We start from the raw sequence: 72089 nt of genomic DNA, 5'->3' as shown, positions 1-72089 counted from the left end.
GGAGATGAGAAGCAGTGTTAAAAGTATTGAAGTAATTCTGGGGGGGAGGATGTAGCACAAATTGTAACAGGTAAAATCAAACCTGAAGCCAGGTATTGGGGTGAATGCTGGAAGATCAGAGAAGCAGAACAAGCCACAGCCAACCTCACCTTGCCAGTTCCTCAGCTGATGCTGTTTCCTCAGACTGGAAGCTTCTGAGTCTTTATCCAGAATGAATCTCAGCTGAACTGCTGCTCAAAAGCCTAAAAGCTTAACCAGGCTCCAGTTCCTCATCCTCACACCTTAAATACCTTTTTGCCTCCTGTCATCACTTCCTGGGATTAAAGGCTCTTGTTACCATGCCTGGCTATGTCCACTGTGACTTTGAACTCACAGAGATCCCGGCAGATTTCTGCCTCTGGAATGCTAGGATTAAAGGTGTGTGTGCCACCATTTTCTGACCTCTGTATCTAGTGGCTGTTCTATTCTCTGAGGACAGATAAGTTTATTAGGGTGCACAATATTTTTGGGGACACAATATCACCACAGGAGGAGACATTTAAGAAGAACTGTCTCAGATCTATTTGAGTCCAGGATTGCATAATGAATGTAAAAGCAACTGAAGCCCTAGGGTAGAAGGCAGTAAGAAAGATGCATTTGAGATCTTAATGTTCAGGTTGCTATAGTGTAGATTTTGAATAATACAAAAATTCCAATGTCACTAGCTTGGTGCTATTAGGGTCATCTTTAAGGGAGCTAAATGAGCTCAATTAAATGGGGTGGGGGTGGCTGATCATAGCAGTTGACTGGACTCTTCAAAAGTATAGGCCAAATAAGCCTCATTTTTTTTTTATAAATTGATTACCTAAGGTATTTTGCTCTAGTGATGGAAAGCTGACTAACACACCTGTCAACTCTCTTACATTCATAATTCAGCACTTGGCCACTACCCACGAGGCATTGCTTTCTCTCAGGAAATATACTTAGGTGTTGGACGGCACACTTAATAGATGAATTATTTCAGTGTCTAGAGAAGGGTTCAGCTAAGGTTGATTAAGCTGTTTCTTTTTTCATTTAATGCTTTGATATGTCAGCCTGAGGCAGCATTTAATTCCTTTGTGACTTGCTCTGCTAGTTTGGGCAGTAGGCCAATTCCTTCAAATGGAACAAACCTCTCCTTTGCCCAAACATTTGCTCAAGAGGTGACTGCATGGGAGTTTACATGAGTGAAAGGTTTGTTCCACTTTATTTGTATTTTGTTGCAAGCTGCCTTCTCAAAATGGGTTTTATTTAATATTTGATCTCCAAAACATGGCTGAAGCATATATTTTTGTTCCCTGCTGAGAAACCAAAATTTATTTAAGAACTCAAATATTGCAGCAATTTATTTTAAGAGAGGCAATATAGCTGGTTTACTGGTGTGCTTTGTAGAAAATGAAGGCTCACTGGAGTTTCCTTTAAAAATACCACAGGAGGGGGAGATGCTTATTATAGCTGAATACAAATATATCATGAGGTTACTTGAATTTAATTTTAAATTTTTCTGAAGGAAGGGAGAGAGAGATAGGGAGGGGAAAGAGAGAGAGGGAGAATATTTGAATTTTGAGAAATAAGATAGAGTGCATTTCAAATAAATAACTCAAAACACAGAACTGCCAATAGACTTCACTTACTGAGAGAGGATGGACAAAATGAGAAAAAGTAATCAAATAATGATCACTGAGTGATCTGATGATGGATCATCAAACTAAATCAGTTTTGAAGAAGAAACAGTCATTAGGTTTGAGAAAATGGTAGAAAATCAGCAGTAAAGTCAACACTTTTGTTTGCCTAAGGCATTTAGAATGTCGGGAAGACATTCTACTGGTGAGTACTGGTGAGGCTCGCACCTAAAATCCTAACACTAGAGACAGGAGGATAACTTGTTAGAGTTAGAGGTGAGACTGTGCTACAGAGTGTAAAGATTTCAAAGCCAGCCTGTACTACAGAAAGAGATGTTGTCTCAATAAGTAAACAAGCAAATAAATAAATAGATAAACAGAGAAGACAGACAGACAGGGAAAAGAAAGAAAGGTAGGAAGGAAGAAAGACAGGAAGACAGAAAGAAAGGAAGGAAGGAAGGAAGGAAGGAAGGAAGGAAGGAAGGAAAGACGGAAGAAGGCAGGAGAGAGGGAGGGAGGGAAGGAAGGAAGGAAGGAAGGAAGGAAGGAAGGAAGAACGGAAGAAGGCAGGAGGGAGAGAGGGAGGGAGGGAAGGAAGGAAGGAAGGAAGGAAGGAAGGAAGGAAGGAAGGAAGGAAGAACAGAAGAAGGCAGGAGGGAGACAGGGAGGGAGGGAGGGAAGGAAGGAAGGAAGGAAGAACGGAAGAAGGCAGGAGGGAGAGAGGGAGGGAGGGAAGGAAGGAAGGAAGAACAGAAGAAGGCAGGAGGGAGAGAGGGAGGGAGGGAGGGAGGGAAGGAAGGAAGGAAGGAAGGAAGGAAGGAAGGAAGAATGGAAGATGGTAGGAGGGAGAGAGGGAGGGAGGAAAGGAAGGAAGGAAGGAAGGAAGGAAGGAAGGAAGGAAGGAAGGAGGGAAGGAAGGAAGGAAGGAAGGAAGAACGGAAGAAGGCAGGAGGGAGAGAGGGAGGGAGGGAAGGAAGGAAGGAAGGAAGGAAGGAAGGAAGGAAGGAAGGAAGGAAGGAAGGAAGAACAGAAGAAGGCAGGAGGGAGAGAGGGAGGGAGGGAGGGAAGGAAGGAAGGAAGGAAGGAAGGAAGGAAGGAAGGAAGAAAAGGAAGGGAATCAGGTCCAGTGAGGCAGCTCAGTGACCAAAAGTACTTGCCACAGAAGTCTAATGACCTGGGTTCAAGTCCCAGAGCACAGAGTAAAAGAATAAGACTGCCCCCTGAAAGATGTTCTCTGACTTAACACATGTTGTGGGATGTGCATGCCCCTGCCCCAATCACACATATAGATGTATCTACAAAAATGTTAACAAAACAAAACAATTAAATAACTAATATTTGAAATTTAAATTGCAGCAGCCAAAAGCTAGCACTGTCACTGAAACCATCACTGAGAAGGGTGACAGTTTGAGTGAGCAACTGTGTTCTATTCAAGAAGGGCCTACATTGAATGACAGTGGTTCACAATATAAAGGAACACTTGCACATTTCAGAATGGCTTGAATTGCTTTTAGAATGATTTTCAAGACATGCACTAAAAGCTTTGGTAGGGATGAAGACAGAAATTTATTATGCAATGAAAGTTTATGAAATGTTTGAGCCCAATGCTTAAAAATCATATGAAATCAAAAAGAGTGATTACAAGAAATATTTTTAAAAATTGCAATTCTTTGTTGAAACTACTTCATAAACATGTCAAAGACACTGCAAAACCATTTATAACATTTTAAGATACAGGAGTAAATTATTAATTTAAATTTAGATGAACATATGAAATAACTTTAATTAAAAATTTGAAGGTTATCAAACAGGTTTGTTTTTTTTTTTTAATATAACACACGTGATAATAGTGAGGCATTTCAATCTGTATATAAACTTAGCTGAAAAGATATTTTCACCAAACATTTTTCTTTTTAAACAACTATTTTAACCAGCAAAATAAATAACTGAGTGTTACATGCTGTGGAAAGAATGACTTATAAATCACAGTATGAGAATTTCTTTTGAACTCCAATTGATTTCTATGTCCAAAACTAATTCAGGTAGTGTTTCTAGTAGCATGGGTGATCCACAGAAAAGTCATTAACTTTGTTTAAAGTTCCTCTTGTGAATTTAAAGGATATAATAGAAAAATGAGATGAGATATAAAACATAATTTTACATGATTTCTGATTGAAGTGTTTTCTACTGTTGAAAAACTGTATAACAACCATCTATCAAAATGCTATCTAAATTTGTATCATCCCAACTAATAGATGCGCAAGTTCCATGATGGTCCAGCCTCTCCTTCTCCCCCTACCCCTAATTTGAGCCATGACATTCAATCTGTTATCTATTTGGGACAAAGAGACATTGCTTTCCAAATTTAAAAGAAACATGTTTCTTTCTATTCAACTGAAATTTGACAGAACAGTTTCATGTAGCTACAAGTATTATTCTCCATACAAGTACTGCTGTCCTATTACTGTGAGGCCATGGGTGTTTATGAGACTCAAGGTGGATTTGTTCCTCCTTAATCTACATCTGCTACTACTATATTTTTAACTAATTTTTAAATGTCAAAACAATGCTATTAACTTGCTAGGTATGATAATGGCATTGACTTTTTACAGGATATTCCGAATTTATCAGAAATGGATCATTTATCATGATATCAATGAAAGGTAAAGCTATGAAGCCAGTATCAGGAAACCCAATTGAACCCTGGTTGTAAAATTAAATGCAAAGTTCTATTTGTCAAAATTACATTTAGAAAGCATTTCAGGTCAACAAATCTTTCTTCAAGAGAAAATACCCTTGATTTGTTATCAACTTTGTGGTGGTATCAAAATCCAGTATGTTCTTAAAATGAACTCTAATACATTGAAAACAAGACATATTTATGCATTTTACTTTTATTTGGTGAATAATTAATTAGGTTTGGGACTATGGTCCTTGTTTTGATAAGGTTTCTCTTGTTGTTTCTGCTGCCAGGCTTCATATTCTAGGCTATCTAGCTCATGAGCCTCCAGGTGAGTTCTCTGTCCCCATCTCCCATCTCAGGTTCGCAGGGCTAGAATAACTAATGCCTGCCATGGCAGCCAGTTCTTAATTGGGTTCTGGGGAATCTCCAGACTTGTGTAGCTAGGGCTTTTACCTGCTGAGCCTCCTTAAATACTGCTATTACATGTTTATGTGATTTGGTGTATTATTGCCAAATGTGTACAGTATGCACTGAACAATGCTGTATCTTCAAGACTTCATGTCTCTAGCTGGTAGGAGTTCTCTCATTGCCATCCTCAAAGTGCTGTTCTATTCATGTGGCTTTGTTTCTGACCTGTGGAAGAGGAGAGGAGGACTTGGCACCACTATTCAACCAGTGTGGGTCCTCCAATGCCAATATTTCTTGTAGTCGTTTGAACTTCCCAGTACGCTTTAGAATTGGTGGGGGTTATTTGAAACTTGTTGATCATCTAGATAAATTTCAGGGAAATTAACATCTTTAAATTAGTAATCAAATATTTGTATCCTTAATTAAGGTATGGTTTGCCTACTATTGTATTCATTTATGGCTATCAAAAACTTTAAATTCACTTGAAATGGTATATTTTGTCAAACACCAATAAATAATCCCAGCACTTGTTAGGAGGAGAGTTGTGAGTTTGAAGCAATTCCTGGGCTACAGAGGGAATCCTTTTAAATAATAAGTAAATAAAATAAAATAATTGTACTGTTAATTAATCAACTTGATATAAGCTAGGGTCACCTGGGTAGAAGGACCTTAAATAAAGAAAATACTTCCATCATATTGGCCTGGAGCCAAATCTGTGGGACATTTTCTTGATTAATGATTGGTAAGTGAGGGCCTAGCCCACAATTGACTATGGCTACTCCTTGGCCAGTGGTCCTGTATTGTACAAGAAAACAAGATTTGCAAGTCTTAATCTACCCTTTCGTCCTAATTCTAGAACCTTCCTTTTCATCTAGACCGCCTGCCTCACCCTGTAGTACTTACTGTGATAACTGTATATGGAACCTTCACCCTACATGCTAGTGTCTTTGGTGTGGGGAGATACTCCACAAGCTATCAAAAGAGAAACACCAATCCAGTCACAAAATCTCTGATCTACAATCTATCCTGTCTGCAGGATATGCTAGGGCAATGATAGAGAACTTGTAGAAATAGGCAACCAATGTCTCATTGACTTAAGGCCCACACTTATTGGTGAAATTATTAAGGCCACTCCACGTAGTTAAAAGGGAGGTTTATTTTGTGGGGTACTTACAAATGAGGGGGTAGGTTACAGGGTCTGGCAAGGGTATAGCACAATCCGGCGTTGTTCTCTGGAGAACTCTGCTCGGTCTACCTCCAGCGTCCAGAGTCCGGGAACCAAGAGCCATACAGTTTGTAAACAATATAAGTTTCTGTGTGTTTACTTGGTTGGGTCTGAGAGACTGTGGGACTGGTGGGTGACAGAGATTTGTCCTGACTGGGCCAGGCAGGAAAACTCTAACTACACACACTATAAAATGGAAGCCATACCTGACACTACTTGGGTAACAAAGAACCAGAAACTAGATAACCCAGATACCTAAGGTAAAATCAGACACTACTGGTCAGAAGAAGAAAAAGAAGGAGGAGGAGGAGGAAGAGGAGGAGGAGGAGGAGGAGGAGGAGGAGGAGGAGAAGGAGGAGGAGGAGGAGGAGGAGGAGGAGAAAGCCAGTCAGTAGGCTGAGTCAGGTGGATCTCTACGAGTTTGAGACCAGTCTAGTCTACAAAGCAAGGCCCAGGACAGCTATGTCTGTTATATAGAGAAGTCCTGTCTTCTGGACCCTCCCTTTAACCAGCCTGAACAGCACAGTAGAGCTGACCCTGTTGACAGGGGTCAAGGTGTGGGCGTTTGAAGGGGGTGGTGTGTGAGCATGGGATATCTGGCCCCATGCTCCCTCATCTGCCATATGGTGGCAAGGGCTAGGAGAGATGCTCCCTTGCCCCTCAGCATCTGGGGCAATGTGGAAAGTTGGCCCTGAGGTCATAAGAGTGGGAGAACTGTCCCTGATTCTCACCAACTGCAGCACCCAGTAGAGTGGCCCCTGCACCTCAATACAAGTGCTGGCCCTGGTTGTGTTTGTGTGAGAGATTCAACCCAGGGGGCATGTCTTGCTACATCGGGTGAACCAGTTGGAACAGTGCTGGAGAGCTCACCCTGGTGGTGAGGACAGAGGAAACCTGGTGGGCTGACCAACCCTGCAACTACCCAGGCCCACAATCAGGGTTATAAATTGGCCCACCTCGACCTCTGTACTGTATATGATCTGCTGGATTTTGTGAAGGGGCAGGTCCTGCAGATTCAAAGCTACAGTATTTCCACGACACAAGACAACAACAGGGTATCTAAGAAGAGTCCCATTGAGAGCCCAGTTTGATGGTGTAGCAGAAACCAGAGGCCTAGCATCAGACCAATGACTCTTTGCAATGAACACTTGCAAGTAAAGATAAATAGACTACAGGGTTACTGTGGGATTCACTGTGTTACACTACAGCTTCCATGAGGAGATTTTCTCTCTCTCTCTCTCTGTTCATTTCTCTTCAATTTTATTTCATTATGTGGGGAAGGTTGCAAGGGCAGAGGGTGGATATGAAGGGATAGAGAGATGAATAGAATCAAGATGCATGATGTGAAAGACACAAAGAATAAATTAAAAGAAAATTAAAAAACAAAAATGTATCAAATGACTCCTAATGATATTCTGCTATATTCATATACCAGTTCTTTATTCAGTCATCATCAGAGAAGCTTCCTCCTGCAACAGACAGGAAAAGATGCAGAGACCCACAGCCAGACATTACTCAGGGGTAGAGAGTCCTTAGACCACATAGCTCTAAATGGGATGTCACCATTAAATTCCTAACTGCAGAGCTCAGGTAATCCCAGAAGGGAAGACAGCAAGAGTGTCAGGGCCAGAGGGCATGGAGAATACCAGGAGAAAGCCCTTAGAATCAACTACGTAAGGGCTAGTGAAGCAGCATGCATAGGGCAGACATGAGTCTGTACCAGGTCCTCTGGATATGTATTATAGCTTTCAGCTGAGTATTTTTATGGCATTCCTAAGTATGGGAAGGAGTGGGTCTCTGATTCTTATGCCTGCTCTTGGGACTCTTTCCCTTCCATTGGGTTGCCTTGTCCAGCCTTGATGTAATGGTTTTTATTTTATATTATTATATTTTATTTTGCCATGTTTGTTTTTTTATTTCTTAGAGCCTATTTCTTTCTAATGAGAGACAGAAGGGAAGACACAGAAAGATGCAGGGGAGAAGAAATGAGGAAGAACTGGGAGGAATAAGGGGAGGGGAATAATCAGGATACATTGTATGAGAAAAGGACCTATTTTCAATATAAGAAATAAAATTATCTAAGTACAGAAAAGTTCTTTATTTGTAATTTTGAATATGTTTATCCATTTAAACATGTATCCATGTTATATTATTTTTCTTATTTATTGTTCAATATGATATCTTGCAGAATCCATCCTTTATTACTGGGTAGAATTTAAGTTGGTGAAAACATCTGCGCTTTTTATATGATACTGAATTCAACTGTGCTTTTTATATGACACTGAATTCAACTGTTGAAGATTCTTGTACCTGGTGCTCGAGAGGTAGCTCAGCTGTTAAGAATACTTGCTGCTCAATCATAAAGACTGGAGTGTGCATCCAAACACCTGCATGAGATAGCTCACAACCATTTGTAATCCCAGATTTGAGGGATCTGATACCCTATTCTGGCTTCTGTGGGCACCTGTAGACACACACACACACACACACACACACACACACACACACACACACACACATACATAAACACATGCACATACACATTCAAATAGGCACATTCACTCACATAAATACATACACTCAAATAGATACAGACATTCACATAGACACACATTCACATAGACACATAAAGAAAATAAAAGTAAATCTTAAAAAAAAGTTCTTACGTGCATGGTGAGGAAAGAAATTGCTGATTTTTTTTCTTCTAACAGATTTTTTTTTCAGTACTGGAGATGGAATTTGGAGTCTCACATGTAGTCAGCAAGTGCTCTGTCACTGAGCTACACTCCAGCCCTTGGCTTGTTTTAATTGTATTGGTTTCAAAGTAAGCTCCTGAAATGCCTGCAAATCTTGCTTCATTCTCTGGATGAACTTAAGGAAACCTTGCTAATATTGCCTCCATGGTTCTTAGATAAATGTTTTTTGAAAGAGTCTGATTGTGGTATAAGAGATAGCTCAGTGGCTAAGAGCACTGGCTGTCCTTTCACATATGACCTAGCGTGTCTGTGGTCCCCCATAACCATCCAGAGTCCAGTGCTAGTGGATACTAATGCTTTTTACTGGCTTCAGTGGGCACCAGGTATGATCATGGTACATAGACATATGTGCAGGCAAAGCACCTATATACATAAAATGAAGTAAAAATAATAAAAAGGATGCATGTAATGTTTTCCTTATCATAAAGTTTATAAATATCAATTTGTTATTGTTCACATTTTCCATTTCTTGATGAATAAGTATGGGCTGTACAAACATGATTTTTAACAGCCCCTTTCAACTAGTGTTTGCAAATTTCTTGGTGATTTCTTGGTAAAGAACTGGGATGGATCTGACAGGTAACAAACCTCCAAGACAAAAGTTTTCCAGTATCTTGGATGCCAGCAGAATACAGGAGGAAAAATACAGACAAAGGACAACTTACTGCTCACAAAAAGACCCAGAATATCAACATTCTTTTGCTGCCTCCCCACACTCCAATTCCCACAGAGCAAAGATAAGTGGGCCGGATGACACATGTTTGGGAAGTAGGTTACATTAAGAGAGAAAATCTGAATTTAACAGCCTGGATCTTTTCTAATGAGCAAAGAAAGCGTAACCTTTGTTCCCCAGAGAACCATTATCTTTGTCTTCCAAAGCTACGGGAAAGACGCCTTGTGCTCTGGAGGGAAAAACTACTTTTGTCATTTAGTTTGTTTGCCATGAACAAGTCCTTGAAGGATAGCCTCCACTTCTATATGTGGAGGAATGGGAAACTCTCATTCTCACAGATGGGAACAATCTGAAAATCAATTATTTCTCCTCAGTACCCCAGAGAATTGGGAATATAGGACCTGACTCCTTCCCACAAATGTGGAAAGGTAAATATATCCAGGAAGTTACAGGTGAGATCACCTTACCAGGAGAAAAGCCAATGGCACCACAGAGAGGAAGGAATAGTTACCTACTTCATGAAATGAATGTGATTAATTGTGATCTAACTTGAAAATCAAATTTAAAATATTCCCCACATTTGAATTAGCTTCACTTCCATGATTTCCATCACATTCTTACAATACATATTGAAGAAAATTCCTCCATTGATTTGAACAGAGGGGCCAGAGAGGGAGGGACCATTGGAAATAAATCAGTGGAAAAGTAACTATCATTCTCAAAAAAAAGAAAAGAACAGAAAAAAAGAAAGAAAAAGAAAGAGAAGAAAAAAAAGACACTTGTACTTCTGGTATGGTGTCCTTCCAGAGTCCCAGCAGGACTGGGGACATTGAGAAACTGCAGCCTATGAACCTTCTTATTTCCTGCTTCTTGTAAGTGTAGAAAATTTAAGCCAATAAAGGAAGTCTTTTGACTGTCATGGCCCAAGAGAGAAGGAGAAATTGAAGGGGAGATTGCAGGGAGAGAAGGAGGAGAATGAGAAAGAGGAATGGGAGTGTGAAAAAGCTTTCATCACAAAATTATGGAATTCTTCTATTTTAGCACAGCTTCTGACCACATCAACAGATCGTTAGAGCCACAACACCAGCGTGCAAATGAGAGAACTGCAATATGAACCTTTGTTTGTTTATTTATTGAAGACAGGATCTCTGTACGTAGCCTGATGTGGCCTCTAACACCCTCTGTCTCCACCTTCGGAGTTCTGGAGTAACAGGTAAGGGCCACCGTGTTCAGACTCAGAACATTTACTTAGAAAAAGTCCTTAGGAAAACTCACATTTAAAAGGAAGAAAAAAAATATAGGAACTGAGGCTGGTGGATATGACATAGCCCAGACACAAAACACAATTTTGATTCAAATCAGATAGACACAAGACTGTAAGTACTGTGACGAGAATTCCTGGAAAGAAGCCTGTAAAGACTGACTGACTTATTAGAAGTTGGAATGTTGCAAGCAAAAAACCAACTTATCTTGAGGCATCTCCAGCTTCCTTAATTGCCATCTATTGCTTTCTCTGCAAAATACCTAATGTCTTTGTGCCCATTACATAGATCTTTAATTTTGCCTTATGAAAATGCTGAGAATACTGTCAGATAGCATCTAAAGCTTATAGCAGAGTTTTCCTTGCTTTGCTGTAATTTGATGTGGATTATGCTGAGCAGGAAGAGATTGAGTACAAGCACTAGACTAGAAGAATTCTGGGAAGGGGAATGGCAGAGTTGGGGAGATACCAGCCAGCAAGTCACCTAGGAAGCAAGACATGTAAAAAATAAGGTAACAAGCTATGAATCACATGGCAAAACATAGATAAGAAATGTGGGTTAATTTAAATGTAAAAGCTAGCTAGTAATAAGCCAGAACCATTGGCCAAGCATTTATAATTAATATATGCCTCTGAGTTATTATTTGAAAATGGCTGTGGGATGGGGTGGAACAGAGGATCTCCATTTACAGTAACCTACCTACCTAGAAGTGCATTTGACAGTTGTATTATTGTATGACCTTCTTTGTTCTGTTTCTATAAAATGTTCATGGAACTGCTATCTCATTAGAACAAGGTATTTAGGGAAACCTAAATCTGTGTTCCCAGGCCATGGTCACTCATAGTTGTATGTATAATAAACTATCTCTTTTATTCTTTTGAGACAACGGCTGTTAATTTTATTGGCACTATCCTGAAAACAAAATTGTATTGCAAAGGGAGACACATGACACATATCCATCTCTTGCCTATCACCCTGCTGAAACAATGGTCCCCAAGAAACTGGAATTTCCCTGCGAACCTAATGCTAGGAAAAGAAAGGAAGAGGAAGAGTTTGGTGCGAACCAACAGAGGACTGTGTCTTGCAGTAAAGATTTCCCACAGTAGTGACAACTTTTCAGACCACCTTGCATGATGGGCATGAAACAGAGAATGGCAGAACACTGATAAGGAGACTATACTCACATGTAAACCAAAAGTGCTAAGTTAAGCATATTCTTTATTCTCTGTTTAAACACAAGCCTCATGTAGGACATAATGATGCCCCTCCTCTACCCCACAATTATTTGATCTTCTTCCTAACATGGCCACATTGGATAAAAACTACCTCTGGTTTTCCTTATTGCATATCTCTTTACTTGTTCCCTTGAAAATGAATAAACATGACTAGCACATGAGGGCTTCTAGGACCCAGACTCTGAACTTAGCAATTCCAATAACAAAACCTTGAAACACCTCATATTAATGTGTAATGTATCTGGTTTCTTTTTGTTATTCCTTTTTGCTGTTCTTTTCTTGGTGTTTCTATTTTTGCTTTTTTTGAGACAGCATTTCTTTTTCTTTGTGTAGCATTGGCTGTCCTGGATCTAGTTCTGTAGATCAAGCTGGCCTTGAACTCAAAGAGACTCACCTGACTCTGCCTCGAGAGTTCTGGGATTAAAGGCATGTGCCACCACCACCCAGCCCAAACCTACTTTCTATAAACTAATGCATCATACCCAGCTTCAGCAAAACATCTTTTCATGGGTGTAGGTAAGCCACAGCCTGAAGAGATAAAGGATTCATCAGGACACACTAAGATAATATAGACATCAAGATAGTCCAAGTATTCAAGAAAGCACAACTCCTGTATCAAGAGCTCGGAAGAAATAAGTAGACAATACATACACAGACAATGAAAGAGAAAAAGAAGAATTCACTAACAGTAAATAAAGGGAATCCAGAAAAAAACAAGAAGGAAATAGTCCTAAAGATGTAGTCATATCTTTATGATTGCAACATAAGCAAAAAAAAGTTTAAGATGGTGTGAGAAAAACAATTGCTGATTTAGAAGTTTTTAGTTCTAATAAGATTATCTTCCAAAAGAGAAGGAAAAAGACTGTTTTTGGAAAATAATTGAAAATGGAAGAAATTTGTGATTCATAGCTTCACATCATAAGAAATGTAAATATTATTCAAAGAAAAGGAAAATAATATCACAAACTCAAATTTCCTTTATTTAAAAAAATGCAAGGAAGAAAGAACAATGAAAAGAAAATATGTACGCACTTAATTTATGTAAAAAGATGTTGATAATACTAAAAACCCGTTGGGTTCTCATAGCAAACACAACAATGAAGCAAAGAATAATGGTATTAAGAATATGAAGCATACTATTGTGGGGCTCCTACATTGCCTATGTGTACTGTGGTTTGTTCATTTCCTCATTGGCTTAGGCTAGTTAGCAATACCTAGTGCAATCTCTAAGGGAAAGGAAATCATTTCAGAAAGAAGCATATTTGAATGTGTTAGGACAGGAAAGAAAATGCAATGGAAACATAATACTCAGTCAAAGCAGAGGTGATAGGAAAAGAAGCAAAGTTTAAAGAGACAAAAATGAGTACAAACAAGATAATTATTAATCCAACTACACTGTTATATTAACGTTCACTCTAAATGTGAATGATTAACTGCCCAAACTAAAAGACAGAGACTGCAGGGGCAGTGAAGAAAACTCTACCATCTGTTGGCTAAAAGAGACACAGTAATACAGGGATTAACAACAGAGTGCAGAGTAAAGATTTGCCACGCTAGCACTCATCAAAAGGAAGCTAGAACAGCTCCTTTGATTTCAGGGAAAGAAGAATATAGTACAATAAAAATAGAAATAAAAAGGGCCATTACATAGTGACAAAGAGGTCAATTCTCCAAGAGAAAATAATCTGTAGTGTATGTTTATCTAACAACAAGAGCCAAAATGCAGGTGGAAAACTGACAGCAATTTGAGGGACAATAAGGTAAGCTCACTAGTAGAGTTGAAGATTTCAATATTCTGATGTTTGGTGGTTGACAGACCTAGCAGGCAGGAAATTTGTAAAGGCAGGACCATCAGTTAGCTGCATCTAATTAACATGTACAGAATGATTATCCAAAATCAGTAATACAATTTTTTTTGTGTGTGTTTATATGGAGAATTCACTGAAACAGACTACATACCACCAACTTCATCATTCAGTATCACTAAATGTCCTGGTTTATGCATCAGGACAAGGAAATAAAATGTATGCAATTCAGGAAGGAAAAATTACACTATCTCTATTCTCAGCAAACAGAACTGTCTATGTAGACAATGCTGCAGAAATTGCAGAGGCAAAACAAGAATTCCTGATACTAAAAAACTATGCAAGCAAGATTGCAGAAAACAATGACAGCACAAAAGCCAATGGCTTTTCTGGATCCTAGCAAGGAAGAACAGAAACTTCCAAGTTTAACAAAAGAAACTCATACCATTCATATTAGCATCCCAGAATGAACCCTCTATGTACAGAATATCAGCATATGTATAGCATCTATGGCAGAGGCTCTCAACATGTGGGTTGTAATCCCTATTGGAGTAATGTATCAGATGTCCTGCATACATAAACAGATATTTACATTACAATTAATAACAGTTGCAAAACTACAGTTACAATGTAGCAATGGAATCATTTTATCATTGAAGATCACCATAACATGAAGAATGGTATTAATGGGTCACAGCATTAGGAAGGTTGAAAACCACTGATCTATGGGATGAAAAATCACAGAGTTATAAAACAATTTACATAGTCAAGAGCAACCAGATCAATAAGAGACCACATAAAGGCTGGTGATCCTGAGGCATTACATCACTTTGTCACCTACTTTGTGTGAATACATTTTATGGTGTCAGCTGAAGACACATCCCTCAGACCTTGCCACTGTCAGGAAGATGTGATGACCCACCATGCTCACAGACAGGATCACCTAGCAGTATAAAATGCAGATCTTCTCAACTTCCTCAGATTCGACTCAGGTTCTTTTTAACCTCAGATTATGCTAATATTTACCACCTTCTACCAAAGTTAACATGGCAAAGCAGAAGACCTAGCTGAGGAAACACAACAGAGGAGAAAAACAAAGTAGGCATGATGATACCAAAATGAAGCCTTGTTATATAGACAAAACAATCAACACCAGTTCTTGTTGTTGAAAATACAGACAAATAAGAAAGAAACAGATACTTACAGTTAGAGTCACCTTACAGTTGACCAAGAAGGAAAGACAGTTAAACGGAGAATGGACAGTCTCTTTCCCAATGATGTGGGGACAAGTGGAGCTCCATAAACAAAACAACAACAAAGCAAAGTGAAACAAACAGAGATATGGAGCCCTTTCTGCTGAAAATACATTTTAATCAGACCTTAGACCTAAAGGCAAGCTCTAAAATAATAAAAGTCTGTGCAAGAGAGGATAGTAAAAAATCGCATTGGGTGTTTTGTTATGTCCAAAATGCATCAGAAAATTATACCTCAAAAGCATTTAAATTCCAATGTGAAAGCTCTCCAAAATACAGAAATGCCCCTGTTACTGAAGAACACACACAAATAGCAAATAGGCATGTAGGAAGTAGTAGAATATCCTTTTTTGATTAGATAAGTAAAAAGTAAAGCATAATGAGATTGGGTTATATATTTATCAAAATTGTTAAATAATCATACCAAATACAAGCCATGATGGGAAGCACCAGAACCCCCCACTCATTGATACTGAGAACACAATACCCTTACCATCTAATCTATCCACTGTTCCCACAGGTATTACCAAATTATTTGAAAATTCACGTCCACAAAGAAACTTCCATATTAATATATTTAGTAGCTTAGTTCACAGTAGTTATGAACATGAAGCAACAAAAGTGCCTTTCAGCAGGAAACTACAGTGATCCTAATAATGGACTATTATCTGCTCATAAAATCAAATTAACTACTGAGCCTACAAAGATGTGAAGGGAACTAAATGTGTTTTGAGAAACAAAAGAAGCCTGTTTGTATGATTCAGTCTACATGACATTTTAGAAAAGGCAAAATTACAGAAAGTAAGAAAAGTCACGGTTCTGTGAGACTTGGAAGGAGGGGATGGGATGAATCAGCTCAATACAGGAAACTGGGCAATGAAACTATATGTATGATAGATGACAATATTCATTTTTCAAAACCCATATAACACTATGTAACAACGTGTGAAACAACACTCCTTGAAGTTTTAATTCATACTGCATATTAATACTACTTTCTTTGTGGTTTTTTTTTTGGGGGGAGGGGGTTCGAAACAGGGTTTCTCTGTGTAGCTTTGCACCTTTCCTGGAACTCACTTGGTAGCCCAGGCTGGCCTTGAACTCACAGAGATCTGCCTGGCTCTGCCTCCCAAGTGCTGGGATTAAAGGCATATGCCACCACCGCCCAGCTCAATACTAATTTCAATAATTATAAGAAATGCATCTCTCAAATGCGAGATGTAATATGGAAAATTATTTGCATAGAGGAGGAGTGTGTGAGGAGGATTTTCTACTTGTGTTCTTTTTTCCCCTATAAAGCTGAAATAATTGGAATAAAGTAAAGGGGGGCTTGGACTGAGATCAGTTGGTAGAATGACTAGATAGAATACAGGAGGTGATAGCTTCTATCCCCAGCATCACAGAAAATCAGTGGGATGGTGCACACAAACTTGTAATCCTGTAGCCAGAGAACTCAGTATTGGAGGCAAGAGGTTCTGACATTCAAGGTCATTCTTTCCTTTACAGGGGGTTTAAGGCCATTTCAAAAGCACTTTCTTAAGGGGAATATAGGAAAAAATTGTTATTTACTTCAAAGCTGTGATGAAATCTGAGAGATTCATGTACAATTTTCCTTTGACTTTATGATTTCACAATTCTTATTATTTTATATCTAATCACTTAAATTGTTGCCTCTTTAGTACATATGTTACTTTCTGTTTTGTCTGGGCATCATTCACACTTCTTATTTTTTTTTATTAACCCTATTTTAACTTTAAAATATATATCATATATTTTAAATGGTTATTTTACTTTATGTATATGGGTGTTTTGCCTGCACATATGTCTGTGTACTACATGCATGAGTTCCCAAGGCCACAAGAGGGCTTCAGGTCCTCTGGAGCTGAAGTGTGTTAGATTGTGAGCTGCTGTGTGGGTGCTGGAAATCCAGTTCTCTCAAAAAGTAGCTAGTTCTCTTCACCACAGAGCCAGCTATCTAGCCCCTGCACTAAATATCCACACACAAAAAAACAAAACAAAACAAAACAAAACAAAACAAAACAACAACAACAAAAAAAAAATGAAAAAAAAAAACCCAAAAAACCAAAAAAAACCAAAAAACAAAAAACATGATGGCTTTGTATGTCTACTCCACGTTACTTTCAATTTCTCATTGATTATGCTTTTTCTCCTCCAGGATTGTTCATTTGTTCTTGTCTACTGAGATGTCTACAGTCTGGGAATTAGAATCCTTGTCTGAGATGCATGCAGGTCTGGGCTCAATCCACAGCACTAAAAGAAAATAAAATGCGAGTCTAGTTCACCAACTGGAACACTCCTTTTATAACAGAAGCAGTTCAACCATAATTGTCACCTAACTATTACAGTTACAAGTTTTTTGAAGTTATTTTTATATTCATTCAGCTTTAATTAATGTACAAAATTTATGCCAACTTGGATATTTAAACCTGAGAAATTGGCTTTGCTACCAATACTTTATTTATTAAATATACACCAGCTTCCTCATATATTTCCCATTTTCCTGACTTTTCACATTTTCACGTGACTCATGTTGTTTCTCAGAACACGTGTTCCTTAAAAATCCTTCAGTAAGAGTGCATTGTAGTTTTTTTTTAAATTGTGTGCCTGAAAAATATTTTCTTTTTGTATGAGTTCTTAATGGAGCCCTTCAGCACGCATGTAATTACTCACTGACAGTTGTTTGCTCTCAGCCACCCAACATTAGTCTACTGATGTCCTATTTTCATTGTCACTTTAAAAAAGTAAGTTGTACTTTAATTAATGGTTCTTCTCAAGTCTTCTGTATCTATCATCAAGATCTTTTAACCCCTTTTTGTATTTTGGCCTTTACACATTTGCCACTTGACTCTTAATTATCTAAGCTTATTTCTGTTTATCCTCCTCAATATCTGGGGACTTTAAAATTTTAAGAATTAGTTTGTATCATCTACTTTTGATATGGAGGTTGTTTTACTACCATTAATTGTTCTGGAACTCCATTGCCGTAACTTAGAGAATATCATTTTGTAACCCTGGTCTCAACTTCCTTAATAGTTCAGCCTTTGTATTTTTGGCTCTTTAAATCTATATTTTGATATTCTTATCTCTCTTTTAGCTTATTAACTTGTTTTCAATCTATGTTTAGTCTGACAACTATTCATTAAATTCCGTGTTTTATTATAATTTTCAAGTACATAGTTTTGCAATTTCTATTTAGGCTCCCATGCCATTTCTCTGTCACTATATTCACACAGGTATGATTTTCCACTGTTCTGGATGCTCTCTTGTCCTCAAATATTCCTGCCATTTACTGTAACATTTATTTCTTGAAAATTAAACACATTTATTACATAGTGAATATTCTATGTATGCTTTTTGTGGAGCTGTGATTATTTTTGATTCTCAGAATGGTTTATGGCCTTTGTAGTCATTTCTTTCTTTTCTGTTGCTGTGATAATGATGCTCTTACCACAAACAATTTAAGGAACAGAGTGTTTATTCCATCTTATAGATCACAGTCCATCTTTGAGGGAAGTCAGCATAGGAGGTTACACAGGATCTTGAAGCAGAAGTCATGGAGGAAAGAACAGTGCGTGTTGGCTTGCTCAGAGTCATACTGAGTTATCGGTTTTTCATAGCCTAGGACTACCTGCCCAGGGAACAGTGCTACCCACAGTGGGCTAGACCTTCCTACATCAGTTAACAATCAAGACAGTCCTTTAGTTGGAGAGCTTCTCTCCAGCCCCCGCCAAGCCCTGTTAGTCCAACAACCCACTTATAAAATAAACACATAGACATTCATATTATTTAAACTACTTGGCCATTAGCTCAGGCCTACTACTGTCTAGCTCTGTTGGCAGTCTCTCTCTGCCCCAGCCTTCATTTTCCAGCATTCTCCTCCTCCTTGTTCTGCCTAAACACACAGACATTTATATTATTTAAACTGCCTGGCCATTAGCTCAGGCCTACCATTGTCTAGCTCTTACTCTTATATTTAGCCCATTTTTATTAATCTATATTTTAGCCGCCACCATGACAAGAAAGAGATAAGGTCATGGTAAGCCACAAGCCATGTGACAAAATATAGATTAATAAAAATGGGCTAAACATAAGAGTAAGAGCTAGACAATGGTAGGCCTGAGCTAATGGCCAAGCAGTTTAAATAATACGAATGTCTGTGTGCTTATTTTATAAGTGGGTTGTTGGACTAACAGGGTTTGGCAGGGGCTGGAGAGAAGCTTTCAAACCACACAATCCTTTAAAGACATGACCTCAGGCAGGTCTATCCTGGGCCATCCCTCAGCTAAGGCTCCTACTCAGGTAACTTGTGGCTGTGGAGTGTTGACAGTTAAATCTAACTAGGACAGCCTTGTTTCTCATTTACCTACTTATCTATGGAAGGGTGTATTATGGAGTTTATATTTGTTGGAACTTTGAAAACTTCACTTGGAGTTTTTCTTGATTTGCTTAAAATCAACCATTTAAGAAACAATTTGTCTTTGTTTCTGTTAGGTGTTTACAAGTTTTTTTTTTAAATGAATTTAACTTTATTTTGTTTGTTATTACTGTGAAGAGGGGCAAGGCCCATTTGCATTACATGTTTGGGGCTCTCCTTTCACTTTTATGTAGGTTTTAGTATTTTGGATCTCCAGCTCCTGAATAACAACATTGATACATTTTATGAATTATGAAAGCTTGGCCTTAGCTTAGGCTTGTTCCCAAATAGCTCTTATAACTTAAATTAACCCATTTATATTAATCTATGTTCTGCCACCTGGCTTGTTACCTCTTCTCCATACTGTATATCTGACTTCCTCTGCTTCTCACTGGTGAATCCTCCTCTGATCCCACCTTCTCCCTAGTTCTCCTCTCTCCTAGGAAGTCCTATTTATTCTCTCCTGCCTAGCTATTGGCCAGTCAGATCTTTGTTAAACCAATTAGAAGGTGCCTTATGCACGTGAGGTAAAACAGAGATATCTTCATATAGTGTGATCAAATATCTCCCAACATTCTAGGGAATGAATTCCAGTCATGATTCTTAGGGAACAAGCACTCTTATCTGCTGAGCCATCTTGCCAACATGTTTAGGAGTATCAACCTACAAACACTGAAACTGAAGTTTTACTTGGATCATACAGCTTTCATTTCCTAAAATGTAACTACTTTTAACTTTTCTTTAGAGATTAGCAAAGAAGATACTGCCAATATGGGCACATATCCCCATTTCCTGCTGAAATAAATTTTTTCTTGTGTCTCTCTGAGCATGTCACCTTCTTGGGGATCAACAGCCTTTCCATTGTTCAAGCAATAACACTTTTCCTCCCTCCTTTTGTAACAGTGACACACTAAAACCAGGGACCCCAGAAATAGACGGTGATTTCTTCACTGCTCCGTTCCCCTTTCCTAGCATTTACAAGAAGCCTGAGTCTTACACTATTGTCAGCTCCTCAATGCATGAAAACAATTTCTTTCCTTTTCTTTACAAAATCTTATCTAGTATCTTTGGTTTACTTTGTCAAATGGAATTTATAAGCATATTCTCTTATATCAGCATAAATGAAGTAAATTCCTGTATTTTCTTGTGTCACAGACTGTCATGTGAAATAGAGATTAGATCTTTTCCATTATCCAAAATAAAAGTTAGAATAAAGAAGACTTCCCAATTATTAAATCAAAATGCAGAAAATATGGGTAGCTTACCACCATTTTTCTATCATAGTAATCAATACATGTAAGATATGTACAACACATAAACATCAATATAAATTTGTACATTTATGTTTATGTCAGAATGTCTGCATAAAATTAAGCACCACGTGTGTCTTAGTTCATTTGTTCTGCCATCCTGCACTCCTTCCAGATATTAGAAATTTACTCCTCAGAGTTCTTCAGTCTAGTATTTCCACATTCATTCAACGTTTGTGGCTTTGAGGAGCACCTGTTTGCTTGCAGCAAGAGGTAGGAGGGAGAGGATGAAGAGGCCCTAATGACCTGATCACCTCCTGGAGACTTCACCTTTTCAAATTATTGCATTAGAGATTAAGTTTTAGTATGACTTTTGAAGGGGGTCAAAACACACAGCAACAACCAATTAAAATGGGATGAATATATATTAAATCGTTGGCATGGTTCCCCTATAGGTATGGCTGATACTGGATAAGGATATAGGAAATGAAAATGAACCAAAAGGAAGAAAGTAAGAAATGAAGAGTAAACTATACTCAAATGTGATTGAATACATGTATTTTTGAAAACTTTAATGTTGAAAGCAAATGCTACAGCATGCTTATGTCCAGGACAATGAGCTTACAGGAGTCTATCTAGAGACATCATCAATAGCTAAATATAGCATATGTGTTTGGTGAAGCTGTTAAAATGGTTTTTAGGAAGGAGAGCCAAGGATTTGTGAAGGTATCAGGTGCCTCCCATGCACGGGATCCTATTTGGAGTAGATTATAACTCAGACACTAAGGATTTTATAAGGATGACATCAAATGATCTTAATATGGACAGGGAAATTTGGTTTCCTTGTATTCGGTGGGGTCTCTGTGAAGTCTTGATGTTTCCTCATGCCAGCTGTGCTTTTCCACCACAAGGAAGACTCCATAGAATATTCCACAAGGGATCTCACAGGGTCATGTTAATTTAATTCCAAAGACTATGTGTCAGAAAACCTCTGCTGCAACAGTTTGCTCTTTATTTGAACAAGCTCCAGTGATGCCTTCACTGTTTTACCAGGAGCCCTGTTTTCCTTGCCCGAGCAGCCATGGACACATTGTGGGGTGGATTTGTAGTGCACTGTGTCTTTCTCACTCTCTACTACAAATTATAGGAGGTTAAGAGCAGAGTCCCACCATCCTACCCTAATTTCATAGTGCAGCCTTTGTTTTTCCACTCTGGAGTGTGTTCCACATGGGATATTTCCTCATGGATGATCAAAGTTATTTAACAAAACTTGAAAATGGATTATCATTTATAGGAAGCCTGATTTGGGTTGGGATGGTGAAGAGGTGAACATAGTGAGACAGATGTCTTAATGAAAGAAAGAGGCTGATGTTTAATTGCTTAAGTGCTCTACCCCCTTAAATAATGTATGCATCTGCCATGTTTTTGAACCATATGTTTCTGTTAGAATTCCAGGACTCAGTGATGCTTCATGAAGATATAAAATACAATGTCTACTTCTTTCAATTTTATTTAAAATTCATATGCTTCTTACTAAAGTGCATGGCCTGATCAATTTACACTATTCTTTTATGGTTAATAGCAGGTTTTCTAACATTAAAAGAAAAAAAAAACATGAAAAATCCTATCAGTCTTTCAATGTATTAGATGTTCTTTGATCCCTTCCAAACTCCTCTACCTGCCTTTGCCTCTGCCTCTGCCTCTCTTTACCTTCAGTGTCCCCAAATTGTTATGATTACTTTGATGTCTTGATCAAGTTCTAGGAATATAGGCAAGAACCACCACACCCTATTCTTGGTTGGTTTTTCTGCATGATCTTATTTATGTTTCATTTTCTTCTTGCTGTTGTTCTGATTCAAACATTGTCCGTATCATCACCTCTGTAATCCTCCATGGCAGTCTCTTTTGTCAAGGAAAGTATTGTTAGACTTGCATGTTTTTAATCTCATTTTGGTAAATAAAGATACCCCAACTCTCTTTGAATAATGGCCACTTCCTCATGGAAACATGTATTTGTTTTTATACTACAATTGTGAATTTACATCAGAGTGATACTGTTATGGGTAGCCCACCAGAGATGATTACTCAGACACAGTTTACAGCCAATTGAAAGTCTTTATTCCAGCTAGCTGGAACTACACTCGGCTAATTGGAACCTAAGTATAGATCCAAACATTTAGAAGAAGGGAGGGGCTTCTAAAGGAAAAAAAACAAAAAACAAAAAACAAAAAACAACAAAACACATTTTGGTATCTTGTTCAGCAGCTGCAGAGGGAGGTTTGCACAAGCAAGCAGTTTAACAGAAGCTAAGTTAGCTGGGGGATCCTTGCCTTGAGTTCTAGAATACAGTTGGGTAATTTTCATGGGATTCTCCACCAAGGAGATCAAATTCTAGTGAAACCTGAAATGACTTCAGCAAAAATACAAGATGAAGGAACCTGTGCACTGTTCTGCCCTGTCTCAAAAGCAGGATCACAATAACTGTCTTTTTAGATATGACATTCCATCAATAACAGACCAATCTGTTTGGCAATGGCCATTAAACCCTGAAAATCAAGTTCAGAGCCAGCTCATGAGGAGCTGCTAGTAAACACTTATCAATCTGGTAACAAATCAAACAATGCCCAACTCAAACAACAGGAAGCTTAGCACTCAAACCATCCCTCTGTCTCTTGGTTGGGTATTTTATTTGTTTGTTTGTATTTTAGAAAAAGTCTCAGTTTATAGACCTTGCCCATCTGTAACTCTCTAAATAGAACTTGGGGAGATTTATTAGCTTCTGCCTCTGGAGTGCTGGTATTAAAGGCTGGCACCCCATGCTTGACTCTACATCTCTTTAACATGCTTGTTCTTAAAAGCAAATTCAAGCACCAGGCAGCTATGTATAATATAATAGCCACATAGAGATATTAAGTATTTGAAATGTGTCTGGTTTAATCGAGGTAATAAATTTTGTGTATAATTTGGTTTTAATTAATTTTAGTATTACTATTGGTATGTGGCTACTATATCTGAAAGCACAAGCTACCAAGTTATAAAATTGTTTTACTTCATGCTGAAGAATATAGCAGAGATTTATAGAGATGGCAATGAGATTTAAAATTCCATAAATGAAGAAATCAACTAAAGAAAATCACACTGTTGTCAGCACAGCATTTGTAGGTGATATCAAATATTACCTCTTACCAATACAAGCAAAGATAATAAAATATTGTGATAAAAGTTTCATTTGATCCCTTCTCCACCATTCATTAAAACCAAGCACAGCTGATGTCTTACTTTCCTGAGTCTTTGATAGAGTTTTCATTTCCTGTTTCTTTTTCAAAGTCCAGTTCCTGTCTGACACCATCAAGGGACTCGGCTCTGATAATTACAACCCACAGTGAACTTTTGCTTTCTTAATTTGCCTCTCATCTATAGTACTGAACAATAAGCCTTTCTTTCATCAATATATGCCTTATATAATGCAGCTGGGAAAGGACTCTTAAAACAGATTAACCTTCTAGGTTAATAGCCTTCCTTTGGTCCATGACTAACACAGGAAGAAAGACTTGGCTCAGTGACTTGAAAGGACTATGGTACATCTGGGAAAATCTAGCCAATGCACCAAGAGGCTTTTACCCTCCAGGAGAAACTGGCCGTGAGATGTGACTTCAAATGCACAAGGATATATTTAACTGTATGTTCATCCTTCACCTATTTGAAATAATATGTTTGCACTGGAGTCCCTGTCACTCTTTCTAAAATTCCTGTCTTGGGACCCTTGACACAGATGGATTCTACTTTTCTTCCTCTTTTTCCAAATACGTCATCTGGCAAGTTTTATATTTTCTCTTTTACACTAAAAGAAGAAAAAAAAAGAAAAGAAAACAAAGCAAACAAACAAACAAACAAACAAAAAACCAAGATACTGGCCAAACTAATTTTTCTGTGCATGTTCTCTTTCTGTTGGTTTCTTTAAATGTTTTTCCCAAATAGTACATTTGGTATGTAAGTTATTCTACTAAAGCTTCTATCACATCTAACTTGTTACTGTGCTCTCCAGGGGCTTCCTTCAATATAATCGTGGTCCCTTTCTACTTCATCTCAGTATTGGTCAAACCTTCTATCATATGCCATACTCATTAGATTATTGAACTGTTCATTTACTGACAATGGCTTCCAAGTGACTGGATTCCCAGCTTGCAAGTGCACTATTTCAGCTTAAGGACATTGTGACTTCCCTGTAGCTCATATCACAGTAGCTACCGCAATCTATTGTTATCCACTGCTCATGCTAGGATTGGTTTATCTACAAACAACTTCACCACAATTGTGGGTATCACTGCCAATCCTGGCACCATGCTGATTCCTCCCCTAATACATACCTGTACTCTAACACAGCTTGACACACTCATTCATCAAGTTCACACTTGGTTTGTATTTGCTCATAATATTTTTTCATGTACTTGAAATTGTTGGACATTTTCCATGCTTTGGTGCATGGAAATGCAAGTGCTCTAAGAGAGGAGGTGCACAGTAGTGAACAGCAATATGAGATAGACAGTATCATGCTTTTGTTTATTAAGCATCTAGAACAGTTAATTAACAAACTATCAGTTTAATTGAGAACAAATACTTCATTAAATACTTAAGCTGCTTCTTGGGAATAATTAGTCGTGTAACATTGGATAGAATAATACCTTTTCTATTTTTGTTTGTAGCACAAATCCTAAAAGGTCATATTAATAAAAACAAACCCAGAGCCAGGTATTGGGGTGATCACTGAAAGATCAGAGAAGCAGAACAAACCACAGCTAACTTCACCTCACCAACTTCTCAGCTGATCCTGTTTCCTCAGACTGGAAGCCTCTGAATCCTCCTCCAAATGGATCTTAGCTAAACTGCTGCTAAAAGCTAAAAGCTTTAAAAGGCTCTAGTTCCTGGTCCTCACACCTTACATAACTTTCTGCTTCCTGCCATCACTTCCTGGGATTAAAGGCATGAGTCTCCATGTCTGTCTGTTCCAGTTTAGTTTTGAACTCACAGAGATCCGTATGGATCTCTGCCTCCAGAATGCTGGGATTAAAGGTGTATGTGTGCCACCATTTTCTGGCCTCTATGTCTATCTAGTGGCTGCTCTATTCTTTAACCCCAGGTAAGTTTATTAGGGTACACAATATATTGGGGTACATAATATATTGGGGGACACAATATCACCACATTTGTTTGTATAACGAATTGCTAAATGGTCTTATTAATAAAAAACCCAGAGCCAGATATTGAGGTAAAAACTGAGAGATCAGGGAAGCAGAAAGAAGCTCCCATATCACATTTGTTTCACATAAATGTAAGAATACATATGAAATCTACACCATTTATGTTTTATGTATATTACTGAGTGAGCAATATTATTTACATGAAGTATACTTAGAAACAATGAAATGAACATGTTCATCACAGTAGTTCATTAAACATCAGGGTTCACTGTTATATTTCCAGTAGGCAGGCTTAGTCACTTCTTAGATATCATCTGGGACTAGCCAAAATATTGGGATCTAATAATTAAAATCAGCAGTATATTTTTTGGCTTTTACCAAATGTTTTGTATATATATAATTATGGCAAATTTGTTCAATAAACTTTCTTCAGACCTCTCAATTATTCTCAGACCTCCTTTGAAAAACCAGAAAAGTAGAAATAAATTATAGGAGTCTCAGACCTTTTTTTATAGTTTCAACATTTTCATTGTCAAGTCTACAAAAATTCTTAGTCTATTTTAGTCAAATATCTAAAGCCTTGTACATTTTGATTGAGATAAATTGGGCTTAGCTAGCACAGTCACAAATCCCTAGTGTTGTGTGCCTTAATTGTTGCCATTTCATTTGGGCAGCATATTTACAATCATAAAATGGATTGTGATTTACTAAATATTAAAATACTACAGATCCAACAAGGCTCAACTTGACACTTTAAATTGCCAAAAATCAATCTATTATTAAAAAACCCAATTATCATAGGCACTGTGCAATAGGCTATTGTATGCTGGTTGTTTCATTATGTTCACTGCTTCCTAAAACTTCTCTGTGTGTATTAATGTTTGATGTATTTAAAAAATGATGACTGGTTTTATTTCTGTTACCCACAGTAAAATTTTCTGACGTGCCTGATTTCCCTTATGACTAATGTCCAACTGAAATTGAATATATTGCTCTTGCTCCAGACAAAACTTTCTTATTGTTGAAACATTTCCTAAGTCAGAAACTCAAGTACAGAAAATTAGTATCCAGGATGTAGATTTATTAATTTAAATACATAGTGGTCATTACTATTTCTCATTCTAAAAGGAACTATCTTTTTAACTCTCTTTTGATTCTATATTATTAACTATACATTATGGCTTCTGGCCCCACAAGTAGTCTCAATGTTGCTTTAAGTCAATGGATTGATCTATACATGTACATTTATTTATTTACCTACTTACATATCTAGGTGGGATTTGAGAACAGCACAAGCATACATTTTTTTTTAATATGGCCCTGTATTCCATCCACCATACCACAAAGAAAGATCATGCTGCATAAAACTTCATTGTGACTAACGAGGCCTAACTTGCTCAGACATTAAGTTCATTAAAAATAAAGATGCTCACGATTCTTCTAAATGCTACCTACCTTAGCATATTTTCCTTTCAACTTTGAAATTAAAAGTACACTACAGAAAGAGAGCAAGTGTAAAAACCCACCTGTGTCTGGTCCCACAAATCTATAAAACCAATACAAAATACACATTCTACTTCACAGATACTTCTAGAAATTCCATATCTTTCCATTCCTACTAATTCTATCTTAACCCACTCGTCAATTATTTAATTTAATAAGAATAGCTACCTAACTGTGACACCCATATTTCCATCTTTGAGTGTTTTTTATTATCACGGAATCATTATCATCAAAGGATCTGCATAGCTATCTAACATCTTTATGTCTATCATCTATCTAGCTCTCCTACCCCAGACACATGTGTGTATGTCTCACACCCATATACATATCTCTCTATTTGTCTGTTAATATATAGAAAGAGTTTGTCCTCTCATTCTACTTAAGGGTTCTCTTTTCTTGATTTTGTCTTTGAGATTTAGAAGTTATTGATGTATGATAGTCTCCATGGACACCATTTCTTTTCACATACCCATTTATTGTTATTCCAGTCCCTATATCAGAAATAAAATTAAGTGTCTTCTTTACCGGTAAATTTTTTCACATGCAGAATTCATTCTTAGTCAACATCTCCTCTGGGTAGTTTTCCCTGCTGGGCCCCTTCCTAGATTTCATGCTTGAGCTAAAGCCAAGGAATATGATTACAATGGCAGTGTCCATGTTGTCCTTTTTCTGAGCTGTGCTCGTGCTGGGCTAACCACAAAGCAGTTATGAACAGATGTTTGTTGAAGGTAAGAATTACCATGCCTCCTGATATACCTTTCAACCATGGTAACAAAGCAGAGGAAGATCAATCAGTTTGGATACTGACACTCAACTTTGACACAGGGAAGTGGGAATGGAAAATATATTAGTAGTTTCATTCATCTGAGAATGCAGCTGCTATAAAAGTGTTCTAAAGATTCCATTTGAGGAAAAATTGACTATATGAACCCATCAGATCTGCATAAGTTACCAAGCTTCCATCAAGTTGTGTCTCTCCCTCTAATGAACTGTGGTGCAAGAATAAGAATAATTAATACTAGAAAATGCGATCTTTGGACTATGGCTTATCTATTTTTCATTTTTGTGAGCTAGCCACATATTCATGTAAGTCCATGTAGCAGGTTGTAAGATTAACAGACCACAGATACAGAGAATACTCAGAAACTTCTATCCATGTGATGTTTGTTTTCCTCTCTGCATGCCTCAATAGCTATGGTGAATCATAGGAAGACAAACTTCTGAGTACAGTTGGAAAGACAAGATGATTTAATTGACGATTCATGCAACATAGCAAACACCCAGCTATTCACACGTTGCAGTGCCCATGCAGTTAATGGGGTGGCATACTCAATTCAAGAGTCAGCTTAGATTTCTCACAACTGCTTTGGAAACAAACTGAGTGGTCACGTACTGAGTCCCAGCATTTGTTGACATTTTGGTTCATGCAATTGTCTGCTATGAAGCACTTTCCTGTGCATTGGAAAGCATTTCCCAATAACTTGGCTTCTGTTCAGCAGATCCTAGTAGCATTACCTCTCAATAAAAAGTGCCTGTCAGTATGTCATTACTCTTTGCCAAAAGCCTCCTCTAGTCGAAATTCCGTATTAGCTAAGTGTATTGTTTTAATGTATCTGCCTTTTCAGCATAACAGAATTCTATGATTGCTCTGCTTTACCCATCTCTGAACCACAAGACGCCTCCCTACAACAGTGACCCACTGATCCATAGCTATGTAGGCACATTATCAGGTACTGGGAAACAATTTTTGTTTTCTTCTCTTCTGGTGAAGTTTTTGCTGCTGTTATTCTGGGGAGAAGTATATAATAGAGAAAAGCTCAAAAAAGACAAATATGGAGTTTGAATTAGGCAAAGAAGTCAGCCACATGGCAGACAAACAGCCACATGGTAGAGAGGAGACTTTTAGAGAAGAGTGAGAAAGACAATATTAGTACAGAAAACATCCTTTGGCTCTGGCTAGTATATCAACAAAAAACAGAAGCAAAGAAAAATGTTTTAAAAGTCATATAAGGCACAATCTTGTCTTATCAAATCTTGAAGTCTTGATACAACTATACAGCAGGCATTCACCTTGGTATCCAGAACTTTCTAACATGCTTGTGACATGGTGACAGTGAAAAATTAAAAAGTAATCTAAAACAAACATGGAGAAATATTATAAATATATATGATATTAATCATAATCCTCAGCTCTCTAACATAATTCTAAGTTTTCTCATAGTTGAAAAATGGAAGAACTAATATTATATTAAGTTTATAGAGTCGAAGATGAATCAAACAAGATTAAGCTCCAATCATACTGCATTTTCCTGGTACAGTGAGCAGATAAACAATGTTTTAAGCCTTGATTTATTGCAGGATGATATTAAAATGGTGCATGAATATCAATTAAGAAGATAATTATTTTTTAAAGCAACCTTTAGATTCTGTGTCTCCAAGAAGCATTTGTGTTCTTATCTAAGGCAATTGTGATACTTCTTTTTTTGTTTTGTTTTGTTTTGTTTTTCGAGACAGGGTTTCCCTGTGTAGCTTTGCACCTTTCCTGGAACTCACTTGGTAGCCCAGGCTGGCCTGGAACTCACAGAAATCCATCTGGCTCTGCCTCCTGAGTGCTGGGATTAAAGGCATGCACCACCACCGCCCGGCTATAAAGTAGAGTATTACATTAAAGGAATAATTATTCTGCCCATCTCTCTTTTTTTTTTTTTTTGAGCTGAAGATCAAACCCAGGGCCTTGTGCTTGCTAGGCAAGTGCTCTACCCCTGAGCTAAATCCCAAACCCCAACTGTGATACTTCTTAATACTGAATATTTTGTTTCAAGAATTGTACTTGGGTGTGAAGTAAAATATATATATATATATATATATATATATATATATATATATATATATAATCTTGTAAATTGAGTTATAGCATTTTTGCAAGATTATTTTATATTTATTTTTTATATCATAATTACATCATTTACCCATTCCCTTTCCTCCCCCAAATCTTCCCATAAACCACCTAGCTATTTTAAATACATGAGCTCATTTTAAATTAATTGTTGTTACACACACACACACACACACACACACACACACACACACACACACACATTCATAAATACATAAGTACAAACTATGCCCAAAATATAAGGATTTACATTAGTAACAACCACCACAAAGTTGTACTATTTGTTGTCTGCCAGGAGGGGGCTCCAGAGGCATGTTCTCCTTGCTATGAGATGCATGATGGAACTTCCCCTCTGGAACACTTTAATTTTAGGAGGGAAATACGTTAGATTTCATACTTGTTAAAAAAAATACATTTACTGTCATTAAATTGGACATATCTCTTCCAATGTCCATGTGTAACTTTAAAGATCCTGGTGATGTATTCAGAGAAGGACAGCTGGAAGTCTGAGAACAAGAGAAGTAGCACTGTTATTACCTTCACTTTACAGATGAGGAATCTCACACTGCAAGGCAATTAACCTGCCCATGTTCATAAAGGCAGCAGGTATCTCAACAGAGTGAAAAACCTAGATGTTCCAATCTTACTAAATAATAATTGTTTTCTACAATAAAACGTAGTGCTTTGGAATAACTGTTTAGTTCATGATTCTGTAGGTTGGCCACATCTGAATGATACTTTCTATGAAGTCTGGTATCTCTGGATTCTGTTTCTTCATAAATATGTGGTCAGGTGTGAGCCAAGGAATAGCTGTTTCTAGATCGGTCATGTAAATGATTCCATCTCTGCTTCTCATGATATCTGAACCTTTACAGGCTAGTCTAGACTTGCTGTCATAGAAGAGGTAAGGCACCAAAAGGACATGAGGCATGCAAGAAGAAAGTATTACAGCTTCCTCTTCTGCCATTTACCTCCAACCTGTCAGTCAAAGGCTGGGATCCAATTTCATCTTTTGAAGTGTACTACAACAACGACAAAACCATCTTGTAAAGACACTGAAGATCTGAGTGTGTTGGAACACAAACACATCCCAGTACAAGGGAGGGGAGTGCTGACGTAGGAAGATCATAAGTTCAAGGCTAGCCTGGGAAAATAGGAGCATTAATAAAATGAAAAGCATTCTGGCTTAATTTGCATCTTTAACCACCATCTCTGAGCTTCTTTTCACCACAGGTACAATTCAATGGCACTCTTCCAAATTTTTATTTGTGTGAACTTGTGATCTATTCTATGTTATTTTAATAGCACATTTCATTTATTTTTATGAGGTCTAAAGAGCATGATCAAAGACAAAGAAAACATGTGGTTTGCTGTATCTAATTATTTCTTTTCAAAAGAGTTGTAAAAATAGCACATTTAGTAATTATCCATACTGTGACTTTATTGCAACATTTCAAAACACTCCACTGGAGCACAAATATGAGAAAAACAATTCAATATCATGGCAAGCAGTGATGTACATAGTGTACTGGTTTGAATAGGAATGGTCCCCACAGGCTCTTATATTTAAATACTTGATTATTAGGGAGTGATGCTCCTTAATAGGGACAAGGAGGTGTGGCTTTCTTGGGGTAAGCATGAACTTGTTGGAGACATCCCAGGTGTGGGCTTTGAGGTTTCAAGGACCCAAGCCAGGACCAGTGTCTCTCTATCTCTTCCTGTTGCCTTTGGATCTAGATGTAGAAACCTCAGCTATGTTCCAGTACATGTCTGCTTGCATGCAGTCACATTTACCACCATGATGATAATGGATGAAACCTCTGAAACTGTAAAAAGGTCCCAATCAAATGCTTTCTTTGAAAAGAGTTGCCATGACCATGGTATCTTTTCAAAGATAGAATATTGATGAAGACACATGGAAACATTCAAGTAATGAATTGGTACTTTTGATATTTCTAGTAGTTTTTGGAGGAAGTTCTGCTTGGTAGAATTGGTCTTCATTTACAAAATAATTCTTCACAATGTTGTTCTTATTTCTAATTCAGGTAATTTAGAACTGTGTCTTCACTACCATTAGTCTTCATGCCCTTTAACGTTCTTCACTATCGAATGAAGCCCAATTAATGGGTTTGATGGCACTGGGAAGATGGCTCAGCAGTTAAGAGCTCAGCCTCTGAAGATGGGTTTGATTCCCTAGCACTAAATTCTATTAGCTGTCAACTCGTTTTTTAGGGACTCTGATACCCTCAATTGGCTTCTATGGACTCCTGGACACGTAAGTACATACCCACACAAAAACACACATACAGAATCGGTAACAGAATTTATTAAGATACAAATTGAGGAAATACACTCACAAATACAGAACAGAGTAGATAGCTTAAGTCATCCATCCTCCGATCTAACTGTAGCATGAATCTTAAAACGTCTTATTAATAAAAACAAGCCTGTAGTCAGGTATTGGGGTGAATGCTGAAAGATCTGAGAAACAGAACAAGCCACATCCAACCTTACCTCACCTCACCACTTCCTCAGCTGATTTGTTTCTTCAAACTGGAAGCATGTGAGTCCCCATCTCAAGGGATGTCAGCTGAATATCTGCTAAAAAGTGAAAAGCTTAATAGGCCTCTAGTTCCTGGTCCTCACGCCTTACATACCTTCCTGATTCCTGCCATCACTTCCTGGGATTAAAGGTGTGTCACCATGCCTGGCTGATTCCAGTGTGGCTTTGATCTCACAGAGATCCAGATGGATCTCTGCCTCCAGAATGCTAGAATTAAAAGTGTGAGTGCCAGCATTTTCTGGCCTCTATGTCTATCTAGTGGCAGTTCTGTTCTCGGACTGCAGATAAGTTTATCAAAATGCATAACATATTGAGGGACACAATATCACCACATCTGACCAGGAGCAAATCCACCTCACAGGCAGGAGCCGGGAGAAGGGGCATGTGACTCTTTTCCCTTCCCTTATAAGAGGTCATATACAATGGGAGGAAGCACTGCCTCCTTAGGGTCCTAGAGCCCAAGGTCACAGGTGGAGCAAGTACCACTACTCACATATAATTTTTAAAAAGAAAAATAAAGCATTTACAAAATAGGTTTGTTTGGGGGTTAAAAAGACTTAAGGTCTATACCCTAATACCACCACTTAATTATTAGCTCTGCATGATGGTTTGTTCTGCAGTTCCAGCTCTCGGGAAGCTGACACCAGGAGATTGCTGCAAATCTGAAGCTAAGCTGAGCTGCACAGCAAGCACCAAGGCAGCCGGGGTTGTCTAGGAAGCTCAAAGACAAATGACAACAAACTATATCAAGGCTACAGGTAAGTTATTTCACCTCCATGATTCAGTTCCCAAACTTGTAAAACGGCATTTATCACAGAAAGTACTCATATTTCTGCTTGCAGGAGTGATATCCCAAGCCTATAGCAATCATTCGACAAACATTTGGTTTACAAGGATCAGTCTTACCTGTAATAAGAATACATTTAGAAATTCAATAGAAAAATTATTTAAATATTTGAAAATATGTTTCATTTCCAAGACAACTTTGAAATTAATGATTTGTAATACTCATTGAAGCATTTTTATATCCACTATCTTTTTTATATTTTCCCCTTTTTATTATTAAGAAATTTTCTTCATTTTACATACCAACCATACATCCCCCCTCTTCCCTCTTCCCGCCCTTCAGCCTTCCTTCCCAACCCACCTCCCATCCCCACATTTCCCAAGTCAAGGTCTCCCATGGGGAATCAGCAGAGCCTGGCACACTCAGCTGAGGCGGGTCCAAGCCCTTCTCTTCAAATAACTGCTAGCTTCCTTCCAAATTATGTAGGTGATAAGTAAGAAGAAATCTCCTCTGTCTGATATTTCCATTCTGTCCATCTAACTCAATGAGAGAATTTTCCTCCCATTGTTCCCTTGACTCTGTTAGAATAAACCTATCCAATGGACCAATTATCTACTGGTACTCAGCACCTGACATTTCACCAGGCAGTTAATATTTGGAAGATATACTCCAAAGATTTTAGGCAGAACTAGAGGGCAAGGTGGTCAGAGGGCTCCAAGGCAGCCAGAAGAAATGCTGGACTATCTCTCCCCTAAAGCAGTGGAGACAGCATTGTCAGCAGCAGCCAAAAGGAGTGAACTACTGTTTCCAAGTGGGGACCAGTGTCAGAGAGTGAATGGTGCTGGGAGTACAGATGAAGGTAAGATGCTCAGCTAGCTGGCACATGCATTGTCACCAGTGTAGAAAGGAGTCAGCTGACGTGTATTCTAAATCCAAAGATCTTAATCACATCATGAAATTAATTCTGCCTATCCATTTTTCACCCTCTTTCTAAAATTGTAATACGGGCCTTGTAAGAGAGCTCTGCCTACAAAGGTGCTTGCCACCAAACCTGTCTACCTGAGTATGATCCTTGGGATACAGGTGGGAGGAGAAAAGTGACTCCCCCAAGTGACCTTCTGACTTCACACACACACACACACACACACACACACACAGCCACAAAGTAAGTGAGACAGAGAGATGAGAATAAATAAATAAATATAACAATATTTTTTAAAAATAAAGTGAATAAAATGTATTCTTCCTTTATTGATATATTTTCAACACAGACATTATATTAACTCTCACGCAAAGCCTAAAATAATATTAATAGCTGCTAATACTATCTGTCAGTCACTTTTTCAGACTTAGAAAAGGTATTAATTATTTTTTGGAGAAGTTTTAGGTTTATACTAAAATTGGATGGAATAATAGAGGGAATCTACTACTTTTGCTTAATGAACATGTTGTCAGTCTGCCTCCCAGATGTTCCTGTTTATCCCCACAGACCAGTGCTGTTGGCAGTACTAATCAGAGCAGCTTTGATTTGAATGTACTGAATGGTGGCTGCTCAAGTGTTAAGAATACATAGTGGTTGAGTGCCCAACCCCAAATGGGACACTAATGTCACCCTCTCTAACCCTCAGGGAACACTGTGGAAGAGTGGGTGGAAAGAATGCAATAGATTGATGATAGGGAGTGGGGCTGTGAAAGACAATGTGGGCACAACAGAGTTTGCACTTGTGAACACATAGCACTTATAGGTGCCTGCACTAAGTGTTCAAAAGACTGGCCCCTTTAAATTTTTCATCATGGGTGGGAAGGAGATCATGGAGTCTTGCTCTTCACCAGGAAACTACTAGCAGATGGCTACTGAGAGAGTTATTGTCTTCGGTGCTATTAACTGACAGTGAGTTCCCACAAGCTCCAGTGAATAGCCCTTCCTCCCTCTCCATGATCAGAAGTGAGATCCTGTTAAATAAACTGTGGGCCACAAAACAACCAACCAAAAGGACAGGAAAGTTGGAAGGAGGGTAAGGTTGATAGGTGAGGCTGGGAAAGGTATAGGAGAGGGGTGGTAAGTGTGATCAAATGTATTATGTGTAGTGGATAGCCATCCCAGCATTGGCCTGGAAGTTCCAACCCCCATTGAGGCTTCGGTAATGGTCACGCCCACAAGGCAGGGCGGAGGAGAAAGCGGAAGACTAAGGATCGTGAGAGGTCTCTCTCTTGGTTCCCGGACTCTGGACACTGGAGGTAGACTGAGCAGAGTTCTCCAGAGAACACCACCGGACTGCGCTATACCTTTGCCAGACCCTGCAACCTATCCCTTCATTTGTAAGTTACCCCACAAAATAAACCTCCCTTTTAACTACGTGGAGTGGCCTTAATAATTTCACCAATAATTATGTGCATGTAAGAAACTGCCAAAGAGTGAATTTAATAAAAATCTTAAATCTTATCGTTTGGAGCACATTTAGGCTCACAGCAAAACAAGGATGGGAAGAATCAAATACAATTGCCCAAAGGAACATAGACAGCCTCCTACACTATGACTTTCCTGGGCCAGACAAGAGCCTTGCTATGTTGTCACATTTCCTCATCAAAGTCCTCAGTTTATACCTGGATTCACTCTAAGTGTTGTATATTTTGGGCATTTAGGACAATTGTGATGAAATGTGTCTACAATTGAATAATATACCAAGTAATTTCACTTCACTAAAATCCCTCTGTTCCAGGGGAGCACTCTTCCACTGCTAGTGGTAGTGCAAACTTGTACAGCCACTTTGGAAATCAATATGGTAGTTTCTCAGAAAACAGAATCAATCTACCTCATGACCCAGCTATACCACTCGTGGGCATATACTTAAAGGATGCTCACTTATACCACAAGGACATTAGCTCAACTATATTCATAGCAGCTTTATTTGTAATAGCCAGACACTGGAAACAACCTAGATGTCCCTCAATGGGAGAATGGATAAAGAAAATTTGGTCTATTTACACAACGGAGTATACTCAGCTGTTAAAAACAATGACACCATCGAATTTGCAAGCAAATGGATGGAACTAGAAAATAATCATTCTGAATGAGATAAGCCACACTCAGAAAGACAAATATGGTGTGTACTCACTCATAAGTGGATATTAGCTGTAAAGGATAACCGCACTATAATCCACAGATCCAGAGAGGTTAGGTAACAAGGAAGTCCCATGTAGGATGCATGGATCTCCCTGGGAAGGGGAAATAGAAGAGATCTCCTGGGTGGACTGGGAGCTGGTAGGGATGGGTGTTGGAGCCCATTTTCAGGTTCCAAGTGGCTTTTCCCAGCAGATCTATGTAGAGAGGATGATTGGACTATGGGGCATGAGTGCAGGTGTCTGAGTTGGTCTGCACTTGGTTGTGCTGGGGAGAGGTCTTTTGCTCCACCCCTTGGCATTCCTTTAAATACCCTAGGGCAGAGACAGTGGAGGCCTGATAAATTAGGATCGAGGCCCTCTTGAGGCTGTCCTGTATTTTCTATATGTTTCTCTCCCCTCTGCCCTTCTAACTAATATTTCCTGCTGCTCCTACTCAAGAGTACTCTGGGAAAATATGGGGGTGAGGGATGGCCCCCCACAGATGGAAACTTGAGGGATCAGTTTTTTTGGGGGGTGGATGGAGGAAGAGAGTACTGAAAGAGATGACTGGAAAGGGGGTCACATTTCAGTGTCAGGTAGAAACCTAGTATAAGATAAACTCCCTGGAATCTACAAGGATGACCCAGGTAAGACTACTAGCAATAGTGGATATGTAGCCTGAACTGGCCACTTCCTATGGTCAGATTAGTGGCTACTCTAATTGTCATCAAAGAGTCTTCATCCAATAACTGATGAGAACAGATGCAGAAACCCACAGCCAAACATTAGGGTGAGCTTGGGAATCCTGCTGAACAGAGGGAGGAAAAATTGCAGAAGCCAGAGGGGGGTCAATGACATCATAAGAAAAACTGCAGAAACAACTAAGTTGGCTCACAGAACTTCACAGAGTCTGAACCAACAACCAGGGAGCTTGTGTGGGACTGACATATGCCCTCTACATATATGTGACAGTTGTGTAGCTTGGTCTACATGTGGGACTCCTAACAGTGGGAGCAGGGGCTGTCCCTAAGGTTTTGGTTGGCTCTTGGGAACCTAGTTCTCATATTGGATTGCCTTACCTAGACTTAATATAAGGGGAGGTTCTGAGTCTTACTGCAACTTGATATGCCATGTTTTGTTGATACCCATGAAAGGTCTGCCCATTTCTGAACAGAAATAGAGGAAGAATGGATTGGGGTAGTGGGGACAGGAGGAGGGGGTTGGGGGGCAGAAGGAAGTAGGGAAGGAATGGGAGGTGATGAGGGAGGGGAAACTGAAGTTGGGATGTAAACATAGTTAAATAATCATTGTTTTAAAAAAGAATCCTCTGCTCCATCTATACTTACCTTGTTCGTAATTTCTGGCACTCACTCACCTTTCTATTGTCTTCATGTTTGCCTTTTCCATAATGTCCTGAGTCAGATTACAAATGTAGCCTTTCTTCTTGCATTTTTCATTACTTGATAACGATTTATTAATGTTGAATAATTTTCATTTTATATATGCATATATATGATTATTGACATTGAACCAAAGATAGATATATCTATATTATGCAATTTTATCATTCCAGTAAGTGTAGGGTTTTCAAAGGGAATAAATAGAAACTGGCATGGCCATGATCACATGGAATAAAGAAAATGAAAGACAGGGCCTGGAGAGGTGGCTCATTGGTTAAAAGTAACACTATGTAGGCAAGTTGCCTATATGGATGTAGATAAATAGACAATGAGAATATAAAGAAGGGTATGAAAAGTTCCTGGCTACTGGGAGAAGGTCTAATATTACAGGCAGGACTTCAAAGCTATTGAATATCTACAGGGAATATCTACAGGGACCTCCACATTACTGTAGATTCTGAAATATTTTATATCGCAGGATGTATGATTTGCATAGTTTATGCATCTGTCCTATATCCTTAAATTGTTTGTGTGTGTGTGTGTGTGTGTGTGTGTGTGTGTACACACGTTTATGTGTGTGCACTCACCATAGCATACATTTGAAAGTTGGAAGACAATTTTCAAGGATTAGTTTCCTCCTCCTGCCATCATAGTTTCCCAGAATAAAATTTAGGTCATTAGGTTTGTCAGCAAAAACCTTTGACCTGTGTCCCTTGTTGCCAGCCCTTATAGCCTTATACAGCCTCTCGATGACTTCTAACAAACACAACTCATTTCTCAGGAAATAGCTTTCATACTAGTATTTGGAGAATATTGCCTAAAAAACTGTGTATATATTTCACTACAAGTCCAATTTTTAAACATTTTTTAATGTTCTTTGGTTGGTTAGAGTTGTGGGTATGGAAACAGTGGATAAGTAGGATCAACTGTATACTTTTTAACCCGCCATAGCACCTATTTCTTACTCAGTTCTTAATCTTATTACCTAAGAGGGGACAGGTAATAACGAGGGAGGAAGAGAGGGAAATGTGTGTGTGTTGGGGGGGGGGGCACAGGGAGAGATAACCAGTCCTTTCCTCTGACCTCAGGATAAATATAAAACTTTTATCAGATCCAGAAGATTTTGGAAAAAAAAAAAAAAAACACACCTTTGTCACTTACCTTATTATGGATGCAATGCCTCAGGGACCCAGCAAAAGTCACTGAAGGAGACCAGAAACACTGAAGGTCAGTGCTACTTACTGTTTGTTGTGTAAGGCTTAGTGCAATTAGAAAATGGTGTTCTGATTTCATCAGAAATGAAAACCGCTGGTGCTTGCCCCCTTGAATTTCAGATACTGCCTCAATAATGTCCACACTGTTGTTCCCATCTGCCACCGGAATTGTATAATGGTGGACCACAAGGGCCTGAAGTTTTATAAAATCTGTCCAACCGCACATTACACATCTCTTCTTACATACTGTGGTTGCATGGGCCAGAGAAGGAAGTTAATTTTTCTCTACTCCTTATATCCTTTTCTAAGAAAAGCCTAGAAGTACTGACTTAAGCAATGGTTCAGAAGGGGACAAGCTCGTTACATGTGGCAATACTTCCTTAGGAATAAAAAGGCAGAATTAACATATATTGAGTACTTCCTTGCTCTGACTTTCAAGGAAGCCAAACCTATTCTCAGAGTTTTGTTTTTCCTGAATTTTGGATTCATATTTCTGTCTCCAGATTCCACTAGTATCAGAGGTAGATTTATTTCAACAATCTTTTTTCTGTCTATCTGTTGTTTGGATAAACACCCCCAAGTTTAGGATTGTATCTTAAGTCCATTATATTCTCCTGTGTATGCTCTAGGACAGAATATAATAAACTTTCACCTGTTATTGTATAACTCCTAGTGGGTTCTCCACATCCATTCATCTACAACCCCATTCCACAGTAATCCTGTCTCTCAATCTTGTGGGGACTTCAAGTAGGTAAATCGGGAGCTGGAGAGGTGGACCATCAGTTATGAACACTGCTTTTCCAGAGGACCAGGTTTGATACCTGCACTCACATAGCAGTTCACAATTATCTGTAACTCTAATCCCAGGAGATACAAATGCATTCTTATTGCCTCTGAAGGTACCACACCCTCATGTGGTACACAGACTTACAGGCAAGAAATAATTTTTAAACAATGCAAATCAAACTATAATTACAATTCACAAGATGTCTTAATTTTTCAGTTCTGATTAGGGGATAGATACAAAACTCAAAACTCATCAGATCTTAGACATTCTGAAGAACATCCATACTGCTCAGGTGAGGAACACCTTCACGGCCAGCCAACAGCTGTAGCTATAACCTAAGGTACTGGCAGATGACCAAGAAAGGATACCAGAGAAAGCAAATGATGAACGTACTGTTTGGTTGTTTATGTGACACACTGGGTGCAAGTTAGAAAATAATGCTTACCTCTGTGCTAAAGAATTTTAGAGAAAATGAATGATTTGAAAGCTAAATCAGACAAAAATCCCTTCAGTACTTTAAATGCATGCTGCCTCACTAAAGTATAAAAATTCAGAATTGGACTTTCTGGGTCAATATGATATTTTGAATGTAATTGGCTCCCATAAGCTCATAGGGAGTGGCACTATTAGGAGGTGTGGCCTTGTTGAAGTAAGGTGTGGCCTTGTTGGAGGATATGTGTGGGAACAGGCTTTGAGCTCTCCCATGCTCAAGCTCTGCCTACCTAGTTCACTCATGTCCAGTTGCCTGGCAATCAAGATATAGGATTCTCAACTCCTTCTCCAGTATGCCACTATGTCCAGCCATGAAAATAATGGACTAAACCTCTGAACTGTAAGCCACACCAAATAAATGTTTTCCTTTTTAAGAGTTTCTGTGGTCATGGGGTTTCTTCACAGTAATAGAAACCCTAACTATGACAGGGTCGTAGGCCATTGGGCAGAAAACTATCTCCATTACCAAGCAGAACGCTTTTTCCTCAGAATTAAAGTCAGGGTCTTTCTCCCCTTCCTAGTTCTTGTCTACTTATGTTGGAATAACTTTCTTTCTTTGCCTTAAGTATTTCCCAGGTTTATTTAGTGTTTGGTATTATGAAGTTATTTTACATTTATTATATTTATTGACATTTTTTTCAAAATTTTATTTTTATTTTAAATGTGTGTGCATGCACACTTGTGTGTGTGCATATGAAAGCAGAACACAGAGAGGCCAGTGGATGTCATCAAACTCCCTTGAGATAGAGTTACAGGCAGTTGTAAGTCCCCCCCCCCTACACACACACACACACACACACACACACACACACACACACAACAACACACCAACATGGATGCTGGGAACTGAGTTTGGATCATCAGAAAAACCAGTACTCATTCTTATCAGCTGAGCCATCTCTCCAGGTCCTTGTTTATTTATTGCTTTAATTTTTTTAAATATCATAGGCCTTGTTAGACAACACACTGTATGAGGTTACATTTCTGAACTTCTTATTAATCATCATCACATTTGTCTCAGCAGTTACCTGAACTGAATAGAGATGCAACACATATATAACAAATAAGCCCTTCACTGGGGATAAAGTTGCTTTCCATCCAAGGTACAAACTAGGATTGTGTAATGAAAAATTTGTTGAAAATGCTATGTCTGGGCTCCACCTCAGAACACCCAATTTAAATGCTCCGAAGTAAAGAGAACACCCAATTTAATGCTCAGAAGTAAAGAGCAGCCATAATAGTGACTGAAATTTTCTGTGGACTTGAGGATTTATAAATGGAATTGACTCCTCCCTCCCCTGCCCTGTTTCATTAATTCTAAAATACAAAGTATATTAGTATCACCTGTGGATTCTGTTAGGCAAGACTTCTAATTTAGAACATCGAGGAACAAATTAAACTGCTTTAGGAAGCTTCTAGGTGTAGCTAGCTAGGGCCTCTGACCTACTGGCCACTTTGTGTATCTAGGGTGCAAGACTGTTAAAAACTGAATCTCCTAGTTCCAGGTAAGTATGGTGTAGCAAAAGTAAAGCTGCTTGGACCACAGATTGCTATGAAGCTGCAACAGTCATGTTAGTTGAGAGAGGAAAGGGCCATATGAACTCAATACCTACAATGCATTGGATTTGAAAAGGAAAGAAAGAAAAGAAAATGTTTGTAAATCTCTGTTTACTTCAGTTACATTTAGTTGTTTTTGAACCCCATCATTATAAATCCAATATCATGGCCACATCCTGTGAAGGCAACTAGGAGTGTTTTGGCTGTCAGCAATGCTTGTGAAGCCCAAGATCCTGTCACAACCGATGACATTTGTCCCACAAACTGAACAAAATGATAAGTGGGTTGCTGAAACTTGTGTGACATCCAGCCACTGGCATGGAACTTTCTTGTCTTCTCATTACTGGGGTGGTACATGAAGGGGGAAAAAAAAGCCAGCTGGGAATCATTCCAAAGAGAATCTACTCCCCCCCAAAAAAAACTGGCAAAGGTTAGTTTAACTACCATCTGGTTTTAATTGTTTGTGTTTCTATAACCAACTGAAAATTATCCCCTTGTTTGAATTCCATGAAAGAATGGGGAATTTTCTCTTCTATATAAAACAGATTCTCAAAGGGATAGGAATGAAACATCACACTGAAGTTATCTGTCTTTCAAAATGAGTATTCAAATTCATGCAAAAGTTGGGAATATCTTACTATATTTTTAACATTTAAAATATAAGTAGGGAATGGAAGTACATTTCTCTTATCTTAGCCCTGTGGAGGCAGGGGCAGGTGGATCCCTGTGAGTTCGAGGCCATCATGGTTTATATAGTGAGTTTCAGGTCAGCCAGGGCTACATAGTGAGTCCCTGTCAGGGGGAATAATTAAAATACAAATGACAGAGAATGATCTATTTAATCTGTAAAATACGTAATCATTTGTGCTTGCTAATTTCTAGTTATCCACAGTTTTATCCCCCAGTTAGGGATCTAGAGTGATGTTACCAAGAGGTGACAATGGTGGCATCTTTAAGAGTGTTGTCTACACATGGTATTGGCATAAAACCAAACAGATTGATCAATGGAATCAAATTGAAGATCAACACTCACAGACACCTGATTTTTGACAAAGAAGCTAAAATTATACAATGGAAAAAAAGAAAGTATCTTCAACAAATGGTGCTGGTCTAACTGGATGGCAGCATACAGAAGAATGCAAATAGATCTATATCACCCTGCACAAGATTCAAGTCCAAGTGTATAAAAGACCTCAACATAAATCCAAATACACTGAACCTGATAGAAGAGGAAGTAGGAAAGAGCCTTGAATGCATTGGCACAAAAGACAACTTCCAAAATAGAATAACAATAGCACAGTCACTAAGATCAACAATTAATAAATGGGACCTCATGAAACTAAAAAGCTTCTGTAAGGCAAAGGACATCATCCATATGACACAAAGACAGCCTACAGAATGGGAAAAAGTCTTCACCAAACCCGCATCTGACAGAGGGCCGATTTCCAAAATAAATAAAGAATTCAAGAAACTAGGCATCAACAAACCAAATAATCAAATTTAAAAATTAGGTACAGGTCTACACAAAGAATTCCCAACAGAAGACTCTGAAATGGGTAAGAAACACTGAAAGCATTTTTTTCAACATCCTCAGCTATCAGGGAATGCAAATCAAAATGACTCTGAGATTCCATCTTACACCTCAGAATGTCAAAGATCAAAAACACAAATGACAGTTCACACTGAAGAGGATGTGGAGCAAGGGGAATCTCCTCCATTATTGGGAGGAGTGCAAACTTGTAAAGCTACTTTGAAAATCAATATGGAGGTTTCTCAGATAATTGAGAATCAATCTGCCTTGAGACCCAGCTTTACCACTCTTGGGCATATACCCAAAGGATGCTCAGTCATTACTACAAGGTCATTTGCTCAACTATGTTCATAACAGCTTTATTTGTAAGCTAAGATCTGGAAACATAGCCAGAACCTGGAAACAACATTAGATGTTCCTCAATGAAAGAATGGATAAAGGAAATGTGGTACATTTACACAATGGAGTATTCCAGAGAGACTAGGTGACTAGAAGGCCCTAGGGAGACACTTGGATCTCCTTGGAAAAGGTAATAGGAGAGATTTCCTGGTTGGACTGTGAGTGGGTAGGGATGGAAACATGAGGGATCATGTGGGGGAGGAATAGAGGACAAGGATACCGAAAGAAATGACTAGAAGTGGGGGATTTCAGGGTGAAGTAGAAACCTGGTGCAAGTGAAACTCCCAGGAATCTACAAGGATGACCCCAGCTAAGACTTCAAGCAATAGGGGATGATTAATCTGAACTGAACTGGCCATCTCCTGTGACCAGGCAAGACTTCCAGTGGAGGGATTGAGATACCAACCAACTCGGTCACATAACCTTTGACCTACAGTTTGTCCTGTCTATGGGATGTTCTGAGTTAATGGTGACACAGAGATTGTGGGAGTGGCCAACCAATGACTGTTCTAGTCTGAGACTCATGTCACAAGTGTGAGCTCATCCCTGACACTACCTGGAGCTCCAGGACTCATAGGATGAATAACCCAGAGACCTAGGATAGAACCAAACACAATTGGAGAAAAAATGGCATTGTATTGATGCCTAATGATATTTTGTTATATTCATAGACTGGTGTCTAGCCCAATTGTCATCAGAGAGGCTTCATTCAGCAACTGATGGAGAAAGATGCAGTGACACACAGCCAAACATTAGGCTGAGCTTGGGAATCCTACTGAAGAGAGGGATGAAGGATTCTAGGAGCCAGAGGGATCAATGACATCATAAGAAAACATACAGACACAACTAATCTGGCTCCCAGAAGTTCTGAACAGAGTCTGAACCAACAACCAGGGAGCCTGCATGGGACCAACCTATGCTCTCTGCATATATGTAGCAATTGTGTAGCATAGTCTACTTGCGAGACTCCCTAACAATGGGAGCAGGGGCTGTCCCTAAGGCTTAGGCTGGCTCTTGGGAACCTAGTTTTCATGCTGGATTGCCTTGCCCAGCCTTAATACAAGGGGAGGTGCTTAGTCTTACTGAAACTTGATTTGTCATGCTTTGTTGATACCTGTGGAAGGCCTGCCCTTTTCTGAATAAAAATGGAACAAGAAAGGATTTGAGGGGGTTGGCAGAGCAGAGGTGTGAGAGGGACTAGGAAGATAGGAGGGAGGGAAAATTAGAAACTGCAGTGGGATGTAAAAAAATAAACAATAAAAATAAAAATATGTTCTTTAATGTAAATTGCTATCAACAATACTTTAAAAATTGATGCTTGAAGCCTTAAAATAATAGAAATGTGGTCTAATGGGGGCACTGCAGGATGTTAGGTCTGTGCCTGGAAGAGATTGTGCTACAGATTGTCTCCTCTCTCTCCTCTCTCTCTTTGTGTTTTTGTGGATCATGAAAAAAGCTCTTTTCTTTATTCAAACATTCATTTCATGATATCATGAATACTGTAGGCTCCAGACAATGGGTACAATTGATTGTGGATTAAAACTTCTAAAACCATGAGCCAAACATACATAAGCCCTTTTTGCTTTGTAAGTTAACTTCAGGGATTTTGTTATAAACAGAAAGCTCTGTAAAACAATCTAGTATTATTTTCTATTTCTGGTACTTGTCAAAACTTCATTATAAACAAAATCTATTGATTGTTTTATATATATATATATATATATATATATATATATATATATATTTTTTTTTTTTTTTCCACATTTTCTTGACTATTAGTCTTTGTTCCACAACTTTACTTTTCAAAGTTTATAGAGGATCATATCAGAAGAACTAATAATTTTTAAGGTGAAAAAAATCTGTATCTGGGAAAAATAGGGATTTTCTTGTTAGTGGACACTTTAAAAGAAAATGCAAATAGTATTGCATATTCCTCTGTTCTATAGCATAGAGACAAATGTTATCTTGATAGAGTAGGGTTATTATGATGCTTAGTCTTTATTGTTAGCCTGACTGGATTTGGAATCACCTAGGAGACACACCTCTCAGTGTTCCTGGGAGGGCATTTCCAGGGAGGTTTAACTGAGAGGAGAAGATCTACCATGACGGTGGGTAGCATCATGCCATAGGCAGGCCTGCTGGACCTAATCAAATGAAGAAAGCAAGCTAAGCAGGGCAGTAATCCTTTCTTCCTTCTTGTTTACCCCAGATCCAGTTTCACCAGCTGCCTCACAGTACTGCTTCCATGCATTCCTGCATCCCCTAGATCATATGCTCATACAAATCCTTCCTTCCTGAAGTTGCTTTTGTCAGTTTTTCTTGTAAGGGAGAAATGCAACCAATACACCTATGTTTTAATTAACTAGTTCATTAATTTAACAAGTATTTAAGTTCCCTATTACTGAATTGGAAAACAGCTGATTTCCATCCCTGGTGCAAGAGCTGGCTTTTTGGAGCCCACTACCTATAGTAGGACACCTCACATAGCCTTGAGACAGGGGGAAGGGCTTGAACCTGCCTTTAATGAATGTACCAGGCTCTGCTGACTCCCCATGGGAAGTCTTACATTCTTGTCAGAGGGAATGGGGGGCTGGGTTGGAGAGAAAGCTGGAGGGGGGAAGAGGGCCATCTGTGGTTGGTATGTAAAATGAATAAAAAATGTCTTAATTAAGAAAAAAAGGAAACAGCTGATCTGATTTTACAGTCTTGGTAATATATGCATCAAAATTCCATTTCCACTAAAAGCACACATATATAGTGTTTTATATTACTTAGCTGTTTCTTGAAAAAAATTATCCCTACTATGAACTATATACATTTTTCTCTTTTATATACTTTTATTTTTAAGATTATAATACAATTACAGCATTATCTTTGCCCTTTTTCCCTCTAAACTCTCCATATGCCCTTCCTTGCTTTTCTTCAAAGTCATAGAATCTTTTTCCACTAATCGCTGTGACATCTATGTATGCATCTACATACATAGTGCATATAATGTTTGTATGCATGTTTCAGGGCTGATCAATTGGCACTGGACAACCAGTTTGTGTGCTCTTCCCAGGCCTGGAGAAGACCACCTCTCACGCTCCTAGCTTTCCTCAGTTGCCTATCGGTCTTTATGTCAGGTTGAAGTCTAGTGGACTTTCCTCAGCCCAGTTTGTCATGTCCATTGCTGTCATCCTTGTTCAGCTCACAACTGGGCAGTCATGTTGGTGAGACTTTATGGGTGCAGTCTTTAATATTACTAGGAGACAAACATCACATAGCAAACTCCCTGATCCTCTGGTCCTTACAAACTTTCTGCTTGCTCTTCTTCGAGGTCCCCTGAGCTTCAAATGGGAAAGTGTTTTGTAGATGCATCCATTGGGACTTGGCTCCACAATTCTGAATTTTGGTTTGTTACATACACACACACACACACACACACACACACACACACACACACACACACACAACATTTATTTTGTGTTTCTGTGTGTATAACACATCATTAGAGGTCAGAGTACAACGTGAGGAGCTCAGTTCCACAGTGCAGGTTCTGAAGACTGAATTCAGGTCATCATGTTTGGCAGCAAGTACCATTAGTTCCTAAGCAATCTCTTCATCACATGCCAAACTCATATCTTCTTCAATCATTCAGTTTCTTCATTCTAACTGCTAAGTCACTTTCTCACTGCCTTTAAATATTCTATAATTTCATATTTTAATGATGTGAGACTTACCCTGGGATGTTATTCTGCCCACTGATTGACAGTATTGCGTTGGCTTACTACTTTCTTGGTGATGGCTCCCACACCAGAAATCTCTGTTCAACTATGGCTTCACATACAATAATACAGAGAATGAAGGAGAAATTCTAGACATAGCAGGGCAGATGCACACATGAACGGACAGAGGTTGTGACATCATCCACAAGATCTACACAAACTTACATCAGAAAAATCCCACTAGGGAGGAGAGGAAGTGGATACAAAGTCATTATTAGCAAATTATAGGTTAAGATAGATGAAGTCAGTTTTCTTCATTGGAGTGATACTGGCTATCAACTAGACTCCAGGGCAGACTCCATGCTCAGGAGCAGACAGCTAACACAAACAGGGCTCTATGTTTTGTTTTGCTTTGTTAAGAATTAAAAAAAAATATGATACTGAGTACACATAGTGGTAGGGTGGATCTTGGTGGATTTGGGGGAGGGTTATGAATATGATCAAAATATATTGCATGCAATATTCAAAAAATAAATAAAAGTATTAGTTAAAAATGTCTAACTAGTCTTTTGTTTCAACATACAAAATGGAGTCTTTTAGCCTCTAGTTCCTTTCAAGTAGGTCATGATGGAAAGATGGAGTATTAGTTAATTTTTTTTTTTTGTTGCTGCAATCAAATACCATGATCCAAAGCAACTTACAGAAGAACTTATTTTAGCTTAGATGTCCAGAACATCTAGAATGACAGAAAAGCCATGGTGACAGAAACAGGATGTCAAGCGATCACATTTCAATCACACACAGTAAGTTAAGAGAAGTAGGAAGTGGGGCAGGTTATAAGTCCTCAAATCCCATATCCAGTGATATACTTCCTTCAACAAGACTGCACCTTCTTAAGGAGAAAAACCTCCCCAAACAGCACCACCAACCAGAGACTGAGTATTATAAGACACGTGCCTCTGAGAGACACTTTTCATTCAGTCTAATACAGATAGACAATTTAAAGCCTTAAACACATCAGTTAATTAGGGAAGACAAAATGGAACAGAGCAGCCATGTCTAGAACAGTGGATGCATTCCCATGAATGGTCTTCACTGGAAAAGAGCACCGCAGCTAGTAATTGTCGTGGACTCAAGGGTCCAACCACTTAGAGTAACCTTACAATATAATAAAGACGAAAGAATAAGAAAGTAGATCATTCCAAAATACCTGATAGCTAGCTGTAATTTTTACAGCAGGGGATGAAAGTTACCTTTAATATTCCAGTGACTTATAAGATAAATAGAAGAAATAGAAATAATGTTTTTATAGAATAGCATTTATAAATATAAATATTTAGGCAGAAATACATGCCTCTAAAGTCCCATGAAACAAAAGAAAAAGCTACATTTCTCTATTCCATGGATACATATTAAAAATTATATGCACTAATCAATAAAGTGTGAAGTGGCTGATGAAACAGACTGTATTTTTCTAGGACAGTAATTTTGTTCTATGAATTATTTATAAGGAAAGTGAAGTAGAAACAAAAGAAATATGAAAGCATAAGGCTTACCTTATCAGTCATAATCTTTCAAACATCAGCAATGAAGTTATAATCATCTACCTCATGCTCGGCCATCAAGGAATAAGTAACAATGTGTCATGTAAAAAGTATATCATAATATGTAAAAGAAATTAATCCCTGTTGAGTTACTAAGTATCTGCTGTGAGTTTTCCTTAATTCAGGCCTCTTCTCCTCAGAGCAAAGTAAAAGAAGCAAACAAATAAAATGGGTAAATGCATATTTGCAGGAGTGAGTTTGTCCAGTAAGGACATCTTCTGCCTGTGATCTTTCTAGGATGCTGGACATCATGAGCAGCAGGGTGCTAAAATCCATAGCCATTCACACTTCTTTCTACATGCAAGGAAAGTGAGGCCTGAGTATCTGGGAGCTTAGTGACAGCTGGTTACTGGCAGTATCAAAATATGGATCATTGCTTCCTAGCAATGTTTCCTTTCTCCAATTCCCCACCTTTAGAACTGTGGGACTTTGTTAATATCCCTTCTGGCTTGAAGATTACAGAGGAAGCTGCAAGACTTCACTAGATGTGTCTTTGATGATGTTTTCCTAGCTGAGTGGCACCACGCCATGGGCTGAAATCCCAGATGAAATAGAAGGGAGCAAGTTGGGTGGAGAGAAAGACAGCCAAGTTTAAGCTTTTTCTTTTTTCTGTTTCCTGTCCTACTATGATTTCCTAAGACCTTATGCCTCCCCTTTCATGACTGAATAAACTACATAACCAAAAGTCTGAATAAGCCAGGACTGCTGTCAGTTGTTTTTGTCAAGCAGTTTTTAACCAAGACACTTTATTTCTTTTAATTAAAATCTAATTATCACTCCTCCTTCCTTCTCTTCCCTCCAATACCTCCTATGTTTCCCTCACTCCCTCTCAAATAGATGGTTTTGCTTAATTTATTATGCTTGCTGCACACACACCACACCTGGTGAGTCTATTCCCCCCCCCTCTCTCTCTCTCTGTGTGTGTGTGTGTGTGTGTGTGTGTGTGTGTGTACGGTGTAAAATCTCAGGACTGATTACTTTGGTTTGGATAGCCTGTTAAGAGGTTCCTCTCTGGGAGAGTCTAATTAGTTTTTTGTTTAGGGTGGGACCCTTGAGATTTCTCTCCTCTATGTTAGCATCTCTGTTGATATTGTCTTGCTTATGGTTTTTTTTTTTTTTTTTTTTAGGAAACCATGTTGTTGAAGCATTATGGTTGTAACTTCTTGGTTTCTTGGTCCTTGACATGATCTTTCTTACCTCTTTTCCATGACATTACCTAAGCATTAAGTGCAGTTTTGTTCTAGATGTATCCATTGGAGTTTGACTTCCCAAGATTTGTACAAAATATAAATTAATATGTATTGCATATTATTATAAATAAACATAAAATAATATGATCCTTCAAGGCTTTACACAACATCTTTGGTATTATTTTATCTTCCTTTCTCCCTGTCTTTATGTATTGTTCTCTGACTGCCCTCCCCAATTACAGGCCCTCTTTCTCTTTTTCCCATTTGGTCACAACCAAGGAAAGCTAACTACAAAGTAAGTAACATGTGAAACAAAACCAGACTTCTGTTTGTGCTGTCTTTCTCTGTTTCTTAAGCAGGTGTTATTGGTGTTATAAGATGATTGATTTATAACCCTTAGTTGGTACAATGACTACAGAAATTGTCACAGGTCATAAGAGCTAATATTTTTTGGGTACTTACTATGGAACATACTGCCTTATAGAGGTTTTATGTGCATTAATCTACTTGCTGAATTATGTACACATTCTTGTTAACATTATTATTATCAATTTCTATAGGAGGGCACCAAGATACTGTGAGATTAAACAAATAACATAATCATCCTGTCAGATAATACCATTTGTCATTTTTAAAATATAAAACTTATGCTGAATATAGCAAAAAATGTAAGTTGCTGTGCTGTAGTTTGTTCTTGGGGGTGATTTGAAAAGATAAAACCAAACAAACAAAACACCTATGTTGAGATTAATAATGTGAAATGTTCCCTATGTATAAATATGTCATGACTCTATAAGGATGACTCAGTCTCAAAGAATAATACATGGAACAAATTGTAGGCTAAGATCTAGTTCTCAGTTTTGGGGTCTTATGATTTGCAAACAGCGCAAATTCTTTCTTTAATCTTTGAATTCTCACAGTGAGACTAATAATGATTAACTTATAGCTGCCTATTGTTTTGGCATATTGATCTAGCCTGTGAACCATGGAAACACTAGCCCCACATGGCAGGATTTTATATTGAGAAAGTAGAGTAAAGGCCACTTCCAATTTTGTTTTCTTGTGTTTTATTTTGTTTTCTTCCTATTTAAGGGAGCTTGAGAGATTCTCCTCTCTAATAGACATGACTTTGTATTGTTTAGTCATGTTTCTGGGGGTAGGTAGACTTCTCTTCACATGAGGAAAATCTCTTTCACAGAAATTTATTCTAACAGTGGGTCACTGAATTGCCAGGATGAGCATTAGTTAAGGAAGTGAGGGTAGAGATTTTTAACTTATTGAAGTATAATGGGGACATTACATTTTTATCATTCCCAGTCAAAGACTGCTGGAGAATTCATCATTTGTAGATGTATTTTCTTACAAAACTTGCCTCCTTTTAACTTGTCTTCATGAAAATTTCATTGGTTCAGTTCCCATAAAAAAACATCATTTATGCCAGTTGTAGTGACAGTCAGAGCGTGTACAATGTCATACTGTGCTAGAGAAAGCTGCCAGCATTTCATGAAACATATGTGAACAAAATCCTAGGCACTCGGCCCTCTTTACTGAATTAAGGCTTTGAGTTATTGGGGGGTGGTGGTCATGGATGTCACTTCCATCATCATGTCTTAAAAATCATGGGAAGGGGGTAAAAATGTAGCTCCAGAGGCAGAATATTGGGGGATGCCAGATAACATTATGGACCCTGAGTTTTTGTTTATATTAATTAAATAAAATTAACCTTGGGTCAGATGACTGAGTTAGCATAGTTGACAAAACGTAATCATAGACCATCAGAGGGCATCTGGAAGAGATAGAGAAACCACTGGAAATAGTAGGGAGAGACTTGGAGTGGCACTTTTGTTTTTGTTTGTTTGTTTGTTTGGTAGAGTAGAAGGACACTCTCTTTCAGAGATGCCAGCAAGGACAGCAGGTTAGCCAGATGCTACTTAACCTCTCTGAGTAGCAGGTTTTCACCCCAGCTTTTGCATCTCAAATCTTATTTATAAATAGAATGATAGAGATTTAATTAAAGCTATCTTTAGTGGCAGTGGCAGTGGCAGAGCCAGTGCCTAGGGGAACAGAATTCCCACCAGGCTGCAGCTTGAGTGGCTGGGCTGCTGCTAGAGAAGCATGCCAGTAACTGTAGTCACAACTGCTGGCTCAAATTGAAGTGCATTAAGGCACAGCCACTGTGTTGAAGATAAAACAATGGTAGAACAATTGCTATCCACAATGGTTTGATCACCAGCACTATATAAACTGCACATGGTAGTTCATGTCTGAAATCCCAGCAACTGGGAGTCAGGAGTATCTCAGATTACAGTGATCCTTGAATACAAAGGTTCAAGGCCAGTCTGTGCTACATGAGACCTCCTTTTAATAAATAAAATGTAACCTGTCTCCAGAAAGTACTGAAACTGTGGAGAATAGTGACTAATAGAAATACTTGACATGGATTTGAGTTTTTCTGGGCCCTTTTCTTCAGACACCATAATGAAATCAGTTTCCTTGAATATGGACTGGACTCCACTTGAATTTAATTTGAGGGGTTGTTTTCATTTTGGAGGGCTTTTATAATTATTGAAACACTACAGAAAAACATCAGGGAAAGGTGATATTACCAAGAGCATTCTCTTCGCAGAGAATTGTGATGTCTTAAAGAAAAGACTACATAGGAAGTACACGGTAGATGGATGACAATAGCCAAAGCAAGCACCTAAGAGGAATGCCCATAAGGCCACTAAAGTGATGGATCCTGTAATTTCCACTGACTAACTAAAGTTATTGAAACAACCCAAACTACTCAGCCACATGGGAAGGAAAAGGCAACACCTATAAGAAATGTCTTTGTAGCCAAATGTTTACCCCAAATATTATTTGTATCTCTCTTATCACAAAACAAAGATGCTATTCGATTTTACCTCTAAAAAGCATAAATATCTTTTTAAATACCAATGAAAGTTCTCAGAGAATTTATTACTGGATGAAGGTATGGGTTTTCTGACTACAGTATTCCTCTCTTTTTACCTCCAAAACAAATCCCACAAAAGAAGATGTGTGAAGGCTCTGAGACCACTGATATGGGTCTGTGCAGCCAGAGTTTCTCAACTGCTTCCCATTTTATTAGGAGGCAATCTACACTCTTCAACTGGCCTATGATGACCTTGTCATTTCTAATGGTGGCTCATAGAACTTTCAGAATATTCAACAAGTTCCTAACATCTTTGATTATTTGTCCATTTTACTTATAAAAGATTTCTCATCTATATTTTTCTTTGACTGATCTCATTTTACCAGAAGTCTTTTCTTCTTACTAAATGTTTCCAACCATCTCCTGCATATATATACTTTTATATCACTGTTTGAAGTTTCTTAAAACAACCCACAGGAGGCAAAATTGATCTAGGCACATGGTTTCAAATGAGGCAGTCCATGGTTTCTTGGCTTCATACACTTAAGCAAAAATCATTATGGTGATATGAGAATGTGGCAGAGTAGAGAGACTTACTTCATGGCAGAGTAGGATTAAAAATAAGGAGAAAAAAAAGGAGCCAAGGAAAAAATGCCAGGGATTCAATCTCAGTGACTATTTACTCCAGTGAGACCCACATTCCTAATGATTCCATCACTTTCCAAGACAACACTCTAGTCTTGAACATATGCAAACCACAACAGTCCTATTGACCGGGACCATGTAATTGCTTTCATTTTTCCTTTTCCTGCTTGGCATCCTCTGCAGGTTGTGGTTTGCAAGAATACATTAGTCTGATCTTCTACACCCTTCCATTCCTGCCGTCTGCTATTGCTAAAGGTACATAACAAGTGCTTCATAGTTGTACTCAATAAATATCTGTTGTGTTCATAGAAATACTGATGATTCCACAGATGCTTAGAAAATAACATTTATTATGAATATTTAAAGTAAATCTTTGGCTTAAGAAGGAATGGGATTGCCTTTGAGTGGATCATAGTGATACAAGTGAAATTAAAGCACTGATTGTATACTAATCTCTCCTCTATTCTTGTTAACCAGATTCCTAGTAAACAAAGAAAGAGCAACAGATGAGGGATGTAATGTATCTATCATAGTATCTTTTTTTGTTGCTATGGTAAAATACTATGACCAAACATTTATATGTGAGTCGAGGATATAAAATTCAAGGCCCACCCTCAGCTACCCATTTCTTTCAATGATGCTTCACTTCTGAAGGTTCCATAAACTTCCCTAATGGTGTGTCTCCTTGGTACCTAAGTTTTCAAACATGTAAAACTAGGAAGGAGATTTCATGCTCAAAACAAAACATTCTTAATTAATTTTTCTCATTACTCATCCAACCAGTGCTTTTAGGATTATCTCATAATCTTCTTCTCTTCTGGATAGCCTGGCTCTGGGATCTCCCATATCTTTTATTGTCCATCCAGATGTAATTGTATATTATGAAGACTGGAATGTACCCAAGATGAATTGTCAGAGGCCAGTGGTGCTGATGCATGGCTTTTTCCACAAGCATTTAACTTAAATCATCTGTGCCACATCTCATTAGAATCTTCAACTCCATATTCTCAGAATCCTGGAACTGATCAGTACTGGGGAAACTGTCTCATATTCATCTCTCATAAAGATTTTGAAGTTTATACATCCAGGGTGTCAGCTCATTAATTGATAATGACACATGGGCACAAAACAGCCCTGCCTTTGATGTGAGTCTAGCTAGTACTTTCCCTTTGCAGCCCTGCTACAAAGAATCCAAATTATCAGATGTTTACTTGCTTAGTGAAGTCTGGAATCTGAACAAAGAGATTTATGCTAATATTGAAGGGCGTTAGGCTCTGATAGCCATGTTGTCCCCTTTATACAACAGGGCTATAAATAAGTCTATAATAAAATCTATCATCCAGACCGAGGTATCCTTGAGAGCTGAGGAGAACAATATTACAATTGCATGGGCAGAGTAGGCATTAGGGTTGTCTCATGAAATTTAGGACACAGGGTCACTAGAGGTATTGAAATAGCAGGCAGACAGCAGTACCAGATGTTATGTGAAGCATGTTCACATGGCCACAATGACCATTCAAACTCATTCTCTGATGCTCAGTGCTTCTTTCTGTCATATAGAACTTTTTGTTCTGAAACAGTGTATCCCATAGCCTAGATTGGCTTCAATCTTGCTATGTAGGCAAAGATAACCTTGAACTTCTGAACTGAATTACCAAGTTACTGGTTTACTGAACTTGAATTACTAGTGTGCACTACCATGCAGTTAAATTGTATGGTGCTGTGATCAAACCCAGGATTTAGTACATACTAGGCAAGCACTCTGCTAAGTAAGGTGTATCTTTCCCCTAACTATCACTGTTTGGCCTCTGGGGATTTAGCTCAGTGGTAGAGCGCTTGCCTAGCAAGCACAAGGCCCTGGGTTCAGTCCTCAGCTCCAACCAAAAAAAAACCAAAACTGTCATTGTTTGTATGTTGCCATGAATGTATTCTTTAGCATTTCCTCACATGGCAGAAGAGGCAAACAAACTTCCTCAGGCATCTTTTGAAGGACACTAATCCCACTCCTGAGTTTATGACATAATACCTCCTGGAGACTCAATATCTCTTTAATTATATTTTGGATGTATTGGGGGCAGGGGTGCAGGTGATAGAGGGCATGTGCCTCAGTGCACTGATGGAGTCAGAGGACAACTTACAGGAATCAGTTCTTTTCTTCCACCATATAGATCCTGGGGCTGAAACATTGGTCATTAGGCTTAAGGGCAAGCAGCTTTATCCTCAAAGCTGTCTCCACCTTTGAATACTTTTGCATAAAGATTAGGTTCCCACATATAAGTTTGAAGAACAGCACAATCATTCGGAAAGCATACATGTGAAGCATTGAATGAATCAATGAATAAAAAGATATCAGGGAAAGTATTCACTGGAAGAGGGTATCAACTGAGGGATGCTGGTTTTCTCGCTACAACACAAAAGAATATATATTTATATTAGATTAAATTAATTCTCTAAACACATCAATCCAAACTCCTTTAAAATATTATAGTACAGAAGAATTAGTCATTAATATAGATTCAGGTTTATCCTTTATTTCAGGCATGGCTAATAAAAGAGGATTTGAGTTTGGTTGTCATTTCCCTGGTCTCCTTGTGTAAAACGGAAGTGAACTACTACAATAAACAAACCCTCACATGTCAGAATCATAATGAATGTTTACTGTAGAGTTGTGACAACTTAATGTGAGTGTTTTATTTTAAGTGGGATTTCTTTGGTCAAGGACTCAGGGACCTTGGTCCACTTTCATTGGTGAGTCTACCTTCTTGAGGCTTGTTTATCATCTCAAGAGGATGATGAATGAGGGTTCTGGAACCACCCTGGAAATGGAGCACCCAACCCTGCTACTCTGTTGGTTGTGGCTTTGACACATACATCTATACCATGTATGAATGCAACCTGGGAATGCTGTGTGCCTGCAACCTTCAAAGAAGCAGCTGATATAGAAAGAGCTTGCCAATCTATGCTCTAGCATGCAAAAGGAATACCCCCGTTACTACACCACTCAGATTTGAGGAGGTCTTCACAACTGAAAATGGACATTCCTCTCTACTCAGGGTCTTTCTGTGACTTTTAAGAATATAAAACTCTGTCAAAATAACACCAAATGCCACATAATAAGCAAAATCTTGAGTTGTCCAAGTACATAAAAACATAACTAATTCAGCCCCTTGTCTATTTTTAACAGAATATTTGGGAATTTGATTATTACAACCCAGTTATTTCTAAAAATGAGTTACACTTCCACAGGGCACTGCTAAAATGCACAGAGGCATTTTAATTGCCTATGAATATTCAAAACCTCATTATTGTTGCAGTTTATAATTATCAAATTCCCTTGACAAAAATGTGCAGCCCACAATAAAAATAAGGTAATCCATTTAAAAGTGTTGACATCCATGTTGAAACACTTTACTTTAATTCTTGACTATTGAGTCTATATTGTAACAATTCATTTTGGGGCAAGGCTAAGATTTCATATTGTCTTTCCCCTTCAAAGTGCAGCCTGCTGCCTGCATGTATTTCCTTCATATGGCATAATACATTTCACACAAGATGGTCTGTGCATTAAGCTGACACAAAACTCAAATTGAAACTTGGAATGAAGATTAAGATTTGTGCACACTAGAAAGCAAAATCAGAATCTGGAAATCTCTTCCCTGCTTTTGAAAGAATTACTGTGGTATGTGGTTATGCTAACCCGGTTGTCATTCTAGGCCTTGGATAAATAGAAAGGAGTCTACTGAAAATTATCTTGTAAATAGGTAGATAGACATCTTTGTTTGGTTATTAAAAGACATACAGAAGAAAATTTTAAAAAGAAAAATCATTATCCAAGTATCCTCCAGATTCAGGCATGTTTAACTTAAAAGCCTCCAGACCAGTTGATTTTTTTCTATAAATGTTTATGTAATTCCTTCCAGGCGCCATGACTTCTACCAATAGATGGGGAATATATCCTCAAGTAAAATAATATCCTCCAGTTACTTACGAATACTCAGCATTTGTCAATTATTACAACTCTATCTCACTTATTTTAATATCCTGTCATCTTTTATCTTTCTTAATTACATTTTTAAAAGACAACATCATCATTTAAGGGCTAGGAAGGTGTCTCAGTGGGTAAAGTATTTGCCCAGCCAGCTTGATGACTTGAGTTTGGATCCCTAGATGATAGCATAAACACAGAACATCCCACGGAGATTTGGAGGCAGCACATAGAGAACCGCAGGAAGCTCAAAGGTCAAGTATCCTGGCATAGCCTGTAGTTAAGAAGAAAGTCTGTGCCTCTAACAGGGTGGAAAGTGGGGTGCAACACCTGAGGCTGTCCTCTGACCTCCACAGAACGAAATGGCAGTATGCACCTGCATTCACACCTCTGTGAATACACTTGGACACATGCGCACGTGTTTATACACACACACACACACACACACACACACACACTATTTATCCTATATTAACCAGGTATTTACTGTGTGTTAGAGACTGTATAATGATACTATCAAATTTCTGATGCCACATTCAACTAGAAAGACAGCAAAAATCTACAACCATAATGCAGCACAGAAGTTTGGTGGAAAAACAAACCGCATTTGTTCGTTTGTTTGCTTAGAGGATCAGGAAAGGCTGTCCTGAGAAATGGATCTTGATTGTAACAATGAAAGTTAACTTTAATTTACTCAACTAAGCCGGGCTGTGGTGGCACACGCCTTTAATCCCAGCACTCAGGAGGCAGAGGCAGGCAGATCTCTGTGAGTTCGAGGTCAGCCTGGGCTACAGAGTGATTTACAGAAAAGGCACAAAGCTACACAGAGAAACCCTGTCTCAAAAAACAAACAAACAAACAAATAACAACAACAAGAAATTACTAAGATAAGCACTGCTGGGTCTGGAAGAGTCTGTTCAGAGTTAAAATAAGGAAAAACCAAGAAGAAAATGAGGGCTATATATGGAAGCAAAAGCTTGGATCCTGTTGGAATATAAACACTAGCGGTAAAGCCCAGTCTGAGCACATGGGATGATAGAGGGTTGGAGTGGCTAACCTTTCAATGGATGAGCAGGGGAATGATATTCAGAAGCTACATCTCTAAAATGACAGTGGTGGGGTCTTAAGCTCAGCACTTACACTATTTGACAGGTCATGAAAATTCAAATCAAGGGGTCCCAGGACTACATAGTATTTCTCTGTTGCAAAAGGGTCGGAGAAAGAGACATCCTGAAATACACATCAGCTCATTCTTCTTCCCTCCCAAAACCTTTAAATTTGAACATTTGATGACTTCTTGGTTTGTGTTGGGAAATTGAGAGAGATGTAGTTTTATCATGCACTTCTTGTTGCCCATTTCTTCCTTCTCTATCCCATTGTTATTAAAAAACCAATGACACAGAATCTCAATCAAATATTTCTGTTTTAATTAATAAATATATAATCAAATGACCATCTTGGAAAAGACAATATGTGATATATTTATAGCCAAGAAAGATTTAGCAACCCTGACCACATCCCAAGACATATAGGAAACCCCAAGTTCCCCATGGCATAAATCACAAAGGCCATACTTACATATTGTAATACTATAAAACCAAACATTAATAACATGGTTTAATCACAGCCTAACTACCCAGGAACTGAGTAAAATTCTTAGACTTATTTAGGTCTTAATTTTAGTGGAAAGAAAAATGAGGAACTCTGAGAGTATTTAGATAGTTATTCACAAAGGTAATGATATAACATGTTACAAAGCATGGATTTCAAAGTTTTGAGAGAAACATCCTAGACCTGGATATGTACATTGAAATGGTAAGTGCCCCTGAAGACTGAGCAGGATTGCTCATGAATTTCTTCGGCATGACCATCATATATTTAAATTAAAGTTGAAATGTTGAACATTCTATGATTACATTAAATATTTAACATTTCTGTCGACAGAAAGAAGTTGAAGAAATAAAGATAAATCCCAAATGGAAAACAATACTTTATATATTCAATGAGATTTATAACAAGATAAAATGGAAGATGCCAGTAGACAACATATAACTTTAGGACAATTTAAGAAAAAAGAATATTACAGAACCAAACAAAGATCCTGTGTCAAACAGAGTTGAAAAAGAGGACTGACCCCAGAGGCTACCCTCTGACACATACACATTTGTTATAAAATGATAATAATACCAATGATTATTGGCAAAGAAAAAGATATGAATTATAGCATGATACCACTTTGCTTTTGTTTTTTGTTTTTCAAGACACGGTTTCTCTGTGAAGCTTTGTGCCTTTCCTGGAACTTGCGTTGGAGACCAGGCTGGCCTCGAACTCACAAAGATCCACCTGCCTCAGCCTCCTGAGTGTTGAGATTAAAGGCATGTGTCACCACTGCCTGGCCTGATACCACTTTTTGCCAATAAGAACTGAAGCTAATATATTGAACATTTATTCCATTGGAAGGCTAAATCTAAATACTTGGTACTTATTAACAAATTTAATACAACAATTTTATAGCCAAGACTGTCTTTTTGTCATCATTTTATAAATGGTAAAATTGAGATCTGTGAAGGCTATGTAATTGTTCTTGGCACTAGATTTTGAACAAAATGACAAATATTTAATATGTTCCCAGTTTAGTAGGTAGAACAGAATAGAATTCTCATAATCACCTTGAACATAAATTGGTACAATTTTCCCGGAGTTGAATTTGACAGCGTGAATAAAAAAGCTTTAAAATCTTTGAAATCTTTAAATTGTTCTTTGTCTATGGTTTTGTACAGAAAGGGCTCAGGGATGGTCCAGGTTTATTCATTGGGATTCTATGAACAGAGGCAATTTCATGACTCAGTATTTGATTGAAAGAATTTGGTTACATGAAGTAAGGAATAGCCAGAAACTAATATACTATACAGCCATTTAAAGTCATTAATATAAACAATATATAATAGTATAGGGAAACAGTATAATACAATATAAACAATAAAAAGAGGACTGAGAATTATCAATATGAAAAGACTAAGTTTTTTTAATGACTTTCACAAATACATATCCACATTGACACAAAGATACACACATATTCAGAGGAATAAATGAAAATCAATCAACATCATAATAGAGATGCTGTGAGTCATTTGTGGTGTACTTTAGTTTACTTTGCATAATGTTTACAATGAGAATATTAATATTTTAATTACAAAGTGGAGATTAATTTCTAAAGTGCACATTCTATAATTCTTAGATGGGATGCAGAGGCAGGTGCAATCAGCATTGTCGCAAAAAGACAGCTGTTACCAAACACTGGGTTTCACTTTGAGTTAATGAGAAAATCTCCCTCCTTAGCAGATGTGTAAACAGGATCTTGATTAATGGATATGCTTACTGTTCTTCTTTGCTATCCACATTAACCTCTATTTGTTCTTTAATTGTGATGTGCCCTTATGAGAAAAGTCTGCTGAATGCATCATTTGGATAGTTAAAAGTATAGGATAATTTTCTCCCTGCCAGGCAGTGTCTGGGGTAAAGATGGCATCTAGTGACACCACCTGGATTTCCACTGGTTTGTCATCAACTCTCCTGGAAAGGCCCCAAGCACACCTGCTTAGAGAAAAAATATCCTGCTCTGGTAGCTATAGATAAAAATAGCTGCAAACAATACAGGAAACAGAAAGCAGGTCTAGTTTTGAGCCAGACCCTATGGTGTCTCTAAGTCTTTTTCCTGCATGCTGAATTCTTTAATTTTATCTGAATTGGTGGCCTGTTGGGGTATTAGGGAAAGTAGTATCCCCTATAGTTGCATCCCACTAAAACAGTTAATCTATTGTTCACTTTAAGTAAGTAGCTATCCTAGAGATCTGTGCATGTCACTTCCTCAGATATAACCAAATATTTCAACAGAAAAAAACTGGAAAAATATTGTGTTTGTTTTGAACATGAACATATTTTAGCAACTCATTATCATCTATAATATATAGTAAGACGATTGTTGTTCACATGGCATTTCTATTGCATAAGCTATAAAGTCATCTAGAAATGACTTAGGTTTAGAGAAATATGTTCATAAGCTATGAGCAAAAATGACAGAATTTCATATTAGGTACTTAAGTTCCACAGACTTCAGTTTCCCTGCGAATGGTGAGTCATGGAACAAATCCCTCACAGATAAAGAGCTGGGATTGATTCATGTGCAGCCTTGTACCATGCTGTTTAAGCACAACTACAAACTAATCCTTTATTATCTTTAGTTTCTACTTTGATTTCTGATTTCTGTGTCAATGATTCCCAACCATATGTGTACATTGGAGTAATCTAGTGATTTTTGTAAACTTTGGTACACATGGTATATTGAAGAACAATGAGTCTTTAGGTGGTACATTCCAGGTATGCAAACTTGCATATTTCATTTATGGATTTCAGGTTGAAGTCAAGGTCAAGGCTCCCTCACAGTGTTCTTCTCTAGAACAAGACTACTTGGGGTCATGGCTCAGCTAAATATCACAACTCAGAAGAAATTGAAAGTGCTAACACATCCATACAATACAAACCAATGCTGAACAGCATTGTACAAAACCATTTTTCACTTGCTTTCTCTGACAGAAAAATTATAACATGTGGAGATGTAACATGAGGTGTGTCCATGAGCTATTAGCTTCTTCCATTGTTTTCTATGACATCACTAAAAGATATAAGGAGCAAGTACCATGCATGCTCCACATCCTCTGGAGGCACAGTTTTATTACAGCCCCTTTATTCACTCACTCCAAGCCCTTGCCTAACCAGTTCCAGGTATGTACTTAATCATAAAGTCTAATTCAAAATAAAGCTCAAAAGAATGTGTATTATTCAGGGATGGCCATCTGGCTTTGGAAAACCAATTGATGGGTTAGCCCTGAAAATATTAATACAAGTAATATCATATGGACTCAACAGGTTATATTTGAGAGTGTATATATATATATACAATAAGAGTTTTAAAGAGATCATGGATTTGAAGGAGATCAGGGAGGCATAAGTGGGAGGGCTCGGAGAGAGGAAAGAGAAGGGAGAAATGTAATTAAATTAGAATCTCAAACAACAACAAAAAATACATGTTGCTCTTTCATTGGAATTTATTTTATTTAGTTTCTTCAAACTTGATGAATGGTACATGGCATGGACGTCATAGATTTAACCCAGAGTATTTTCAAACAAATCCAAACTCAAACATCTCTAGACCTGTATACATAATTATACCATTGTGATTGATGTCACATTTTTCCTTTTCACACAACTTAGAAAACTCTCTTTTTTATATATAAGATTGGCCTCCTTCCTAAACAGTACTGTCCATTGCCTACATCAGTTGATTTTTCAGGTCAAACCAAAGCACAGACTACCTACTGATCGCAACAAACTGTCACCATTACAGTGACCCATATCCTGCATTGACTTTTCAGCCATACATGCTGCTTTTATATTCAGCAAATAGATACTTACTTAATATAGCATTTTCTTGAAATTTTAAATGCTATGCAATTTCTGAAAAATGAAATGTCTTTGAACTGGGATAATATCCCTTTCATAATCTGAACCCCTTCACTAGTTATTTTTTCAACATTATCCTTTTATTTCTTACTTTGAATTAGCAAAGTTATTTCAACACACAAATGAAAGGGGGTAATTATGGCTGTACTTCTGTTGTATTTATGAAAATGGATGTATTTTGAAAATAAGCACTGAAAAATGCACCCACGGCCTAAATTTACTTAGGGAAAATAGAATAAAATAAATTAGACTGTGAGCAGAAAAGAAATTACTGCATTGTGCCTTTTCTTACCTCAACCCTCATTGCTTTGTTTTCATTGAGCTCTAATTCCTATGGAGAATCCAGAATCCATTAGCTGCAACATAACGAAGAAAAAAGGGAAAGGATCCATGAACATACAGAAAGAGAGAGAAGATAGAACATTTTCTAAGATTTGTAGACCCTCCCCCCATTCTCTTTTGACTTTAACCCTAGATGTTCTTGAATTCTGTAAATTGGGCCACAGATGACTGGATTAAGGCAGAGTTTTGCAGCTCAGTGAAAAATATACCATGAGGACCCAATAGAACTGATCCCCAGCCTAAATCAGAGAGGAAAAGCTTTCATCAAGGCTTCATAGATTTTGATATTATGATTCCCAAGTCCTTGTTGGGAAATCTGTCACTCCCAAATTTGAAAACACATCACCTTAATGGAGGGCTTGGAAGGAAAGTGAACATACCGAGAAACAACTTGATTTCCATCCTATTCTTTATTCAAGACAGTCCTATTGTGGCCTCTGGTATACAAAATACTTTCAAATAGCAAGTCTTAATAAGTTAACTGGCTTCCTATCACTCTAACAAAATGAAGACTATCTTCTTATAAGGATATATGGCTTGTTTAGATTTAGCTCATGGTCATTGGCTACTGGAGCAGCACATCATGGTGGGACATATAACCCAGGAGACCAGTTTACAAGTGAGGAGTTGAGAGAGCCTGCTATAGCACTTGACAAGTGCTCTTAGCTCTTAGGAATAGACTTGATATGGAATAAGGTATGTTTCTTGTTGTTTTGATAAAATATATGACAAAGGAAAATGCTGGAAGGAAGGAAAGTCATTTGTGTGTGTGTGTGTGTGTGTGTGTGTGTGTTTCATGTTTAGAATCTAGGTTGATCATGATCATACTGAGTTGGTAGGCCACATTGCTTCTACAATGAAGAAGGAAAGATAAACCCTAATGACCATGTTTTCTGCTTTTCCTCTCTTTATTCAGTCTTTGCCTCCAGCCCCTTGAGTAATGTCAACTCAGTTCAAATATCGCTGAGACAGATATTTTTGGAGACATTTACTGCTCATATGCTTAAAAGGCCCATTTTAATTATTGCTGATTAACAAACAATTGGCAATAAATACAAAGTATTATTTAAACTTCTATAATTATTGAATTTTCATATATATTTTACATGGCATAAGATAATATTATCTAACTAAATTTATTGGAGATTCCTAAATGGAGAAAGGTAAGGTGACTGGTTCAGTGTCACATAGTTGCTAGATTCTCTCCAGAGGATGATGCATTGGGGTAACAGATGGAAAATGACCATAAAGGTGGTAGAATGAAGAAGGAGACAGAGTAAGGAAAGAACAACACATGGGAAGGAAGAAAAGAAAAGAAGTCTGGTAGCTCTAGGACAAGGAAACTCTCTGTGGAGCATTTGTCTAGAGTGCCCAAGGCCTTGGGGTTTGTCCATTCCTGGTTCTCAAGAACAATGATCTTCACGAACTGAAAAAGCCTCAGAAACCTTCAGTATTTAAGTAGTTACCTAACTATGCATTCCCAGATACCTAACTGTGCTTCACTCAACTATTTTTGACATTTCACCTGTTGTTGAGAGTGCCTTGGAGATGGATGAGAGAAAGTGAGGATAACTTTTATTTAAGAGCTTTGGTCTACTCAGCACTTTGGTCTATACTCCCATGACAATATGAACTGTGATCTCTATCCATTTTTCCCTCTTTTTTAAATGATCCCTTTGCTTTATCATTTTGCCAGTATGTCCACACCCTTGTAAAGAAGATGTAGACTTACAAAGCGCTTTTAACAGTAATAAGCAATGATGTGACTTAAGTGAATACTCATAATAGGATGGGGGCGGGATCTCAAGTTTAGAGAACAGAAGCCCTAAGCTTGTTACCTGCACTAGTGCTTAGCCTCAACCCTAACAACTCTCTTCTCAAGGAAGTGATGCAGACATTGCCTGCTACTAGACATATGGGAATTTTCAGGTTTAAGGTTGAGAGATTTGCCAGAAGGGCTTCTAATTCTAGACACAGAATCACCTCTAGTAAGGTGTGAATTCTGATTTGAAAAGTTGAGGAAGTTTTTTGAAAATGCAAAACTCTTAGTTCAGTCTATCAGTCTGGAATTACTCATGTTATCTGCATTTATATTGCATCTCAGTCTAAAATTTCTGCATCCTAAGTTTTATCCCTAAGTTTTAGGGAGATTAATGAACTTCTATTAAACTGTATAATACACATACACAGATACTCATTATCTCTTTGAATATATGTACATAATATTATAAAATATATAATATGTGTAAAATATATCCCCAAAGTATGTCTCTTTATATGGAAATGTAAAATATATGCGTATAGAGTATAAAATGTATATATGAAAGGAATACATATCCATGCATTCCTTCCCTATGACCTTTCACTGACAGAATGTTTTGTCTTCTCTTGTGCTTTCTCTCAGGAATCCTTACAAAGCCAAGTCCACAACTCACCACACTATGAAAAATCGAAGGCTTACTGTGGATATCGCTCTGTGTAAATAAAGTTCTGATTGGCCAGTGGCCAGGCAGGAAGTATAGGCAGGACAAGAGAGAAGAGAATTCTGGGAAGTAGAGGCTGGGGGGAGACACCGCCAGCCGCTGCCATGAGAATCAACATGTAAAGACACTGGTAAGCCACACGCCATGTGGCAAAGTATAGATTAACAGAAATGAGTTAATTTAAGATAGAAAAGGTAGATAACAAGCAGCCTGCCATGGCCATACAGTTTATAAACAATATAAGTTTCTGTCTGCTTTCTTGGTTGGGTCTGAGCGACTGTGGGACTGGCGGGTAAGAGAGATTTGTCCTGACTGTGGGCCAGGCAGGAAAACTCTAACTACAAAGGCTGAGATCAAAACTTGACTCCTGCAATTTATGAACGTATAAACTGGTTTGCACATGCTGAGCCATCAGCCTTGGAAGAAAAAAAAAGCACAGGAAATACTGAGACAGCTCTCAAAATTACAAGGTAGTTGTCAGTTGCCGACACACAAGCATGTAGAAACTGGAGGGCTGAGCATGTGAAGTCACTCCTGCTTCTCTCATGCCAAAGCAGTGCCTGGACACAGGTGTGGATTTGAGGAGGCAAAAATAACCGTTAGTTCTTCTGTCTTATATAATTGGAATTAAGAAAACATGTAATAAGTAATCATTCCATTCATGACCTAGCATTATCTTCTGCACCTATGAAATCATTATATTGGTTGTTTGTGAACTGTTACTATAGGACTTTTTGTGAAAATAGAATTATACATATATACAATAGTAAATAACAACAACATTGAAATTTTGCCTATTATGATCCCAAAGATGGAAGTGATTTTTTTTGTTTGTTTGTTTTAGATATTTGGCTTGCATACTGTATGTCACTCATGGTCTTAAGAACTCAAGGCACTAATGAATAAGACAGATGTTTCCATTATGACAGGAGGAATTCCAGAACTAGGACAGAAAACCCATGCTGCTGTATAATGTTCTTAATGTTTCCATGATTTCATTCACAGTTGCTGTTGAATTAGGTTCTGAATGGAAAACTTCTTTTCTACAAAAATAAGGAACCAATTCCTGTTAGTTTCCTAAATTAGCAAGTGTGACCACCCCACAACTAGTCAAAACTTTGACTGGTCTAAGAGTACAGTGTCCAGCTAAGCCATACCTGAACCCCTTACCAACAAAAGCTCTGTAATGATCGATACATGTTGATTTAAACAACGAAGCTGGTAGCCCTTTGATACAGGGCAGTAGAAAAACCAATACCATTCTTTGCTGGGATGAATGATGAAAATCAGGCCTCAGAATTCTCCCTTTCTGTTGTAATCCACTATCTCTTCATGCTTGAGATTGTCTTTCCCTTCCTCTATAAGAAAAGTGTCAGCAAGGTGAACAGACAGGGAAACACTAAAGGAAGGGGAAGAAATATGTGAGTTCCTCAAAGCATATGCTAGACAAAGGAAATGGAGTTGTAACCTCATTTTCTCTGGGCTGATGAGCTGTGTACCAGGATGATCAATGACATTAGCCTCAAAGCCATCAGCTGAAGAAATGCAAAACCTAGGAGAAACAGATAAGGCCATTAGAAACACCAGTCCCCAACAGGAATGAGTTCCCAAATAAATAAAACGACCACCTTTCAAGACAGCTTATAGCAGGAACCGGACCATTGCAGGTAGACCCCTGCAGGCTAAGGGGAACTCAGGCAGAAGAAAGAACACTTCCTGTGTCTTGGGAAGGAGGTTTGGTGATGACATACACTTTCTCATGGGAAAGTAATTGGCTCTAACTGTAAGAAGCAATTTTTACTTGGAGTGTTGAAAGTTTCTTTTCTCACCGCAATTGCACTTTTATCTTGGAAGCTCATACAATGCAGACATCAGCTCCCTTTGCACCGAGATTTTTTCATTAAAACACACATGCTGCATGCAGTATTTTGATCTTGGAGCTGCTTCATATGTTAATAGTCTTGCTTTCTATTTGCAGACTTGGCGTCTCTCTTATTTGGTGGGTGTGATGGAAAAAAATAAAAGAAGAAGGAGAAGGCTGAGTAGTGGGAGGACAGAATGCCCTTCAGTGAACAAAGCCGACTACTTCTAAACAGGCTATTATCTGCTCACTCCGCCACGGTCAGCGATCCTATATATATATAAGAGTTATAGTCGACTTCTGGGAGAGCAATCCTTTCTTAAAAAACTCACTTGGCACTTTTTCTTTCTTTCTTTCTTTCTTTCTTTCTTTCTTTCTTTCTTTCTTTCTTTCTTTTTTTTTTTTTTTTTTTTTTGCTTATAAAAATTTGTAGACTTCTCAGGAGGAGATGGTGAACTCCTTTTTACCTAAGCTCTCTATGACAAAAACACACTAGACCTAAATAAAAAGGGGATTGAATCTCCTGCTGTGATAATCATTCAGTAGCTAATCTCTGATCCCCAGGCTTCTGTGAAATAAAACCTCTGTTGAGTAGATGTCTGCTGTCTTTCAGTCTCTTTGAACAGATAAGAACACTCCCAAAGACAATCCAATTCAGAAAAACATTAGCCAGCTCACATCAATCCTGAAATAGGTAAAATCAACAAAAGATATGATGTCAAAATCATTACGATTATGAAGAATATATGCTAATGTATATGTTGGAGTTTAAGATTATATTGAAAGTCCAATATGAGTACAGACAGACACAGAGGAAAAGGGGGAGGAAACAAAATACAAAATAGAAGCGACTAAATCAAAACTGAGTAAATAATTTCTTTTCAGGATGTCATGGTCAGCTCACACAGAAACATGAAGGAAGAATGATGACAGCTGTCCCTGGTAAATGTTGTAGTTGTTTTTTTTAAAAAAATTGAAATCTTACAGTCTAGTGTGAGTTTCCAGATGTGGCTTTTGGAAACTGAACTCACGTCTTCTACAAGAGCAGCACATGGTCATAAATACTGGGCTATTTCCTCGGGCCCAGGTTTGTGTTTTTGAGGAAAGGTGTTAATTACTTTAGAGTTCAAAGGATCATAGCATTATAGTAACTGTCAAAGTCAACCCTGTAACAAATATTATACTTACTAATTTAAAAAAAAAATCTATATTTTTAGAAAGCATGCAAAATATGTTTCATTTTTGTTGTTGTTTGGTTTTACAAGACAGAGTTTTTTCCATGTAGTTTTGGGGCCTGTCCTGGATCTCGCGCTGTAGACCAACCTGGCCTCGAACTCAGAAATCTTCTTGGCTCTGCCTCCTGAATGATGGGATTAAAGGCATGCCCCACTGCCCCCCATAAATTGTTTCTACCCCTTCTCTTTCATCTACCTCCCTACTTAAATCTTACCCCACATTAGGTTCCCTTTCCTTTTCATACTACCTGTACTAAGATCTATATTGTCTTGGATTATTGTAGACTTATGCTTGGTTTCAAGAAATGACACAGAGAGATTATTAACCCTTACCCAATAAAACACCTTGCATAATTATAACACCCTGTCAAATTAGAAAATCATTGTAGCTGAAAAGTTTCTTTCCAGGTCCCGCCAAGCCCCTATAGTCCCACAGCCCATTTATAAAATAATCACTCAGAAGCTTATATTAATTAAAATTGCTTGGCCATTAGCTCAGGCCTACCACCGACTAGCTCTTACATTTAAACTAATCCATAAATCTTATTTATGTTTAGCCATATGGCTTCGTACCTTTTCTCAGTTCTGCCTTCACATCTTGCTTCCTTTGTGTCTGGCTGGGGACTCCTGACTCAGCCTTCCTCTTCCTAAGATTCTCTGCTTATCCAGCCTATACTTCCTGCCTGGCTACTGGACAATCAGCACTTTATTTATTAACCAATCAGAGCAACACATTCACAGCGTACAGAAAAATATCCACAGCAAATCATCATTGTCACTATCTTCTGACCTCATTTTGATTTTTTGCCAGTTACACACACTCCTGGTGTCTTTCTGTATATGTTCACATTTATTAACTGTAACAATTTCTGTGTACATTTAGTCAAGTCACAGACAACATAACTCCTTGCCTGTGTGTGTTCAGATTCCTTTCTTTGGATGATATTGATTGAATTCTTACTTTGTAGCATCTTTGACAATAAGCAGTTCTGTTTGCTACCTTACAACTATTTTCTATAGAATAGTTATTAGAAGCCATTGTTGTTCATTGAAAACCTTTTTCAGGTACCAATACTCTGAGAGCCATTAATTTGCTCTCCATCAGTAATCTCTATGACACCTAACCTGTGATTTGAACAATTAAAATGCTGTTTGCTCTGTTCAGGTGATAAGTACACAACTCAGAGCCATTCACATGTTCATAGGTTTTCTTGAGTCTCTCCTTTTTCATTGTACCTGAATTTAAACGTTATAGACCAGTGGTTCTCAAATCTTTCTTATGCTGTGGACTTTTAATACCATTCTTCATGTTGTAGTGACCCCTAAGCACAAAATTATTTTTGTTGCTACTTCTTAAGTGTAGTTTTGCTAATGTTATGAAGTATAATGTAACTATCCCTGTTATATGATGGTTTTAGGTGACTCCTGTGAAGGGATTGTTTGTTCCCCAAAGAGGTCTCAACCCACAGGTTGAGAACTGCTATAATAAACAAAGATACCTCAGCTGCCATCATGATGCTTCATGGAAAATGACCACAATAATCTGTGGGAAATAGTAATTTGAAAATGGCATGAGACAATGTTTAAACTCCAAAATCTAGAGTGAGCCATGCTCCCATTTACTTATATCACAATGCCATTTCCTTATGTCAATTTTAAGAGTAGAATACACAGATACAGTTATTCCATACATGTTTATGAGTGACATGCAGGAGAGGCAGAGACTTTACTTTACTTTAAGGAAACAGAAAACGTGGTAGGTTCTAGAATTTAGAGAAAATATCCACCCATAATGTGTGTGTGTGTGTGTGTGTGTGTGTGTGTGTGTGTGTGTGTGTGACAAATAACAACTAAAGGAAAAGGAGCCATGATTTTGGAAGGGAGCTAGGGAGCTAGGTGGGCATACATGGAAGAAGTTGCAGGGAGAAAAGAGAAGGGGATAAATGATATAGTTACTTTTTTATTTTTTTACATTTTTTTCTGTATTTATTTTTTAAATTTTTATTATATTTGTGTTTTAATCTTACATATCAACCATGGGGTCCCCTTTCCTTCCCCCTCCCACCCCCGCCCCCACCTTCCCCTCAGCCCCTCCTCTCCACTCCAATCTCCTCCAGGGCCAAGACTCCCCTGGGGATTCAGCTCAACCTGGTAGATTCAGTACAGGCAGGTCGAGTCCCCTCCTTCCAGGCTGAGCAAAGTGTCCCTGTGTAAGCCCAAGGTTCCAAACAGCCAGCTCATGCACTAAGCAGAGGTCTGGGTCCCACTGCCTGGGTGCCTCCCAAACAGTTCAAGCTATTCAATTGTCTCACTTATCCAGAGTGCCTGCTCCAACTGGGGATTCCACAGATTTTTGGTTCATAATTCATGTGTTTCCATTAGTTTGGCTATTTGTATTTTAATTTAAAAAATTCAAATGATATATTTGTATTTTAAAAAGTTATTCAGATGTAGCCAGGCTGTAGTGATGGTGCATGCCTTTAATCCCAGCACTCCAGAGGCAGAGCCAGGAGGATCTCTGTGAGTTTGAGGCCAGCCTGGTCTACAGAGTGAGATCCAGGGCAGAC

The sequence above is a fragment of the Onychomys torridus genome, chromosome 3 (assembly GCF_903995425.1).
Source record: "Onychomys torridus chromosome 3, mOncTor1.1, whole genome shotgun sequence".
Lineage (NCBI taxonomy): Eukaryota > Metazoa > Chordata > Mammalia > Rodentia > Cricetidae > Onychomys > Onychomys torridus.
Note: the sequence above shows the minus strand (reverse complement) of the source record.